General features: G+C 42.7%; 3 protein-coding genes across 3 annotated transcripts; 1 reads left to right on the top strand and 2 right to left on the bottom strand.

Moving 5' to 3' along the window:
• Positions 1-13,393: 13,393 nt before the first annotated feature.
• On the bottom strand, positions 13,394-19,894 carry LOC139380907 (N-myc (and STAT) interactor). The gene is made up of 10 exons (XM_071124067.1): positions 19,647-19,894; positions 19,481-19,525; positions 19,325-19,390; positions 19,082-19,240; positions 18,792-18,908; positions 18,523-18,682; positions 17,711-17,817; positions 17,205-17,391; positions 16,962-17,065; positions 13,394-15,057 (listed from the first exon to the last, which is right to left on the bottom strand). The coding sequence occupies exons 2-10, from the start codon at positions 19,520-19,522 to the stop codon at positions 14,854-14,856; spliced, it is 1,146 nt and encodes a 381-aa protein (XP_070980168.1). The 5' UTR covers positions 19,523-19,525; positions 19,647-19,894; the 3' UTR covers positions 13,394-14,853.
• LOC139380908 (protein mono-ADP-ribosyltransferase PARP14-like) lies at positions 19,757-55,402 on the top strand. Its single transcript, XM_071124068.1, has 26 exons — positions 19,757-20,110; positions 21,912-22,108; positions 22,223-22,244; positions 22,464-22,631; positions 23,147-23,386; positions 23,981-24,223; positions 30,808-32,879; positions 33,095-33,227; positions 33,333-33,437; positions 34,359-34,421; positions 34,512-34,688; positions 34,808-34,992; positions 35,086-35,128; positions 35,256-35,360; positions 35,516-35,578; positions 36,168-36,344; positions 36,565-36,740; positions 36,824-36,932; positions 37,020-37,139; positions 37,254-37,316; positions 49,150-49,326; positions 49,487-49,669; positions 51,532-52,167; positions 52,368-52,531; positions 54,684-54,858; positions 55,051-55,402. Exons 1-26 carry the CDS (start codon positions 19,939-19,941, stop codon positions 55,344-55,346), a joined length of 6,264 nt encoding a protein of 2,087 aa, XP_070980169.1. The 5' UTR covers positions 19,757-19,938; the 3' UTR covers positions 55,347-55,402.
• A 2,635-nt stretch (positions 55,403-58,037) lies between these two features.
• LOC139380906 (UBX domain-containing protein 4-like) lies at positions 58,038-65,142 on the bottom strand. The gene is made up of 13 exons (XM_071124066.1): positions 64,926-65,142; positions 64,345-64,447; positions 64,188-64,216; positions 63,840-63,958; positions 63,586-63,751; positions 61,747-61,885; positions 61,617-61,668; positions 60,560-60,715; positions 60,210-60,337; positions 59,970-60,072; positions 59,712-59,843; positions 59,050-59,270; positions 58,038-58,721 (listed from the first exon to the last, which is right to left on the bottom strand). Exons 1-13 carry the CDS (start codon positions 65,005-65,007, stop codon positions 58,583-58,585), a joined length of 1,569 nt encoding a protein of 522 aa, XP_070980167.1. The 5' UTR covers positions 65,008-65,142; the 3' UTR covers positions 58,038-58,582.
• Positions 65,143-72,089: the final 6,947 nt, after the last annotated feature.

The following is a 72,089-nucleotide window of genomic DNA, read 5'->3' as shown; positions in this document are numbered from 1 at the left end:
GGGAATAGGGTGCCATGTGGGACACAGCATGGAGCCTCCATCCTCCATAGCCAGGCCCCCAGGTCTGGTCTGCCAGGGTCACAGAGCCCTGATGGCTGGTGACATTCTTTACGACTGACCTGTAATTTCCTAATGACAAATTAAAAGGTACTGATCACAGGCTTTGAACATTTTATTAATTTCCATTCAGCCAAGAACGACAACACACGTGAAGAAAAAAAACAGCATTCGAAAATGTTTTGTGTGTTAAAGAAAGTGTGCCATAATTGTTCAAATCATTCCATTGGTTAGGCACAAAGTTCTGATTTAAATGGGAATCCATCCGTGAACTCACAATGCTGTCAGCCATACTTGGATTCCAGACAAGGTGTGCTTATAGCCTCATATAGAGTAATCTAATGTTTAAAGTGCATGCATCATTTACTCGGCTCATTTCCAAACCCTAGGCATGAAATTCACTTCCTTAGGCTGATTTTCAGGAAGCCAACATAAATGACAGACTGGCTAGACCTGAAGGTCATAGCCAAACAAATACACCGCTTTCTTTCCAGCTGCAACAGCAGACCAGAAAACCCACTCCCACAACACTTTCTCCCTACATGACTATATATTTAGTACAAGGGGGTGTCAGGGGTGCCATTTGGTAGCCATTATGGTAGATGGAGGAAATCAGGGAAGTGGTGTGGGTGGGGGAAAACACAGGAAGCAATGCTGGAGACTACCTCCATATGCAAACCATTACCCTGCCTGTTATCAGACAGCCCCACTGTCATGACCCTGGCAAGAAATCCAGGAGATAGTTCGCTTAATTTCAGTTTATGTGACAAAACAAGCAGGTATAGTGTGCAAAACCGAAAGACGCAAAAACTAAATATAATAAATATATATATATATATATATATATATATATATATATATTATTTTTCTAAAGTAAGTAGTAAGGGAAGCCAGATTTCAGACACCGCCACAGTTTTTTCAGATGTGTGTATTAAATCTCTCCTGTACTTCTTGCCAGGGTTACGATGGTGGGACTGTCTGATAAAAGGCAGGCACGGTAATGGTTTTCATATGGAGGTAGTTTACTGGACTGCTTCCTGTGTTCTCGCACACCACACCCCCTCCCCTACTATTTAGGACATAAGTATGGGTATTTGGACACGGCCACTGTGGATCTTTGAAACCTGTTGCTTTTTAACGAGTCAAATGTTGTGCTCAAGAGAATGAGTTATACCCCTCCTGCATGTGTTTAATTTCTCTCCATCCACCATTGCTGTACGCAGTCTATGATTCAGCAAGGCACACTGACAGTGTTCGATGTAGTGTGAGAGCAATTTCTGCAGCAGTTCTGTCTGTGCTGTTACACCCTGGTCACATGCTTCAGGTGTTGCTGTAAACAGTACCCCGCCCCCTCTCTCTAAGTGTTCAGAATACCCCAGCACATTAATACAGCCCCTGCGCTGTCCAGACGTGTCTATCTGTGTACATGTGGGAATGTATTTATTAATACAAAAGACTTTGAATGTATGAAATATGAATGAGCTTGTGATGTGATGTGTAATTGATGTGTGAATAATGCATGTCCTGCCTGTATTTCAAATGTTGTGTGGGCATGGTGTGGGCATGGCGTGGGCATGGTGTGGGCATGGTGTGGACATGGCGTGGGTATGGTGTGGGCATGGTGTGGGTATGGTGTGGGCATGGTGTGGGCATGGTGTGGGCATGGCGTGGGTATGGTGTGGGCATGGTGTGGGCATGTATGGTGTGGGTATGGTGTGGGCATGGTGTGGGCATGGTGTGGGCATGGTGTGGGCATGGTGTGGGCATGGGTAAATAACTAGTAGTCTTGGAGAGAAATACAGTGAGCACAGATAAGCACCTGAAGCAGCACCTAAAGCCTTGTGTTTCAATGACTCATACCTCATTCACTATAGTTGATGCCTAATTTCCAAGACAGCAGAAGAGCTTTTGTACAACAGAGGAAGGGACGCTCTTGAAACAGTGGTTGAGGTCTCCACCACGACGTACCGGAGCAGATGAATCCCCTATCTCTGGAGCAGCAGCAACTGAAATGCCTCATTAGAACATGGCGCAGCCTGGGAAGCCATAGAAATTAGGCATAGAATGGAAAGAGGACAGAAATGGAAAGTTGAAAAAAATATGTATATATAGAGAGAACACTGGCCTACACTGTTTTCCTTAGCTTCATCTGTACCTCATACATCCACCATGTCTCATGAATCAGCATTCAGGACCACATCATGGCACAAAGCTTAAGGTTCTATCGATGATCTGCATCCTAATGATTACTTGGCATTCGACTCAGCACTCAGCACTTAGCATCAAACATCCCCCACCCTAAAAAAATGTGGGTCGTTCATTTTTCAAACCTTGATTACATTTGAAAAGTATCCTTAACTAACAAGGCCCTCCTCGGTCTCTCCGCCTGGCTGGCGGCAGCCCACGCAGTGAAGTCACCGTTGTTCCATAATCACCTCTGGAGCCTCCAGGCCTGAACTAATGAGATGGAGCAGTCGCATACAACGTGTCTGATATGCCGACACATAACTCTCACAAAAGGCACCCTATTCCCTATCAATAGCTGGCTCTGGTCAAACGTAGTGCACTTTTATAGGGAATAGGGTGCCATTTGGGATGCAGCCAATGAAGCAGTGACGCCACTCTCTCCCTGGGCCTGTATACATGTTGGACAGGGTGAAGGCTGGATGGAGCATCACAGTGCTGGAAGTTGAAAACAAGGAGTCAGATTTCATATTAAACTTGAAGGAATGGAGTAATTTTATTTCTTTTGGAAGAGCTTTAAGAGGGGTTATGAAGCTGCAACTACTCATATAACACTAATGAGGCCATGTTTTTTTAGGATCAGATTTGAGGAATTATCACCACATCAAAAACCTACTCATTTTACCATGGCCTGTTTTTTTAATACCCAGGATCACATTTTGTAACTGTCACAAAGCTCTAATCTCCCTACACCAAAATATTATATGCATGAGGAAAACTATAGTATTCAACTAGATTTTTTAAATAAAAATATACATCTTCATCAGTGTATGTGGCTCTGAGGTTTATCATCGGAGACACTCATTAATTGACGAAGTGTTTGATGTTTCAAAGAAATGCCGAGGGAAATAATAATGAGTCCAATCTCATTCATTTCAGTGAAAGTCTACTTGCTATTTTCTTTCTACATCTAATCAACACACACTGCATAAATAGGGCAACATTTGAACTGCAGAGTCTGTGTTCAACATGAACAGAATGAGTGTCTTGGTCACTCAAGATAATCTTCCATTTGGTAATGCTGCTTAATAACGCAGCGATTTTCACATCATTCCTGTCCATCATCAACTTGAGAATAATTCAAGCCTGTCCATCATAGCCAGTCTCTTCTGCTAGGACCTTATAATTGGGATGTAAGGAATTAGGATATTAGGCTTGACTCTGGCTATTCCCCCAGATACTGACATTATAGCCTCCACAATCTACAAAAACAAATAATCATTTCTGAGATCACAGCAACCTCTAACACTATCAGAAGAATCCTGGCACAAGACCCCATAGCATATCTGGACAGAATGGATTCCTAGAAGCTAGGTATTACATACGGCAATGTTGTTTCTCACTGCAACAATATGTCTGAGCACCAAAGAGGACTCGAAGAGGGATAGATATGTAATATGTCTCCTCTCTCAAGTCCTCTTTAACGATATAATTTCTTTCTGTTTTTTTTCCTAGATCACAGTGATTCCTAAGAGGATCCAACCAGAACAGCAGTATGAGAGCCTCACAGATTTGTATCAGTCCTGACAGTGAAGTGTCGAGAGAAGATGTGAGAGAATAGAGAGAAGCGAAAGTGATTGAAAGAGTAGAGAGATGAAAAGAGAGAGGAGTAGATAGAGGGACAGAGAAAAAAAGAGAAAGATGAAGCGAGAGATGGAGATACAGGGCGATTCCACGCCAGCGTAGAAAGAAAATATTTTTGGTATCTCAGATTGTTCTAGTGAATGACCTGCAGAGAGCTGGGACCAAAGTAACAAACTCTACCATCAGTAACACACTATGCCGCCAGGGACTCATATCCTGCAGTGCCAGACGTGTCCCCCTGCTTAAGCCAGTACATGTCCAGGCCCGTCTGAAGTTTGCTAGAGAGCATTTGGATGATCCAGAAGAAGATTGGGAGAATGTCATATGGTAAGATCAAACCAAAATATAACTTTTTGGTAAAAACTCAACTCGCAGTGTTTGGAGGACAAAGAATGCTGAGTTGCATCCAAAGAACACCATACCTACTGTGAAGCATGGGGGTGGAAACATCATGCTTTGGGGCTGTTTTTCTGCAAAGGGACCAGGACGACTGATCCGTGTAAAGGAAAAAATGAATGGGGCCATGTATTGTGAGATTTTGAGTGAAAACCTCCTTCCATCAGCAAGGGCATTGAAGATGAAAGGTGGCTGGTTCTTGCAGCATGACAATGATCCCAAACACACCGCCCGGGCAATGAAGGAGTGGCTTCGTAAGAAGCATTTCAAGGTCCTGGAGTGGCCTAGCCAGTCTCCAGATCTCAACCCCATAGAAAATCTTTGGAGGGAGTTGAAAGTCAGTGTTGCCCAGCAACAGCCCCAAAACATCACTGCTCTAGAGGAGATCTGCATGGAGGAATGGGCCAAAATACCAGCAACAGTATGTGAAAACCTTGTGAAGACTTACAGAAAACATTTGACCTCTGTCATTGCCAACAAAGCGTATATAACAAAGTATTGAGATAAACTTTTGTTATTGACCAAATACTTATTTTCCACCATAATTTGCAAATAAATTCATTAAAAATCCTACAATGTGATTTTCTGGATTTTTTTTCTAATTTTGTCTGTCATAGTTGAAGTGTACCTATGATGAAAATTACAGGCCTCTCTCATCTTTTTAAGTGGGAGAACTTGCACAATTGGTGGCTGACTAAATACTTTTTTGCCCCACTGTAGGGTCTTACAGGAGGCATGTATAGGTCTAAAAAGGGCCTAAAATGGCCACTTTCATCACGACTTTCTCAAAAATGGTATGTGATACAAATGTAAAAAGCATGTCAAACATCCTTCCTCTCAATGAAGTTTATGTGAGAATTGCCAGAACAATCTCAGACAGCAAAAATATTTTCCCCCTCCGCTGGTGTGGAATCGATCTATACAGAAAGAGAGAGGAAGAGAGAGAGGAAGAGGAAGAGAGAGAGACAGAGAGAGAGGAAGAGAGAGAGGAAGAGGAAGAGAGAGAGAGAGAGGAAGAGAGAGAGGAAGAGGAAGAGAGAGAGAGAGAGAGAGAGAGACAGAAGAGGAAGAGAGAGAGAGAGAGGAAGAGAGAGAGGAAGAGAGAGAGCGAGAGAGAGAGAGAGAGAGACAGAGAGAGGAAGAGAGAGAGGAAGAGGAAGAGAGAGAGAGAGAGAGAGGAAGAGAGAGAGGAAGAGGAAGAGAGAGAGAGAGACAGAGAGAGACTGCTATCTAAATTGGGCTCTCCATATCAGTCTGACCGTAGCCTTGGTCCTACGATATGGACATAAAACAGATGGACAGATGTGTATTAAAAAAGGCCTTATGATTAATGAACAGAACCCAGAGAGCAATAATAGAGAGAGAGGGAAGGAAGAAGAGACCCGGTTAGCGTACTTGTATGCATAAATTGTCATCTTTTGTTGTTGCGCTCCTTAAAAAGGTATTGAAGTTGTAAAGTATTCCACCCCCAAACCTCTCCCCCACATTCTGTATAGCTTGTTTCTATGGCAACCTTGTCTCTCAACATTTTCAAAGGGGAAAAGTTTTACCAGATAGGATTAATAGATTCACGGTACATTTATCAGATGACACTTAAGTATTTAGTGTGTCGCAGATACACACTGCTTATGTTTGTCGCTTGTTAGTTGGAGCTTTTTCTCTCCTCTGTTTGTTCACCTACCAGTAGGTATCTCACTGCAATGAATAGTCTGCACACTGTGTGACACAGAGCCAGACAAACGAGACAGAGAAGATAGATATGGAATGGATGAATGTGAGTGTTGTCACAGAGGGATGGATGTCACCTACAGCTCTGTGAAGGTCGGGGTTGTTAGTCCTCTGTCCCCATCTGTCGTCAAGAGTCCATCTCCTGCGTCCAGCGTGGTGACTGACCTGCAAAGGATCATAAATCCATGATCCGATGTTCAGTTAAACCACTGTCTGTGACCTAAGAGAAGTTAGTAGCTGACCCCAGCACGTTGGGGTTCTCTAGTCATTCAATCAACACCCGTCTGCCATACTCCCAGAGTGCACTGCTCCGACATCTTAGAGCGGGCCCCCATCTCCCCCCTCAGTCACTCACCCATTCTCCCTGCATCCGTCAGCTTATTTGGAAGGTAAAGAACAAGACAGTCTGAGCCGAGGGAGCTAGATCAGATCCCTATCTTAGGGCGGCCAATATGTTGCCATGACACTGGTGGAGCAGTAGATCTGGTTTAATCCTGTTTTCTGATCCTCATCAGTCCCCGGACCCCAAAGCAATATGCATCAAATTGGCCAGTAACTGGTTTTGCATCAGCGGGCCCGGGCCAGCTGAATTGGCCCAGCAGACCACTCAGTCATGCATTATTCACTATGGGGAGGCATTCATCCCTTTTGAGTGAAGGTTAAATAATTAACGGCAGGAAATTTGTTTGGCTTATTTTTGTTCCATTCGGGGTGCCAGCGGCTTGTGTCTTGGCAAAATGAATGAAGTGGGAACAGTGGCGGACGCCAGCAAACATTTTAATGAGGAATATCCCTTACAACTCCAACACAGGGAATCGAATCAGAGGTGATGATGGGTTGTTTGGAAGAACTTCAATTATGTCACCATATTTCTACCCCTCTGTCTCAATTTCTCTTCCTGTTTTACACTCTTTTCAGCCTCTGTCTTACCCTGTCACAGTGCAAATCTCTCTTAAATTCAACTGAAGAGCATCAAACACACCAACACCTAATATGTGTGTTAAGAGGTCAAATGGGAAAAACGTGGGAAAAGAGAATAATAAAAATGTCACTCACTCATCCTACCCGGAGAGATTACATCCTTCCTATCCTCTGAGATATCACCCGGAGAGATTACATCCTTCCTGTCCTCTGAGATATCACCTGGAGAGATTATATCCTTCCTATTTTCCAAGATATCACCCGGAAGGATTACATCCTTCCTATCCTCTGAGATATCACCTGGAGAGATTACATCCTTCCTATCCTCTGAGATATCACCCGGAGAGATTACATCCTTCCTATCCTCTGAGATATCACCTGGAGAGATTACATCCTTCCTATCCTCTGAGATATCACCCATAGAGATTATATCCTTCCTATCCTCTGAGATATCACCCAGAGAGATTATATCCTTCCTATCCTCCAAGATTTCACCTGGAGAGATTATATCCTTCCTGTCCTCTGAGATATCACCTGGAGAGATTATATCCTTCCTGTCCTCTGAGATATCACCTGGAGAGATTACATCCTTCCTATCCTCTGAGATATCACCTGGAGAGATTACATCCTTCCTATCCTCTGAGATATCACCCGGAGAGATTATATCCTTCCTATCTTCCAAGATATCACCTGGAGAGATTATGTCCTTCCTGTCCTCTGAGATATCACCTGAAGAGATTATATCCTTCCTATCTTCCAAGATATCACCCGGAAGGATTACATCCTTCCTATCCTCTGAGATAGCACCTGGAGAGATTACATCCTTCCTATCCTCTGAGATATCACCCGGAGAGATTACATCCTTCCTATCCTCTGAGATGTCACCTGGAGAGATTACATCCTTCCTATCCTCTGAGATATCACCCATAGAGATTATATCCTTCCTATCCTCTGAGATATCACCCAGAGAGATTATATCCTTCCTATCCTCCAAGATTTCACCTGGAGAGATTATATCCTTCCTGTCCTCTGAGATATCACCTGGAGAGATTATATCCTTCCTGTCCTCTGAGATATCACCTGGAGAGATTACATCCTTCCTATCCTCTGAGATATCACCTGGAGAGATTACATCCTTCCTATCCTCTGAGATATCACCCGGAGAGATTATATCCTTCCTATCTTCCAAGATATCACCTGGAGAGATTATATCCTTCCTGCCCTCCAAGATTTCACCTGGAGAGATTATATCCTTCCTATCCTCCAAGATTTCACCTGGAGAGATTATATCCTTCCTGTCCTCTGAGATATCACCTGAAGAGATTATATCCTTCCTATCTTCCAAGATATTACCCGGAGAGATTATATCCTTCCTGTCCTCCAAGATTTCACCTGGAGAGATTATATCCTTCCTATCTTCCAAGATATCACCTGGAGAGATTACATCCTTCCTATCCTCCGAGATGTCACCTGGAGAGATTATATCCTTCCTGTCCTCTGAGATATCACCTGGAGAGATTACATCCTTCCTATCCTCTGAGATATCACCTGGAGAGATTACATCCTTCCTATCCTCTGAGATATCACCCGGAGAGATTATATCCTTCCTATCTTCCAAGATATCACCTGGAGAGATTACATCCTTCCTATCCTCCAAGATATAACCCGGAGAGATTATATCCTTCCTATCTTCCAAGATATTACCCGGAGAGATTATATCATTCCTATCTTCCAAGATATCACCTGGAGAGATTATATCCTTCCTGTCCTCTGAGATATCACCTGAAGAGATTATATCCTTCCTATCTTCCAAGATATCACCCGGAAGGATTACATCCTTTCTATCCTCTGATATATCACCTGGAGAGATTACATCCTTCCTATCCTCTGAGATATCACCCGGAGAGATTACATCCTTCCTATCCTCTGAGATATCACCTGGAGAGATTACATCCTTCCTATCCTCTGAGATATCACCCATAGAGATTATATCCTTCCTATCCTCTGAGATATCACCCAGAGAGATTATATCCTTCCTATCCTCCAAGATTTCACCTGGAGAGATTATATCCTTCCTGTCCTCTGAGATATCACCTGGAGAGATTATATCCTTCCTGTCCTCTGAGATATCACCTGGAGAGATTACATCCTTCCTATCCTCTGAGATATCACCTGGAGAGATTACATCCTTCCTATCCTCTGAGATATCACCCGGAGAGATTATATCCTTCCTATCTTCCAAGATATCACCTGGAGAGATTATATCCTTCCTGCCCTCCAAGATTTCACCTGGAGAGATTATATCCTTCCTATCCTCCAAGATTTCACCTGGAGAGATTATATCCTTCCTGTCCTCTGAGATATCACCTGGAGAGATTATATCCTTCCTATCTTCCAAGATATTACCCGGAGAGATTATATCCTTCCTGTCCTCCAAGATTTCACCTGGAGAGATTATATCCTTCCTATCTTCCAAGATATCACCTGGAGAGATTACATCCTTCCTATCCTCCGAGATGTCACCTGGAGAGATTATATCCTTCCTGTCCTCTGAGATATCACCTGGAGAGATTACATCCTTCCTATCCTCTGAGATATCACCTGGAGAGATTACATCCTTCCTATCCTCTGAGATATCACCCGGAGAGATTATATCCTTCCTATCTTCCAAGATATCACCTGGAGAGATTACATCCTTCCTATCCTCCAAGATATAACCCGGAGAGATTATATCCTTCCTATCTTCCAAGATATTACCCAGAGAGATTATATCATTCCTATCCTCCAAGATATCACCTGGAGAGATTATATCCTTCCTATCTTCCAAGATATTACCCAGAGAGATTATATCCTTCCTGTCCTCCAAGATATCACCTGGAGAGATTACATCCTTCCTATCTTCCAAGATATCACCTGGAGAGATTACATCCTTCCTATCCTCCAAGATATCACCTGGAGAGATTATATCCTTCCTATCCTCTGAGATATCACCTAGGGAGATTTGGAAAAATGCGTCTACTGTAACATTAACTCACTAACACTGGCATGCAACATGAACCATACTGTATAGGACGCAGGGCTATAGCAACAAGCAGACACATTTCAACCAATTAGGAGCTGTAGGAGAGAAAAGGCAGGAGGGTTAGGGGAGGCAGGTGGAGGGGAGGCAGAGGGAGGCATAGCTACAGACTGTATCACCCGATAGTGTGATTTAACCCCACAAATATGTACCATTGTCTGGTAGTCACAGGTGTGGCTATGCAAAACGTTGGCTGATATTTTTCAACTGACCTGGTATTGGTGATATTATCTTCGTCTTCAATTCGTGGAAACAGGAGTCTCAAAATGTCTGTGCAGTTGCAGGGGCTCCGTTTTGAATTTAGAAAATGCTTCATTAAAATATATACACTACCGTTCAAAAGTTTGGGATCAGTTAGAAATGTCCTTGTTTAAAATGACATCAAATTGATCAGAAATACAGTGTAGACATTGTTAATGTTGTAAATGACTATTGTAGCTGGAAACGGCTGATTCTTAATGGAATATCTTCATAGGCGTACAAATCAAATCAAATTGTATTTGTCACATACACATGGTTAACAGATGTTAATGTGAGTGTAGCGAAATGCTTGTGCTTCTAGATCCGACAGTGTAGTAATATCTAACAAGTAATCTAACAATTACCCAACGACTACCTAATACACACAAATCTAAAGGGGTGAATGAGAATATGTACATATAAGTATATGGATGAGCGATGGCCGAGCGGTATAAGCAAGGTGCAATAGACGGTATAAAATACAGTATATGCATGTGATATGCGTAATGTAAGATATGTAAACATTATAAAAGTGCCATTATTTAGAGTGCCATTGTATAAAGTGACTAGTGACCCATTTCTTAAAGTAGCCAGTGTTTGGGTCTCAATGTAGGCAGCAGCCTCTCTGAGTTAATGATTGAGATCGAAGCTGTTTTTCAGTCTCTCCGTCCCAGCTTTGATGCACCTGTACTGACCTCGCCTTCTGGATGGTAACAGTGTGAACAGGCAGTGCCTCGGGTGGTTGATGTCCTTGATGATCTTTTTGGCCTTCCTGTGACATCAGGTGCTGTATGTGTCATGGATGGCAGGTAGTTTGCCCCCGGTGATGCGTTGTGCACACCACACCACCCTCTAGAGAGCCTTGTGGTTGAGGGAGGTGCAGTTGCCACACCAGGCGGTGATACAGCCCGACAGGATGCTCTCGATTGTGCATCTGTAAAGGTTTGTCAGGGTTTTGGGTGACAAGCCAAATTTCTTCAGCCTCCTGAGGTTGAAGAGGCGCTGTTGTGCCTTCTTCACCACACTGTCTGTGTGGGTGGACCATTTCAGTTTGTCTGTGATCTGTACGCCGAAGAACTTCAAACTTTCCACCTTTTCCACTGCTGTCTCTTTGATGTGGTGAGGGGGGTGTTCCCTCTGCTGTTTCCTGAAGTCCACGATCATCTCCTTTGTTTTGTTGACGTTGAGCGAGAGGTTGTTTTCCTGACACCATGCCCTCACCTCCTCCCTGTAGGCTGTCTGATCGCTGTTGGTAATCAAGCCCACTACTGTTGTGTCATCTGCAAACTTGATGATTGAGTTGGAGGCGTGCATGGCCACACAGTTGTGGGTGAACAGGGAGTACAGGAGGGGGCAGAGCACGCACCCTTGTGGGGCCCCAGTGTTGAGGGTCAGCGAAGTAGAGATGTTTCCTACCTTCACCACCTAGGGGCAGCCTTTCAGGAAGTCCAGGACCCAATTGCACAGGGCGGAGTTGAGGCAGGCCCTCCAGCTTGATGATGAGCTTGGAGGGTACTATGGTGTTGAATGCTGAGCTGTAGTCAATGACCAGCATTCTTACATAGGTATAGTGTGATGGCGATTGCATAGTCTGTGGACCTGTTGGGGCGGTATGCAAACTGAAGTGGGTGGCCGGTAAGGTAGAGTTGATATGATCCTTGACTAGTCTCTCAAAGCATTTCATGATGACAGAAGTGAGTGCTACGGGGCGGAAGTAATTTAGCTCAGTTATCTTTGCCTTCTTGGGTACAGGAACAATGGTAGCCATCTTGAAGCATGTGGGGACAAGATACTGGGATAGGGAGTGATTGAATATGTCCGGAAACACACCAGCAAGCTGGTCTGCACATGCCCTGAGGACGAGGCTAGGGATGCCGTTTGGGCCAGCAGCCTTGCAAGGGTTAACATGTTTAAATGTTTTACTCACGTCAGCCAAGGAGAAGGAGAGGGGAGGGCACAGTCGTTGTTAGCGGGACGCGACAGTGGCACTATATTATCCTTAAAGTGGGCAAAGAATGTGTTTAGTTTGTCTGGAAGTGTGACAAGTACATTAAAGTGTCAATAGAGAAATAGATTCCTCACATGTCCTCAAATTGCAGCTTCATTAAATAGGACCCGCAAAACACCAGTCTCAATGTCAACAGTGAAGAGGTGACTCCGGGATGCTGGCCTACAAGGCAAAGTTGCAAAGAAAAAGCCATACCTCAGACTGGCCAATAAAAATAAAAGATTAAGATGGGCAAAAGAACACAGACACTGGACAGAGGAACTCTGCCTAGAAGGCCAGCATCCCGGAGTCTCCAGTTGAGGACTTGTGAGGCATCTATTTCTCAAACTAGACACTTTAATGTACTTGTCCTCTTGCTCAGTTGTATACCGGGGCCTCCAACTCCTCTTTCTATTCTGGTTAGAGCCAGTTTGCTCTCTTCTGTGAAGGGAGTAGTCCACAGCGTTGTACGAGATCTTCAGTTTCTTGGCAATTTCTCACAAGGAATAGCCTTCATTTCTCAGAACAAGAATAGACTGACGAGTTTCAGAAGAAAGTCCTTTGTTTATCCATTTTGAGGCTGTAATCGAACCCACAAATGCTGATGCTCCAGATACTCAACTAGTCTAAAGAAGGACAGTTTTATTGCTTCTTTAATCAGGTCAACAGTTTTCCACTGTGCTAACATAATTGCAAACAGAATTATTTTCTAATGATCAATTAGCCTTTTAAAATTATAGACTTGGATTAGCTAACACAATATGCCATTAGAACACAGGAGTGATGGTTGGTGATAATGGGCCTCTGTACGTCTATGTAGATATTCCATAAAAAAATCTGCTGTTTCCAGCTATAATAGCAATTTACAACATTAACCATGCCTACACTGTATTTCTGATCAATTGGATGTTATTTTAATGGACAAAAATGTAGCTTTTATTTCAAAAGCAAGGACATTTCTAAGTAACCTGTGTTTTGCATTGCATTTCCTATCAATTGATCAGCATTACGGGGTGTTTGTAGCCCCTCTACACTGATGTAACAAATAACTTAATTACCTGATTACCATTCAAGTAAAGTTTAGGATGCGTAAACCAAATTGCTAAGTGTGTTGGAGTACTTGATTAAGTTGGGAATAATGATAAAACACTGCCATCTAGTGGCCAGCAGTCTTTATTTACAGTTGAGTTGTACACTGAACAAAAATATCAACACAACATGGAAAGTGCTCGTCTCATGTTTCATGAGCTGAAAGAAAAGATCCCAGAAATTGTCCATAAGCACAAAAATACTATTTTGCACAAATTTGTTTACATCCGTGTTAGTGAGCATTTCTCATTTGCCAAGATAATCCATCCACCTGACAGGAGTGGCATACCAAGAAGCTGATTAAGCAGCATGATCATTACACGTGCAATAAAAGGCTACTCTAAAATGTGCAGTTTTGTCACACAACATAATGTCACAGATGTCTCAGGTTTTGAGGGAGCGTGCAATTGGAATGCTGACTGCAGGAATGTCCACCAGAGTTGCTGTCAAAGAATTGAATGCTAATTTATATACCATAAGCAGCCTCCAATGTCGTTTTAGAGAATTCGGCAGTGCGTCCAACCGGACTCGCAACCGCAGACCACGTGTCACCACATCAGCCCAGGACCTCCACATCCGGCTTCTTCACCTGCAGGATTGTCTGAGACCAGCCAGCTAATGAAACTGAGGACTATTTCTGTCTGTAATAAAGCCCTTTTGTGGAGAAAAAATGCATTTTGATTGGCTGGGCCTTGCTCCACAGTGGGCCCACCGATGGCTGCACCCCTGACCAGTCATGTGAAATCCATAGATTAGTGCACAATGAATGTATTTCAATTGACTGATTTCCTTATATGCACTGTTAACTCAGTAAAATCTTTGAAATTGTCGCATGTTGCGTTGATATTTTTGCTCAGCACAGATTATGTTATCACCTGCGCTGTAATCAATATTTGAATGATGCGTATTCAGGCCTATATTTAAGCACTGTAGTTAGAAAGCATACAGGAGTTCAATAAAACAATACAATGTGATATGCATTAGATGCATTTTATGGGGTGAAATTAAGTAGGTGGGTTACTCATATACCACGATCAATGGGATTATCCATACAGTAAATTCATGATTCATGTCATGATCACCGATTTAAAAACCCATGATTTGAAGTTTGAGCAAAAAACACCTTTAATCATATCACAAAGACGCCCGACACAGAGAAATAGACATAGTATCTCTAGATGAAAACAACTACTGTGCATTTTCATTTGTCCCCTTCTAATAGAGTTTGACTATATAACTATAAAGATCCTTCTAATCCATATTATTCTAAATTTAAGGCTCTGCACAAGGCATTATCATGCACGTTTTAAGGCCTTGTTAAACTTAGTCAGTATACAAAGTTGACATGACTAATTTCCCAAGACTTACAGATCAGTTTTGGTATAATATAGTGCTGCATGTCAGTGGGGTATAGATTATGGTAAATGCGGATGAATACATCATCACTAAGGTTCATTCATGTGGTACCAACTAAGTACTGAGAAACATGAGCATAGATGTATCGTAAGAGGATGGCCGTTTGTTAATGTTAAGCCTCCATCTCAGCCATGTCCTCAGTGAAGAAGGCCTTGACCTCGTTGCCCCCGGAGACATACTTGATGCACTCCACCTCCCCTCCATAGTTACTGGGCTTCTGGAAGTGAATCTCCAGGTGATCCTGCAGGTCCTCCTCATCCTGGAAGTCTGCAATCCCGCACAGGAGGATGGTGCGCGTCGGAGTGCCGCAGAACGTCTGCAACAAAGGTTCGAGTAAAACACTCTCAGTTGATATGCATGTGTCAGTCAACTCTACACATAACATCTGAAACAAGACAGCAGAAAAACGTTGGTAAAGAACCATCCTGTTCATTTGTGAACACATATGTTAGCAGTCTGTCACAAGAGTACCACACAGGCACATGTCAAAGTTCTGCTCCAGTAGAGACTAGAGCTGGGTGATATGGATGTACTATTCTGATAGTTATCAGAGTTCATCTGAAAAAAAGAAACGTCCCTTTTTCAGGACCCTGTCTTTCAAAGATAATTCGTAAAAATCCAAATAACTTCACAGATCTTCATTGTAAAGGGTTTAAACGCTGTTTCCCATGCATGTTCAATGAACCATAAACAATTAATGAACTTGCACCTGTGGAACGGTCGTTAAGACACTAACAGCTTACAGACAGTAGGCAATTAAGGTCACAGTTATGAAAACTTAGGACACTAAAGAGGCCTTTCTACTGACTCTGAAAAACACCAAAAGAAAATCCCCAGGGTCCCTGCTCATCTGTGTGAACCTGCCTTAAGCATGCTGCAAGGAGGCATGAGGACTGCAGAAGTGGCCAGGGCAATAAATTGCAATGTCCGTACTGTGAGACACCTAAGACAGCGCTACAGGGAGACAGGACGGACAGCTGATCGTCCTCGTAGTGGCAGACCACGTGTAACAACACCTGCACAGGATCGGTACATCCGAACATCACAACTGCGGAACAGGTACAGGATGGCAACAACAACTGCCCGAGTTACACCAGGAACGCACAATCCCTCCATCAGTGCTCAGACTGTCTGCAATAGGCTGAGAGAGGCTGGACTCTCTCTGACGAGTCACGGTTTTGTCACATCAGGGATGATGGTCGGATTCGCATGTATCGTTGAAGGAATGAGCGTTACACTGAGGCCTGTACTCTGGAGCGGGATCGAATTTGGAGGTGGAGGGTCAATCATGGTCTGGGGCGGTGTGTCACAGCATCATCGGACTGAGCTTGCTGTCATTGCAGGCAATCTCAAAGCTGTGTGTTACAGGGAAGACATCCTCCTCCCTCATGTGGTACCCTTCCTGCAGGCTCATCCTGACATGACCCTCCAGCATGACAATGCCACCAGCCATACTGCTCGTTCTGTGCATGATTTCCTGCAAGACAGGAATGTCAGTGTTCTGCCATGGCCAGCGAAGAGCCCGGATCTCAAGCCCATTGAGCACGTCTGGGACCTGTTGGATCAGAGGGTGAGGGCTAGGGCCATTCCCCCAAGAAATGTCCAGAAACTTGCAGGTGCCTTGGTGGAAGAGTGGGGTAACATATCACAGTAAGAACTGGCAAATCTGGTGCAGTCCATGAGGAGGAGATGAACTGCAGTACTTAATGAAGCTGGTGACTACACCCTTTGTTCAGGGACACATTATTCCATTTCTGTTAGTCACATGTCTGTAGAACTTGTTCAGTTTTTGTCTCGGTTGTTGAATCTTGTTATGTTCATACAAATATTTACACATGTTAAGTTTGCTGAAAATAAACGCAGTTGACAGTGAGAGGACGTTTCTTTTTTTCTGAGTTTACTACGACTACTAGTTTGTCCCATTTAACAATCACCCATATTAGATAACTTATTGCATTTCAAACTTCACATCTCTCTAGTATAGGCTAGAGAAATGTGTCGATCATTTTGGTTTATCGTCCCAGCTCTAGTAGAAACTAAATAACCTAATACAGCAAGCTGTGGCTCCTGACTTGGAAAACCCAACATACTTGAAACAGTCATGGCAAAGTCCAGACACCTTTGATCCGATTGGACAGTCACAACGGGACAATGCTTAGGAAGGGCATACTGTATGTAAACAAATGACAGAGAAAAGATGAGCGACTGTTTTAATCTCACCTGAAACTTCTTCAGCTTGTAGTTGTAAACAAGGTCAACTTTCACATTCACCTCACGGTCCATATCCACGATGTACTTCCTTTTCAGGGCCAGCCTCTCTGCAACTAGAAAAGTAGACACAAGTATTTAAAATATGAACTCTTCTATGATTAAACATATTGAATACGGCACTTTCCAATAAAACAAATCATGTTCTGACACTGGCAAACAAACACACATACACACACACTAGATGTACTGTACCTCCAGAGTTGAGGAAGGTGATTTGTCCTCTCCCAGTGTGCTTGTCATAGTCCACCCTCTGCACCTCTCCTCCCCCTCGACTGGGCTTGGAGAAGCTAATCTCCAGACGGTCTCTCATTCGTTCCTCTGACAGGGTGAACGGGACATTGGAGAAGCTGAGTGTCTTTGTGGAGACATCAAGGTGTACCTGCACAGCAACAGCCACATAACTTGGTTACAGGTGTGTCACCTGGGCAATAGCACAGCAGTGAATCATCAACAATATCAACAAGTCATTATAGACACCATTGTATCAATTGAATGGTATAGTTTTCTTGAAATAATCGCTAATTCCTTACTCAAAGTTGATTGGAACACACCTTTACACTTTGCAGTAAATAAGATGACTCTATTCTAGAAAACAGACTCCATAGTAAACTAAATCATTATCGGCTGGAGGCGGTTATCTTTAACGTCTTCAAAGTACTTAATTTAACTTGACACATTCATTGTGTGAAATGGTGTACCTCAAACTTTACAAAGGGGTCCAGTGTAAGGCTTTTGGGCTTCACATGCACCTTGTCTTTATCACAGGACACAGTACACTTGGCCATCTTCAGGATCTGGGCAGCCACTGAGAGAGAGGGAAGGATAATCCCAATATAACACATTCAACATAATGCCTCACATGGAACATAATGCCTCACATGGAACATAATGCCTCACATGGAACATAATGCCTCACATGGAACATAATGCCGCACATGGAACATAATGCCGCACATGGAACATAATGCCTCACATGGAACATAATGCCTCACATGGAACATAATGCCTCACATGGAACATAATGCCGCACATGGAACATAATGCCTCACATGGAACATAATGCCTCACATGGAACATAATGCCTTACATGGAACATAATGCCTCACATGGAACATAATGCCGCACATGGAACATAATGCCTCACATGGAACATAATGCCTCACATGGAACATAATGCCTCACATGGAACATAATGCCGCACATGGAACATAATGCCTCACATGGAACATAATGCCGCACATGGAACATAATGCCTCACATGGAACATAATGCCTCACATGGAACATAATGCCTTACATGGAACATAATGCCGCACATGGAACATAATGCCTCACATGGAACATAATGCCTCACATGGAACATAATGCCTCACATGGAACATAATGTCTCACATGGAACATAATGCCGCACATGGAACATAATGCCTCACATTCAACATAATGATGAGTTATGTAGATTAATGTGCACTGTCTTTATGAAGCCACAAAGATGGACGTCCTGTTTCCTGTACCTTTCTCCTCCTCAAAAGTGATGAGAGCCTGCCCCCCCTTCAGGAGCACTGATGGTCTCTGGGCAATGGTGAACACCCCCTTGATGTGTTGACCGCTGTCATCGCTGTCCTCCTCCTTACGGGTAAACTTCACCTTCTTTTCAGGGATCTGGACATAGATCTGGAACCAGCAGTAGAGTGTGAGTGTTGTCCATGCCAGAATTGCTTTCTTTTTAGTCCTCTCAAAATATTTGAAATTCATATTTAACATCTGTTGTTACATTACCTACCTTAAACCTCTGCTGAAGTGTAGCAGACTCTGTCTTCTTAGCCTGTAGCTTAGCCTGGCTTTTCTTCAGTTTCTCCATCAGATCTTTGTTACCCTTCTCAAGCATCGAGATATCATTCTGTGTAACAATACCATGCAAGTGGTTACATTTTAAAAACATATTTGATTCATCCATCACAGCCTCAATATCTATCTGAGTGACTATACAGATAAAACTACAGTAGTAAATGTAATATAAATATCCACTGAGTGAATGTTATTTTAAAGCGCCACGGGCAAGTAAATGACTACCTGTATCCCTTTCACAGTTTTAGAGAACTCCTCCTGACGTTGCTCCCCCTGTCGTTGAAGGACCATCAAATTTTTTGAAGCCTCTTTCTTTGAATCTTCTGCGCTCAGTTTTGCCAACTGCAGCCTAGATTTTTCGTCCTCTGCCTTCTCAAGTTGTTTCTACATAATAATAGGAAATAAATATTTATGTAAAAAAAACATTAATTTGACAGATAAATAGCTAAACTCTGCAAATAGGCCTACCGTCAATGTATTCAGCTCTTCCTTGGCTACAGACAGTTTCTGTTCTTCATCATCGATGTTATCCATCTATTTATAAAAAGATATTTCATGTATTTCGAAAAAAAATAATAGTCAAAGGAAATTATTGTCCAATTGGCCTACATGATTTTACTCTACCTTTCCATTCACAAGCGGCTTGACGGCGTCAGAGTCACTCATTATCTGCGTAAAAGTCTAACAATTATTATTGCGATCATGTTACTTTTTAAATGACAGATGAATTCATGGTCAGTTACAAGTAGATAGATTAATTCGTGGTCAGTTGCAAGTAATGTTAACTTACCGAATCGGCCTGAGAAAATACGGACTGATACTGTTTCCTACAGTCAAATATCACGACGAATTGATTATCTTTTGTAACCTACTCTGAGTTCCTCGAAGTCACGTGGGGTCGAAATCAAAAGTGAAAGTTGCTGCAGAGAGCAACGCAATGTAATAATAGCAAGTGATTTTCCATAATAACCGGAAACAAAATATGTGTTATACAACAGGAAATCGAAGTTGCTGAAAGAATTGACACATACAAATATGCTGCTTCAATCGAAGTAGGACAGGGAGACAACTGTCTGAACATAATGACTGAAAAAACGCTGGTATTGGAGGGTCTGCCAGACGACATAGACAAAATCAGACCCAAGTTGGATTTGCACTTCAAAAACAAAAGAAAGTCCGGAGGAGAAACATTACAAATTCAAGATTATCCTGGGGACAAGAGGAAGGCTTTGCTCGTTTACCATGAAGATGCAGGTAATTATTTCAATTTGTCTTAATACAAAATATTTAGGCCTATGAATAAAGACACATCCATAAAGGTATATTTAAGCAATAAGGCTCGAGGAGTTGTGGTAAATGTCCAATATACCACGGCTAAGGGCTGCTCTTAAACACGACGCAACGCGCTGTGCTGTGGTATATTGGCCATATATCACAAACCCCCGAGGTGCCTTATTGCTATTATAAATTGGTTACCAACTTAAAATAAGAGTAAAAAATAAATGTTTTGTCATATCCGGGGTATATGGTCTGATATACCGCGGCTTTCAGCCAATCAGCATTCAGTGCTCGAACCACCCAGTTTATAATTAAGTACAAAAGTAAAATGATCAATTATTTCAATGTCCTTATATTAAGAAAACCAGACGCACCATTTTCTTATTTTTAAAATGTAGGGATAGATTAGGGGCACGCTCCAACACTCAGACACAATTTACAAACGAAGCACGTGTTTAGTGAGTTCGTCAGATCAGAGGCAGTAGGGATGGCCAGGGTTGTTCTCTTGACAAGTGTGAATTGGATAATTGTTCTGTCCTGCTAAGCATTCATAATGTAACGACTACTTTTGAGTGTCAGGCAAAATGTATGGAGTAAAAAGTACATTATTTTCATTAGGAATGTAGTGAAGCAAAAGTTGTCAAAAATAGAAATAGTGAAGGAAAATACAGATACCTCAAAAAACAACTTAAGTAGTACCTTAAAGTATTTTTACTTAAGTTCTTTACACCCCTGTATGAGACCATATACCAGGGGTATGACAAAACAAATATTTTTATGTTCTAATTATGTTTGTAACCAGTTTATAAAAGCAATAAGGCACGTCCGGGGTTTGTGGTATATGGTCAATATACCCCGGCTAAGGGCTGCATCCAAGCACTCTGCGTTGCGTCGTGCTTAAGAACAGCCCTTAGCATGGTATTTAAGTGATAATGCCTGAGAAGCCGGTGTTTGGAGGATATATTCGCACGGGTGTTGTTAGGCCCGAGACGAAATCGAGGGCTGCCAATATATTCTCCAAACACCATTTTCGAGGACAGTATCACTTTTACGGGTTACCAACATATTGAAATAATGATTGGGGTGGCAGGGTAGCCTAGTGGTTAGAGTGTTGGACTAGGAACCGGAAGGTTGCAAGTTCAAATCCCCGAGCTGACAAGGTCTGTCGTTCTGCCCCTGAACAGGCAGTTAACCCACTGTTCCTAGGCTGTCATTGAAAATAAGAATTTGTTCTTAACTGACTTGCCTAGTTAAATAAAGGTAAAACATTTTTTTGACTTATTTAAATTAAAAACTTTATTTGGATGAATTTATTCATACTATTTCTTCCTTCCACAAGATATAGTCCCGACACAAATCTAGGGTTACTACATAAAAAATCCTACAATGTGATTTTCTTGATTTTTTTTCTCATTTTGTCTGTCATAGTTGAAGTGTACCTATGATGAAAATTACAGGCCTCTATCATCTTGCACAATTGCACAATTGGTGGCTGACTAAATACTTTTTTGCCCCACTGTAACACTGAGCCTTGTGAGTAGGCTGTGCTGAATGGTGATAATGGTGTTACGAACTATCCCACTGGGCACACACTGGTTGAATCCATGTTGTTTCCACGTCATTTCAGTGGTGTTACGTTGAACCAACGTGAAATAGACGTTGAATTGACATATGTACCCAGTGGGTATAGAGCTCCAAATACCAAATTAATTTAGTTCAGTAATGTTAAGTCTTTGTAAGATAAGTATGTAATGATGGTCTGTCAATTCCTCCTCAGCTCTGCAGAAAGTGTTGGATAGAAAATGCCATAAAATTGATTTCAAAATCCCTTTTGGGGTGGTTGAGCTTCGAGTGAAACTGAAGGAAGATGGCTGTGAAACAGAAGTGAAGAAAGTTAAACCACCAGTCTTCCCTCGCCCTACAAAAGACAAACTGACTTCTCTAGGAAAGTCTTCACCTAAAGTTGAAGAGAAGGTAATTCTTTATGTGTTGCTTATATTGTATCAAGTTAGAGTTGGCAATATACAGCATTACAGCATTTAGACCTACTAATGTGTTTTCTCTCTGTCTTTGTCTGTGATGTATCAGCCAGTATCAGAGAGTCTAGCGGGTAAGACTAATATTCATAAATATACTTAAAGTTGCACTATGCAGAATTCGCTCCGCAATTTCCTGGTTGCTAAAACTCTAATCATTTTTCTAATTTCAGTTTATGTGACAAAATAAACTAGCATAAAATCTAAAGGTTAAATATTGACACTTTAATAAGATATTAAATCAATAGGGAAATCACAGTAATGTTCATTCTGTGTGTCTGTTTATTATTCAGATTCAGTGACGGAAAATGACATAAAATTACTACTTGTCAGAACAACCAAGGAATGTGAAAAGGAGGTCCTTAACTTGTATTTTGAGCAGTTTGCCTCAGAGGAAGGAGAGGTCAGCATTACAAGACATGGAAAGAATAGATGGGTCCTTAAACTGTCCTGTCAGTCAGGTAAGGAGTGTTTTCCCATAGACTCATCTAATTCAAATGTTCTTTCTTCAAATGGATATTATATTGTGGATTTACTGTATGTGGGAGTTGTTAACCACTTGTATTGCTTTCAGTGGACAGTTCAACTTTGTACCTGTCAGGATAAGCACTAATTAGATCAACTATGACACTTGTGTATCATTCAGAGGTTACGTTCCTTTGACTGTAAAATACCATTAGTCATCTCAGCTGGGAATAGGGCTCATAAGGAAATGATTCCTTCTCGGTCACTAGAACACAATGGCTGCTTTTTGAAACAAGTATATGTTGATTTTTTTTTCCGTGAGTCTTTGTATCTCAGATAATTTACCTTGTTACATGTGATGACATTGACATTGTGACACTGTGACATGTGATGACATTGTGACGTGTCATCTACTTATATCATCAAGTGAACATTTACATGAGTGAATTTCTTGAGTCTGCTTGATCATTCATGCCCACCAATAAATACTGTTCCTACTACCTTCTGCCAGATGCAGAGAAAGTCCTTGCCAAGAAGGAGCATCAGTATGGCATTTCTGTGGAGGTGTACAATGAGACAGCTGTTGAAGGGAAACTGGACAAAAGACGCTTCATCCTGACTGGGTTCAACGAGACCTGCAAGTGCGACATTGTCTCTCTATACATCGGCAGCTGCAGCCAAGGGGCTGAACATGTCTGGGAGACCCTGGACGATGGAGAAAGAGTAGTGGTCACCTTCAAACAGGACATTGGTAGGTCCACAGATACATCATAAATATGTATACACCATATCACTATTACATCATATCACTATTACACCATATCACTATTACACCATATCACTATTACACCATATCACTATTACACCACTATTACACCATATCACTATTACACCACTATTACACCATATCACTATTACACCACTATTACACCATATCGCTATTACACCATATCACTATTACACCATATCACTATTACACCATATCACTATTACACCATATCACTATTACACCATATCACTATTACACCATATCACTATTACATCATATCACTATTACACCATATCACTATTACACCATATCACTATTACACCATATCACTATTACACCATATCACTATTACACCACATCGCTATTACACCATATCACTATTACACCATATCACTATTACACCATATCACTATTACACCATATCACTATTACACCATATCACTATTACACCATATCACTATTACATCATATCACTATTACACCATATCACTATTACACCATTCAATTAAGTTGCATGACCAAACAGCGAAATACAACACTAATCTAACTATCAATCTAACTATCCATGTTCCGCAGACATCAAGTCCTTCCTTAGGAAATGCTTGTCAAAGAAGTTCCAGGGCATGGAGATTGGGGCTTGCCGTTTAGAGCTGACAGACTCTGTCCTTGTCCAGGGTGACATGAGCCAATTCAAAGGAGAGGTGGAGGAGGCCCTGAATCTCTACTTCTCCAGCAGGAGGAGCAAAGGAGGGGCTATCAGGTCCCAGATTTGGGTCACAAATGGCAAGAGCATGGTCATCACCTTTGAAGACTGTCATGGTAGGGCCCTTTTCAATGACATTATGCTCTAGAAATGATGTTGTGTGTAGGCCTACAGTTGTATCAATAGTTGTACATGCACATTGTATATTGTGCATTTCAAAGCGTAATGCATTACCTCCGTGTGCTATCCTGGTATTTCCAAACAGTTACAATTGATGACCTTGGAAATACAATATAGTGTTCAAGTCCTCCTCCAGTCTCATTTTCACCTAATGTAAACACCTGATTTACTTAAAGGGCTCCTTTTTTTCTCAATTTCCGCCTGACTGACATGCCCAGAGTAAACTGCCTGTTGCTTAGGCCCTGAAGCTAAGATATGCATACAATTGGTACCATTGGAAATAAAATACTTTGACGTTTGTAGAAACTTTAAAATAATATAGGAGACTATAACACAATAGATATGGTAGGAGAAAATCCAAAGAAAAACCAACCAGCATTTTTTTTTGTTGAGAGCCCATGCTCTTACAATGGAAAGTATAGGGGCATACTGAATTCTAGCTCCCAGGATGTAATTCCTATGGCATCTATGTTCAAGGTTTCAGGCTTGTAACTTCCAAAACGAATAAGAAATATGAGTTTTAGTAGAGGGAAATTTGTGTTTGGGCCCGCGATGAAGACAAGACGCACTGCTGTTGTTGAAACAAAGTTTAGCGGTATATTTTCGGATTCCTTTCTCTGCACGTTGAACAAGTGGATTACTCAGATCGATGACGCCAACTAAACAGACTTTTTAGGATATAAAGAAGGATTTTATCTAACAAAATGACACCACGTTATAGCTGGGACCCTTTGGATGACAAATAGGAGGAAGATTTTCAAAAAGTAAGTGAATATTTAATCGCTATTTGTGAATTTATGAAACCTGTGCCGGTGGAAAAATATTTTGATGTGGGGCGCCGTCCTCAAACAATCGCATGGCATGCTTTTGCTGTAATGGCTACTGTAAATCACGCCATGCAGTTAGATTAACAAGAATTTAAGCTTTCAACCGATATAAGACACTTGTATGCACCTAAATGTTTAATATCCATAATTTTTATGATTATTTATTTGAATTGCGTGCCCTCCAGTTTCACCGGAAGTTGTCCCGTTAGGTGGTCACAGTATGATATGAAATGGCTCAAGTGAGGGAGGAGGACTTTCTTCTGTTCTCTATTGCTCCTATTTTATTTATTTTATTTAACCAGGAAGGGCTCATTGAGGTTAAAATCTATTTTTCAAGAGCGTCCTGGCCAAGATAGGCAGCACCAAGTCATTACAAAAAATTACAGACAGACAACATGAAAAACTACAAGTAATCTAGTAAAAATCATTGAATTCACAAGAGTAAAACAAAACAAAATAAAAAAACAGCTACTACTACTATTGTTCCTCAAGCGAGGAGGGAGACTGATGACATGACATCTGACCATCAGACCTACTCCTTGAAGATGGAAGTTGTCTTAAAAAAACATAATTTTGCTCAAAACAAATAGAATACCAGTCAAACGTTTGAACACACCTACTCTTTCCAGGGTTTTTCTTTATTTTTACTATTTTCTATAATGTAGAATAATAGTGAAGACGTCAGAGCTATGAAATAACACATACAGTTGATGTCGGAAGTTTACATACACCTTAGCCAAATACATTTAAACTCAGTTTTTCACAATTCCTGATATTTAATGCAAGTAAAAATCCCCTGTCTTAGGTCAGTTAGGATCACCACTTTATTTTAGAATGTGAAATGTTAGAGTAATAGTACATACAATGATTCATTTCGGCTTTTATTTCTTTCATCACATTCCCAGTGGGTCAGAAGTTTACATACACTCAATTAGTATTTGGTAGCATTGCCTTTAAATTGTTTAACTTGGGTCAAACGTTTTGGTTTGCCTTCCACAAGCTTCCCACAATAAGTTAGGTGAATGTTGTCCCATTTCTCCTGACAGAGCTGGAGTAACTGAGTCAGGTTTGTAGGCCTCCTTGCTCGCACACGCTTTTACAGTTATGCCCACACATTTTCTATATGATTGAGGTCAGGGCTTTGTGATGGCCACTGCCAACACCTTGACTTTGTTGTCCTTAAGCCATTTTGCCACAACTTTGAAAGTATGCTTGGGGTCATTGTCCATTTGGAAGACCCATTTGCGACCAAGCTTTAACTTCCTGACTGTTGTCTTGAGATGTTGCTTCAATATATCCACATAATTTTCCTACCTTATGTTAAATGCACCAGTCCCTCCTGCAGCAAAGCACCCCCCACAACATGATGCTGCCACCCACGTGCTTCACGGTTGGGATAGTGTTCTTCAGCTTGCAAGCCTCCCCCTTTTTCCTCCAAACATAATGATGGTCATTATGGCCAAACAGTTCTATTTTTGTTTCATCAGACCAGAGGACATTTCTCCAAAAAGTAGGATCTTTGTCCCCATGTGCAGTTGCAAACCATAGTCTGGTTTTTTTATGGCGGTTTTGGAGCAGTGGCTTCTTCCTTGCTGAGCAGCCTTTCAGGTTATGTCGATATATGACTCATTTTACTGTGGATATAGATACTTTTGTACCGGTGTCCTCCAGCATCTTCACAAGGTCCTTTGCTGTTGTTCTGGGATTGATTTGCACTTTTCACACCAAAGTACGTTCATCTCTAGGAGACAGAACGTGTCTCCTTCCTGAGCAGTATGATGGCTGCGTGGTCCCATGGTGTTGATACTTGCGTACTATTGTTTGAACAGATGAACGTGGTACCTTCAGGCGTTTGGAAATTGCTCCCAAGGATGAACCAGACTTGTGGAGGTGTATAATTTTTTTTCTGACATCTTGGCTGATGTCTTTTGATTTTCCCATGATGTCAAGCAAGGAGGCACTGAGTTTGAAGGTAGGCCTTGAAATACATCCACAGGTACACCTCAAATTGACTCAAATTATGTCAATTAGCCTATCAGAAGTTTCTAAAGCCATGACATCCTTTTCTGGAATTTTCCAAGCTGTTAAAAGGCACAGTCAACTTAGTGTATGTAAACTTCTGACCCACTGGAATTGTGATACAGTGAATTATAAGTGAAATAATCTGTCTGTAAACAATTGTTGGAAAAATTACTTGTGTCATGCACAAAGTAGTTATGACCTAACCAACTTGCCAAAACTATAGTTTGTTAACAAGAAATTTGTGGAGTGGTTGAAAAACGAGTTTTCATGACTCCAACCTAAGTGTATGTAAACTTCTGACTTCTACTGTATGGAATCATGTAGTAGCCAAAAAAAGTGTTAAACAAATCAAAATATATTTTATAGTTTAGATTCTTCAAAGTAGCCACCCTTTGCCTTGATGACAGCTTTGCACTATCTTGGCATTCTCTCAACCAGCTTCATGAGGTAGACACCTGGAATGCATTTCAATTAAGAGATGTGCCTTGTTAATTTGTGAAATTTCTTTCACTCCTAATGTGTTTGAGTTGTGTTGTGACAAGGTAAGGGTGGTATACAGAAGATAGCCCTATTTGGTAAAATATCAAGTCCATATTATGGCATGTACAGCTCAAATAAGCAAAGACAAATGACAGTCCATCATTACTTTCAGACACGAAGGTCAGTCAATCTGCAAAATTTCAAGAACTTTGAAAGTTTCTTCAATTGCAGTCGCAAAAACCATCAAGTGCTATGATGAAACTGGTTCTCATGAGGACCGCCACAGGAAAGGAAGACCCAGAGTTACCTCTGCTGCAGATGAGAAGTTCATCAGAGTTACCGGCTTCAGAAATTGCAGCCCAAATAAATGCTTCAGAGTTCAAGTAACAGACACATCTAAACATCAATTGTTTAAAGGAGACTGCGTGAATCAGGCCTTCATGGTCGAATTGCTGCAAGTACACCAATTAGAAGAAGAGACTTGCTTGGGGCAAGAAACACAAGCAATGGACATTAGACCAGTGGAAATGTGTCCTTTGGTCTGAGGAGTCCAAATTTGGTTCCAACCGCTGTGTCTTTGTGAAATGCAGAGTAGGTGAACGGATGATTTCAGCATGTGTTGTTTCCAAAGTGAAGCATGGAGGGGGTAGTTTGATGGTGTGGGGGGGCTTTGCTGGTGACACTCATGATTTATTTTGAATTCAAGGCACACTTAACCAGCATGGCTACCACAGCATTCTGCAGCGTTACGCCATCCCATCTGGTTTGCGCTTAGTGGGACTATCATTTGTTTTTCAACGAGACAATGACCTAACACCTCCAGGCTGTGTAAGGGCCATTTGACCAAGAAGTAGAGTGATGTGCTACATGAGATGACCTGGCTTCCACAATCACCCGACCTCAACTGACTTGAGATGGTTTGAGATGAGTTGGACCGCAGAGTGAAGGAAAAGCAGCCAACAAGTTCTCAGTATATGTGCGAACTCCTTCAAGACTGTTGGAAAAGCATTCCAGGTTAGGCTGGTTGAGAGAATGCCAAGAGTGTGCAAAGCTGTCATCAAGGCAAAGGGTGGCTACTGTCGTGTCTTTACTATCATTAAATTGAAGACATTTTTATCAAAGATTCCCTGTAATTAGTTTAACACGATCAAAGTAATTAATCGTGTAACTGTAATTCACTAGGAAATAGGGGGCACCAAGGAAAGTATTCAGATTACAAAGTTAGAATTTCCCAATATAACCTTTCAGATATTTTCATATCTGATCAATAGTCTTCTGATTAATGATTTATTTATTTTACCTCACGTTAGTCTCATTCCAAACGTCGTAAATTGTTGGTTATCTGCACGAATCCAGTCTCCACTATGAGTCATCCATAGGTCAATTGTCTTAAATCATTTATTTATTACTAACTAAGTAATTCACAGAAATGCATAAACAAACAGTAAATATGGTTACATGAAATGTTAGAATGTGCCCTAGTGGGCTGAACCGGCAGGCATGGCAGCTTGTTAGACAAAGGGGCAATGGGGTAGTCGACTAAGAAGTCACTACAGAGTTAATAATTATAACAATTGAAATGCTAATCCTTACACATGAACGCTCACTCAGTCGAGAACAATTGCAATCAATATATATATATTTACGCTCAGTGTGTTGTCTTGATCGCTGGTGAAAAGTCTTTCTTTTGTAGGATTGTCTGTCTCTCTCCCTCGGTTGTGGTTAAAGGGGATTGTTCAGATTGACATTCATTATAGAATGGATGTTTCGGCTGTTGTCGTTCTTCGCGTTCAGTGATGCCGAATTCCTAGCTGCAGACTAGTAATTAGTATCAAAGACTTGTTCTCATTCCGTCGGTATCGATAGTCTAAGAGTTTAACCACGTGGTATGGTTGAAAGATTCAGCAATGGTCTGCAACCTTTAGTCCCCCTCCTAATGGAGAAAAACATGGTCTACTGATCATTTCTCAAAGCGGGGTTTTATTCAGAATGGCAGAAGAGGGCTGTCTCAGGATGTCTGGCCCTAACTGGGCTCAGGGGCAATCCTCTGATTTAGTTCATATCAAAAGGGAATTGTATTTTTCTTCATTAAACAGTCCACAATCATATTACACCATTATTCAAACGGTATCGTCCTCACTCATTCATCTTATACAACAATTAGATGTAAACCTCATATCTGAGGCTATTATATAAACAGCGTTATGGTAATGTGGCCACACCGTCTCTCTTGATCTTCCCAAGTTGTGACAAACGGACCAGTTCGTAGCTGGATTCTTCACCGATCTTTTACACTTTCTCTGGAACATGAAATTTGTTCGTACCTCAAGTTCTGTGAGGTGGAAGGATTTCCTTTGTCTCCATGTCAAACTACTCCCTATAACTGTGTGTCCATGAGGCAGGGTCTTCCTTAGGAATTTACGACCTCACTCTGCCCACAGCAGTCTGTGTAAAGGTTTTCCTCCTCCTCTTCTGAGGAGGAGTAGCGAGAAGGATCGGAGGACCAATGCGCAACGTGGTAAGTGTCCATATCGTTTAATAAAACATAAACTGAACACTCAATGAATACAAAACAATAAACGTGAACAAAACCGAAACAGTACCGTGTGGCGAACAAACACAGACACGGAAACAATCACCCACCGCACAACAGTAAAACCCAGGCTACCTAAGTATGATTCTCAATCAGAGACAACTAACGACACCTGCCTCTGATTGAGAACCATACTAGGCCGAACACAGAAAACCAACCTAGAAACACAAAACATAGAATTCCCGACCAACTAAAACAAACAAATAACACAAGAACTAGGGTCAGAACGTGACAGTCTGGTTGTAGAAGCAGAGAGCGGGGGATGGTGCTCGCTGTACTCAAAGAGGACAACATCATGACACTACTTTGAAGAGTATAAAATATTTGTTTATTTGTTACTACATCATTCCATATGTGTTATTTCATAGTTTTGATATCTTGACTATAATTCTACAATGTAGAAAATAGTAAAAATATTTAAAAAACCTTGAATAAGTAGGTTAGTCCAAACTTTTGACTGGCACTGTATAATTTTGCTTTAGTGTGTGTACTTTACTGTATTTCTACTTGGGATATCACTTTTCAACAGGAGAAATGGATGATGTCTTTAAGTCAATTCAGTAGTAATTCATTCTGTCCCCTGTTCTCCTTGTTCCAGTTGCCCATCAGGTGGCAGAACACAAGCATCATTTTGGTGGGGTCGACCTCATAGCTCAGCTGTTCTACTCCAGCCTGCAGAAGGCTTTGACGGGACAAACTGCCCTCCTCCCAGACATCCCCACTGAAGTGACCCTTCCACTCAGTGTGGAACTCCTTGACTTCATTAACCATGACGAGACCCGCAAGCAGAAAATTACAACTGGACTCCTTAGGGTCCATGCTAGAGTTTCCTTCAACATGAGTACAGAACCCCCTCAGATGGAACTGAACATGACCATGGAGAATGAGTCTTTGGGCATGCTCAGATTGTTCCCTACATGGGAGAGGAAAGCCCGGAGAGAGGCTCTGGCCTTGCTAAAGAAATATAAAGAGGTTCAGCTGCCCATAGAGGTGGAGGTCTGGGAAAGGATCGAGAGCGGTTGCCTTGGCCTCAAATCCCCTGGCGCTAGCATCTCTTACAGGAGCACCAGTGCTGAGATAGTGGTGGTCTGTGTGCGGAATGAGGCGAAGACCCTAGTGGAGAAGATTGAGCAAATGGTGAAAAATGCTAGTGATGAGCTCGAGAGGGAGAGGAACACGGTATTAAGAAAAATCCCACTGGACTCTAAGGAAAAGCTTGATTTCATTTGTGATCTCGTCTCTGGTAAACTAGTGGACGTAGGGTTTTCTAAAGATGAAGAAAGCTTTATCATCTGCCTAAAGGGTTTGGAGAACCAGGTGAGCACAGCAGAAGGTGCCGTGAAAGAGGCCCTGGGGAAAGTGGAAGCCAAACTCCTTGAGATATCAATGCCTCTGGTGGAGTTCCTAAAGTCTGTGGACCTGAAGAAGATTGAGAAGAACCACTTTGCCCAGAACAACATATCGTCTGTGCTCCTCCTTGGTAATGATTCCATCCAGATCCTGGCAGATAGAACTGACATCCAGAGAGCTGAAGACAAACTACACGAGGTCATCAAAGAGGAAGTCATCAAACTCACACCAGACCAAACCCACGTGACAAAGGGCGAACAATGGCTGCAATTCTTTGCCGGACTCGACGGGGAGCTCAAATCCACTAAGAACAACCACAATGTCATCATCTCAGTTTCACAGGAGAAGATCGGTGTCTGTGGATTCTCCAATGTTGTAGCAGATGTGTCAGGGAAGTTAAGGGGATACCTGGATAACAAGAAGCCAGAAACAGTGGACGTCCCTCTCAAATCAGTGCAGGAAGTACAGTATGTGGCCTCTTGTATGAAACTCTCAGAGGTCCCTGAAATTAAGGCTCTTGGCGTGACTATACTGCCATGCAAAACACAAGGATCCCCTTGCCTGAAGATCACTGCAGCGAGGGATAAAATCAAAGAGGCCTTAGATGCAGTGAAACAGCAGGTCAGTACAATAACGACAGAGAAATATACATACTCCGAAGCCGGCAAGTCCAAAGTCCTGGAGAAGAACCGAGTTGCTCTGCAGGCTAAGGCCAAGGATTTAGGGTGTAAGCTCTACCTATCACCATTGATTACCCACTGCCAGAAATACAGCTACGACATAGAAGGGTGCGTCACTTTAACCGTGGGTCAGGGTAACATCTCCCAACATGCTGCAGATGCTCTGGTCTGCCCTCTGAGCAGCAGCCTGGCCTTCGATACTCAGATCGCCAAGCAATTCCTTCAGATGGGTGGGCCTGAGATCAGGAAGGTGTGTGACAAGTTCCTGAAGGAAAGGCAAACTCTACAGGCGGGAGATGTGGTCTTGTCCAACCCAGGAACCCTTGGAACTAAACACCTCATCTATGCAGGCATTCCTGTATTGGGGGAGGCTTCCACACCTCTCAACATTGTCTATCTGCAGTCTGCTGTCAGGGACAGTTTATTGGGAGCAGAAAAAATGAAGTGTGTCTCCATAGGCATGCCAGTGATGGGGTATGGCACCTTTGGTTTTTCTGTCAAAGAAAGCTGTGTTGCAGTTATCAAGGGAATCCTAGATTTCATCAACGCTGATCAGAAACCCCCCCAACTGAGGAGCATATTTGTGATCGACTCTGATGCCAAGCTAGTGGGGGAGTTCCAATCAGCTATTGAAGGAAAGGTAATTCTGCTTCTCCACATAACATTCCATGTTGATCTAGTTGGACAGTTTTTTTGTTTATAATGCCACCCGGCTCTACCTAGATTTAACATACCAAGTCAAACCACGGTACATTCTTGTGTGTTATTGAAGAGGAAATGTACAGTGGCATTTGTAAATGTGGTCAAGTATTCCTGTTGAAAGTGAAACCTCTTTTGTCCTGCTTAATTTAACAGGGTTATCGTTGTCAACAAAAAAACAGCAAACCAGCAAAAGGCACAACTCCAACTTCTCCCCCTGCAGCCAACGCCTCACATAACACACCTCCACCACCACCCCTAGCGGCTAAACCAGGTTCAGACATCAAAGGTTATTTCCTTCAACCATACATTTTTGTGTTAAAATAAAGATAAATACTGCAGGAAACCTATAGCATGCCGTGTCCTCACTCAGACTTCTCTCCTCTATTAACAGTGATTATAGGTGGCGTGTCAGTGATCCTGAAGAAGGGCGACATCACCAAAGAGACAGTGGATGTCATAGTGAATTCCAACAACCAAAATCTGGATCTGAACTCTGGTAAGTGTCAGTTTCAATGTTTAAATTATCTAAATTTAGCCTTTAAGGTTTTAGTTCAGGTTAGTCACAAGTCTTTAGAGGGTTGCTGAACTTACTGATTTAGCCTCGGTTTCAATCTTCCTCATTAGGAAACGCACCTGAGAAAGAGATTTGGGTCTTGGAGCCTTGCTTTGATGTGGGTGTCTCTTGTATGTGTTCGCACATGGGAAGAGTTTCTACATTCACCCTGACAAAAAGAGTACACAGTTACAATCAATCACCCTTCTAGATAACTTAAAACCAGGTCTTGTGTCTGGAAGTAGCCTAGGTTAGCTAGCAAACTTCTTTCGCCAATTAACTTCAGCCAGCCGGTGCACGACTTTGGCAAAGTTGGTTTGACTTTGGATAGCCTATCTGTGGGGCTAGTCAATATATTACACAATATAAATGGGAGTATACTTTCATGTTACACACCCTTTTTAGTTTTCTCATTAAATTATTTCAATATTTGTATATTCATTTCTACAAATAGTTGTTGGTTTGAGGTTTTAATGTCATTGCAATTTGGACCTATTGAAATGTACAAATATTGTCCAATGTACAGTTGAAGTCGGAAGTTTACATACACTTAGGTTGGAGTCATTAAAACTAGTTTTGCAACCACCACAAATTTCTTGTTAATTAACAAACTATAGTTTTGGCAAGTTGGTTAGGACATCTACTGTGTGCATGACACAAGTAAAAATGTCCAACTATTGTTTACAGACAGATTATTTCACTTGTAATTCACTGTATCACAATTGCATTGGGTCAGAAGTTTACATACACTAAGTTGACTGAAAAAAATCTGAATAAATGTTTCCACAAAGGCCATTTTCAACCAGAAAAGTTGTTTTTTTGATTGTCGCTCTTTAACATATCTCATGCTCATTGACTTGACAGGGGTTTCTGGAGCCATCCTGCAAGCGGCTGGGACATCTGTAGCAGATGAATGCAAAATAATTGGTTGAGTATTATTTTATTAAGTCTTTATTTGTCTAGAAATTAAAGTGCATTGAGGTTTGTAGAATTTACGTTGTGTCCCAATTTCCCCAGGTATGCTGAAGGCCGATGGTGTTGTGCTCACTTGTGGTGGGAACCTAAACTGTAAAAACATAGCTCAGATGGTTGGGCCCAAGAATTCTGCAGGTATCATCACCTCCATAGAGAAGGTCCTTCAGCTGTGTGAGAGCCAGAATGCAGCCACAGTGTCCATCCCTACTATTGGCACAGGTGATTCAACTGAACTGTAGTGTGAAACATTCCGGTGTCACTTGTATTGATTAATCATTATATTTATTGGTTTCAAATGATCTATTTATCACTTTGGATGCTGATGTCTTATGCTTTAGGGAAAGGTGGCATTGAACCCAAAGATTGCATCAAGGCCATTCTAAAAGGACTGGAGAGCCACACGTCACAGATGACCTCATCCAGCATCAAAATCATTTTCATAGTGGCCTTTGAGCAGAAGATCTTTGACTCCTTGAGAAATTACTTTAACAAAAGGAACCTGCCCCCACACAAAATCAAGCAGGTAGATTTAGTGTGACTAAGGCTCAGTTGGACATGTTCTGTGGTTTTGTTTGGTTGATGCGTGTAATAACTTAAGGTTATGGGTTTTATCTAGGCTGCAGCCACACCTTCTCAGTCCAGTCTTCCCCCAAATCACGGTTGGATTTTGATACATCTTTGTTTACATTTTACATGAATTTGCGCTGTTCTATTTCAACATTTGCGTTGGTTGTCATCATCACAATAATGATTGTTGCTGAAATGTTTACCTTTCCCGACCCCTAGTTAAGATCCATGGTGTCAGAATTGAACTGAGGAAAGGCAACATTACTCAAGAAACTGTCAGAGGCATTGTGAATAGCACCAACGCTGATATCAACTTCACAGGAGGTCTGTACATGGAAAAAACAAACATAAAATGGTACATTGTTAGCACACTACAGAAAATACAGTAGTAGCTATTCTGTGAATTTAACTTTCTCCAAACAGTCTTTTTTCAAATTGATTTTAAGGATATGACCTCATTTTAAACACGTTATTTTCAGGAGTTAGTGCGGCGATCATCAAAGCAGCTGGGAGCGCAGTTGAACAGGAGTGCAAAACCATTTGTGAGTGTCTCCCATCTCCCATAGCAATTCACCTGTGGTGGCTCACAGCCATTCAGTCTGACTCTCACTCTCTCTCACTCAATTCAATTCAATTTAAGGGCTTTATTGGCATGGGAAACATGTGTTAACATTGCCAAAGCAAGTGAGGTTGATAATATATAAAGTGAAATAAACAATACAAATGAACAGTAAACATTACACACACAGAAGTTTCAAAACAATAAAGACATTACAAATGTCATATTATATATATATATACAGTGTTTCAACAATGTACAAATGGTTAAAGGACACAAGATAAAATAAATAAGCATAAATATGGGTTGTATTTACAGTGGTGTTTGTTCTTCACTGGTTGCCCTTTTCTTGTAGCAACAGGTCATAAATATTGCTGCTGTGATGGCACACTGTGGAATTTCACCCAGTAGATGTGGGAGTTTATCAAAATTGGATTTGTTTTCAAATTCTTTGTGGATCTGTGTAATCTGAGCACTCTGTGCACTCTCTCTCTCTCTCTCTCTCTCTCTCTCTCTCGCTCGCTCTCTCTCTCGCCTGCTCGCTCTCTGTGTGTGACATCTGCTTTATCCAGGCCCTCTGAGGGCTGATGCAGCAGGGGTGACCAGTGGCGGGGCCCTTCAGTGTGACTTCATCATCCACATACTGGGACCCCACTCTGTGGCTGAAGCTACACAACGAGTCACCAAGGTCCTGGAGTGCTGTGAGGACAAACAGATCACCACTGTGTCCTTCCCTGCTCTTGGCACTGGTGGGCAATGGTTTATTAGTCATTCAGCGTTGTTACAGGTTCTTAAAAGAAACTGTTGTTATTAAAAACTCTGAATTACCCCATCAAATCATTTTTTTAGGCTACCACCATGCTGCTATTTTTAATTGTCACATTCAAAATCTAGTCATCCATTGGTTCTTGTTGTCCTATTTTTTCAGCTCCACCTAATGCAGGTCATTTTGTATGATTCCCATTGTAGGTGGTGGTGGCCTTAGCGGCACAGACTCTATTGGTGCCACCCTCCAGGGCATCCAGGATCATCTATCACTGTGCTCCTCCTCTACCATCATTAAACTGATCTGCATCGTCATCTATGAGGACAAGATCCTGCAGGAGTTTCAGCTGGGGCTCAACCAGTGGAAGACAGACCAGACGGTACAGCATGTTGAAGAAATACAAATCTGATGTACTAACCTTTCCTGACCAACTTAATGCAAACATTGTGATTCCAAAACCAGGTTGAAGACAACAGTGACTATGATCTTGAGGATGATCTTTATGGTGATAAAGATGACAGTGATATATGGAACACCAACTCTGAGGAAGATGACACCAGTGTTCAGACAGGTTCGTACAATTCCAGTCTGTTGCTAAATGTGTTCTACTGCTAAATGCCTGCTACTTACACTTTTCTATGTGAATCCCTTCATCCAGGAAACACAATTGAAGCAATAATTGGGCCAGTGAAGGTCAAGGTGGTATGCGGTGACATCACTAAGGAGAAAACGGACGCCATCGTCAGCAGTACAAACACGAGCCTCGATCTGAACTGTGGTAAGATCCCCTTCCCCCAATTCAAACTTTCGAATCAGCCAAACATACCTGATATTATTGCATCATACAGGTCTTCAGCTGAAGATTATACTCATGTCCTATCTCACTCTGCAGGTGTATCAGGAGCCATTCTAAAAGCGGCTGGACAGACAGTCGTGGACGAGTGCAAAGCCTTAGGTATGAGTCTTGATGTACATTAAGGATGTAACGGATTTATCGATATGCATCGGTCCCCAGTTCAATTGTTTGAGATATGAGTGCATCGGTCTGTGGAACCCCAAACCAATTCAAATTCAGCCTGTAACGCAACAAAATGTGGAAAAAGTCAAGAGGTGTGAATACTTTGAAGGCACTGTACATTTTCAACCTTATACAGAGATAAACCAGGTGACGTCACTTCCTGTTGAGTGAGGGAGTGCTCTGTTTGTTGTTTTGAAAGTCTCTGAAAAAGTGTTATATTGAAAACGTTTAGTTACTAGCTAGCCACCTTTTGAGTTTGGATATCGCAACGCGGTTGGCATCCCTTCCTGGGATTTCTAATATCTGTCCAGGGATCCTGCCGATCAAGGCTGGGTCTGGGGAGCTGTTTGACCTAGCAGCTAGGTGGAGCGTGTCCACAGGCTTGGAAAACCCAGCACCGGCCCAGATGACAGGTCCAGGCCGATAGTGGTCAAGTTCCTGAGGTTCAAGGTCAAGGTAGCTGTTCTGGAAACAAACACTAGTAACAGGATCATCCAAATGTATTGATCACATTTTCACTAATACTGTAGAACTTTGTTCTAAAGCTGTATCCGTACCCATTGGATGAACTGATTACATTATAGTGGCTATATACAGGAAAGCCCAAGCTCCAAAAGCTGGGCCTAAAATAATATAAAAGAGATCATACAAAATATTTTGCTTTGACTCCTATGTGGATGAGGTTAAACACATCTGTTGGTCTGATGTGATTAATAAGGTGCATCCAAACGCGGCACTTGATGAATTAATGAAACTGCTTCTTCCAATTATTCATAAACATGCACCAGTTAAGAAACTGACTGCTAGAACTGTTAAGGCTCCATGGATTGATGACTAATTGAAAAACTGTATGGTTGAAAGAGATGGGGCAAAAGGAGTGGCTAAAAACTCAACAAAACTCAACAAAAATAAGAAAAAACTGTATTATGAAGCCAAGATCAATTACAGTGCCTTGCGAAAGTATTCGGCCCCCTTGAACTTTGCAACCTTTTGCCACATTTCAGGCTTCAAACATAAAGATATAAAACTGTATTTTTTTGTGAAGAATCAACAACAAGTGGGACACAATCATGAAGTGGAACGACATTTATTGGATATTTCAAACTTTTTTAACAAATCAAAAACTGAAAAATTGGGCGTCCAAAATTATTCAGCCCCCTTCCAGACCTAAATCCAATCGTTAATACTTTGTAGCGCCACCTTTTGCTGCGATTACAGCTGTAAGTCGCTTGGGGGCTATGTTTTTCAGTTTTTGATTTGTTAAAAAAGTTTGAAATATCTATCAGTTTTGCACATCGAGAGACTGACATTTTTTCCCCACCTTCCTCCTTGCAAAACAGCTCGAGCTCAGTGAGGTTGGATGGAGAGTATTTGTGAACAGCAGTTTTCAGTTCTTTTCACAGATTCTCGATTGGATTCAGGTCTGGACTTTGACTTGGCCATTCTAACACCTGGATATGTTTATTTTTGAACCATTCCATTGTAGATTTTGCTTTATGTTTTGGATCATTGTCTTGTTGGAAGACAAATCTCCATCCCAGTCTCAGGTCATTGCAGGCTCCATCAGGTTTTCTTCCAGAATGGTCCTGTATTTGGCTCCATCCATCTTCCCATCAATTTTAACCATCTTCCCTGTCCCTGCTGAAGAAAAACAGGCCCAAACCATGATGCTGCCACCACCATGTTTGACAGTGGGGATGGTGTGTTCAGCTGTGTTGCTTTTACGCCAAACATAACGTTTTGCATTGTTGCCAAAAAGTTCAATTTTGGTTTCATCTGACCAGAGCACCTTCTTCCACATGTTTGGTGTGTCTCCCAGGTGGCTTGTGGCAAACTTTAAACAACACTTTTTATGGATATCTTTAAGAAAGGGCTTTCTTCTTGCCACTCTTCCATAAAGGCCAGATTTGTGCAATATAAGACTGATTGTTGTCCTATGGACAGAGTCTCCCACCTCAGCTGTAGATCTCTGCAGTTCATCCAGAGTGATCATGGGCCTCTTGGCTGCATCTCTGATCAGTCTTCTTGTATGAGCTGAAAGTTTAGAGGGACGGCCAGGTCTTGGTAGATTTGCAGTGGTCTGATACTCCTTCCATTTCAATATTATCGCTTGCACAGTGCTCCTTGGGATGTTTAAAGCTTGGGAAATCTTTTTGTATCCAAATCCGGCTTTAAACTTCTTCACAACAGTATCTCGGACCTGCCTGGTGTGTTCCTTGTTCTTCATGATGCTCTCTGCGCTTTTAACAGACCTCTGAGACTATCACAGTGCAGGTGCATTTAAACGGAGACTTGATTACACACAGGTGGATTGTATTTATCATCATTAGTCATTTAGGTCAACATTGGATCATTCAGAGATCCTCACTGAACTTCTGGAGAGAGTTTGCTGCACTGAAAGTAAAGGGGCTGAATAATTTTGCACGCCCAATTTTTCAGTTTTTGATTTGTTAAAAAAGTTTGAAATATCCAATAAATGTCGTTCCACTTCGTGATTGTGTCCCACTTGTTGTTGATTCTTCACAAAAAAATACAGTTTTATATCTTTATGTTTGAAGCCTGAAATGTGGCAAAAGGTCGCAAAGTTCAAGGGGGCCGAATACTTTCGCAAGGCACTGTATATAAAGTATGATTTAAAAAACTTTGGAGTACATTAAATGACAATCTGGGCAGAAAGACATTCAACGCCATCTTTCATCGACTCAGATGGCTTATTCATCACAAAACCATTTAATGTTGCCAATTATTTTAATGATTACTTCATTGGCAAAGTGGCCAAACCTAGGCAGGAAAAAATGGCAACAACGAACAGTGAGCCTTCGTATTCATGCATAAAAAAAAACTAATAATGTACATTTTAATTTTCTAAAGTATGTGTGGGAGAGGTGGAAAAATTGTTATCAATCAATAATGACAAACCTCCTGGCAATTGACAACTTCAAATCAAATGTTATTGATCACATAGACATTTTTAGCAGATGTTATTGCAGGTGTAGTGAAATGCTTGTGTTTCTAGCTCCAACAGTGCAGTAGTATCTAACAATTCACAACAATTCACACATCTAAAAGTAAAAGAATGGATTTCAAATGTATATAAATATAGGACGAGCAATGTTGGAATGGCATTGACTACAATAAAGTAGAATAGAATATAGTATATACATATGATATGAGTAAAGCAGTATGTAAAAATTATTTAAGTGACGAGTGTTCCATCATTAAACTGGCCAGTGATTCCATGTCTATGTATATGGGGCAGCAGCCTCTAAGGTGCAGGGTTGAGTAGCCTGGTGGTAGCTGGCTAGTGATGGCCATTTAACAGTCTGATGGCCTTGAGATAGAAGCTGTTTTTCAGTTTCTCGTTCCCAGCTTTGATGAACCTGTACTGACCTCACCTTCTGGATGATAGTGGGGTGAACAGGCCGTGGCTCGGGTGGTTGATGTCCTTGATGATCTTTTTGGTCTTCATGTGACATCGGGTGCTGTAGATGTCCTGGAGGGCAGGAAGTGTGCCCCCGGTGATGCGTTGTGCAGACCACACCACCCTCTGGAGAGCCCTGTGGTTGCGGGTGGTGTAGTTGCCATACCAGGCAGTGATACAGCCCGACAGGATGCTCTCAATTGTGCATCTGTAAAAGTTTGTGAGGGCCTTAGGGGCCAAGCCAAATTTCTTCAGCCTCCGGAGGTTGAAGAGGCGCTGTTGCTCCTTCTTCACCACACTGTCTGTTTGAGTGAACCATTTCAGATTGTCAGTGATGTGTACGCCAAGGAACTTGAAGCTTTCCACCTTCTCCACTGTGGTCCCATCGATGTGGATAGGTCCGGGCTCCTTTAGCTGTTTCCTGAACTCCACGATCAGCTCCTTCGTTTTGTTGATGTTGAGGGAGAGGTTATTTTCCTGGCATCACTCCGCCAGGGCCCTCACCTCCTCCCTGTAGGCTTTTTCGTCATTGTTGGTAATCAGGCCTACTACAGTTGTGTCATGATTGAGTTGGAGGTGTGCATGGCCATGCAGTCATGGGTGAACAGGGAGTACAGGAGGGAGCTGAGCATGCACCCTTGTGGGGCCCCAGTGTTGAGGATCAGCGAAGTGGAGGTGTTGTTTCCTACCTTCACCACCTGAAGGCAGCCCGTCAGGAAGTACAGGACCCAGTTGCAGAGGGCAGGGTCGAGACCCAGGGTCTCAAGCTTAATGATAAGCTTTGAGGGTACTATGGTGTTGAAGGCTGCTATAGTCAATGAACAGCATTCTTACGTACAGTTGAAGTCAGAAGTTTACATACACCTTAGCCAAATACATTTTAACTCAGTTTTTCACAATTCCTGACATTTAATCCGAGTGAAATTTCCCTTTTTCAGGTCAGTTAGGATCACTACTTTATTTTAAGAATGTGAAATGTAAGAATAATAGTGGAGAGATTTATTTCAGCTTTTATTTCTTTCATCACATTCCCAGGGGCTCAGAAGTTTACATATACTCAATTAGTATTTGGTAGCATTGCCTTTAAATTGTTTAACTTGGGTCAAACGTTTTGGTTTGCCCTCCACAAGCTTCCCACAATAAGTTGGGTGAATTTTGTCCCATTTCTTCTGACAGAGCTGGTGTAACTGAGTCAGGTTTGTAGGCCTCCTTGCTCGCACACGCTCTTTCAGTTCTGCCCACACATTTTCTATCGGATTGAGGTCAGGGCTTTGTGACTGCCAACACCTTGACTTTGTTGTCCTTAAGCCATTTTGCCACAACTTTGGAAGTATGCTTGGGGTCATTGTTCATTTGGAAGACCCATTTGCGACCAATCTTTAACTTCCGGACTGATGTCTTGAGACGTTGCTTCAATATATCCACATGTAAAGCCTTCCTCTTTTTCCTCCAAACATAACAATGATCATTATGGCCAAACAGTTATATTTTTGTTTCATCAGACCAGAGGACATTTCTCCAAAAAGTACAATCTTTGCAGTTGCAAACCGTAGTCTGTTTTTATGGCGGTTTTGGAGCAGTGGCTTCTTCCTTGCTGAGCAGCCTTTCAGGTTATGTCGATATAGGACTCGTTTTACTGTGGATATAGATACTTTTGTACCTGTTTCCTCCATCTTCACAAGGTCCTTTGCTGTTGTTCTGGGATTGATTTGCACTTTTCTCACCAAAGTACGTTCATCTCTAGGAGACAGAACGTGTCTCCTTCCTGAGCAGTATGATGGCTGCGTGGTCCCATGGTGTTTATACTTGAGTACTATTGTTTGTACAGATGAACGTGGTACCTTCAGGTGTTTGGAAATTGCTCCCAAGGATGAACCAGACTGGTGGAGGTGTATCATTTTTTTTCTGAGGTCGGCTAATTTCTTTTGATTTCCCCATGATGTCAAGCAAAGAGGCACAGAGATTGAAGATAGGCCTTGAATTCCATCCACAGGTACACCTGCAATGGACTCAAATTATGTCAATTAGCCTATCAGAAGCTTCTAAAGCCATGACATCATAATCTGGAATTTTCCAGGCTGTTTAAAGGCAATGTCAACTTAGTGTATGTAATCTTCTGACTCACTGGAATTGTGATACAGTGAATTATAAGTGAAATAATCTGTCTGTAAACAATTGTTGGAAAGATTACTTGTCATGCACAAAGTAGATGTCCTAACCGACTTTCCAAAACTATAGTTTGTTAACAAGAAATGTGTGGATTGGTTGAAAAACAAGTTTTAATGACTCCAACCTGTGTGTATGTAAACTTCCGACTTCAACTGTAAGTATTCCTCTTGTCCAGATGGGATAGGGCAGCGTGCAGTGTGATGGCGATTGCATCGTCTGTGGATCTATTTGGGCGTTAAGCAAATTAAAGTGAGTCTAGGGTGTCAGGTAAGGTAGAGGTGATATGATCCTTAACTAGCCTTTCAAAGCACTTCATGATGACAAAAGTGAGTGCTACGGGATGATGGTCATTTAGTCCAGTTACCTTTGCTTTCCTCGGTACAGGAACAATGGTGGAGATCTTGAAGCAAGTGGGGACAGCAGACTGGGATAGGGAGTGATTGAATATGTCCGTAAACACTCCAGCCAGCTGGTCTGCGTATGTTCTGAGGACGCCGCCTAGGGATGCTTTCTGGGCCGGCAGCCATGCAAGGGTTAACACACTTAAATGTCTTACTCACGTCAGCAACAGAGAATGAGAGCCCACAATCCTGTGGCACTATGTTATCCTCAAAGTGGGTGAAGAAGGTGTTTAGCTTGTCCAGGAGCAAGACGTCAGTGTCCGTGACGTGGCTGGTTTTCCCTTTGTAATCCGTGATTGTCTGTAGACCCTGCCCCATACATCTTGTGTCTGGGCTGTTGAATTGTGACTCCACTTTGTCTCTGTACTGATGTTTTGCCTGTTTGATTGCCTTACAGAGGGAATAACTACACTGTTTGTATTCAACCATATTCCCAGTCACCTTACCATGGTTAAAGGCAGTGGTTCATGCTTTCAGTTTTGCACGAATGCTTCCATCTATCTACGGTTTCTGGTTTGGGTATGTTTCAATAGTCACAGTGGGGGAAAACATCCCCGAAACACTTCCTGATGAACTCAATCACCGTGTCCGTCTATACGTCAATGTTATTCTCAGAGGCTACCCGGAACAAAATCATCTTGAAGCATGGATTCCGATTGGTCAGACCAGCTTTGAATAGACTTTAGCACGGGTGCTTCCTGTTTTGAGTTTTTGCCTGAAGGAAGTAGCAAAATGGAGTCATGATCTGAAGGAAAGCTACTGAGGATGGTCGCTGACTCCATGGCCACTCCTGTCTGTCATATCGTTAATCTGAGTCTAGAGGAAGTTGTTTGTCCTCAGGCCTGGAGGGAAGCCAAAGTCATTCCGTTACCCATGAGTGGTAAAGCGGCCTCTACTGGTTCTAACAGCAGACCTATCAACTTGTTGCCAGCTGTTAGGTTCTTATTTTTCAGAGTAAATAACTCGCAGACACTAGAGAAGCTTAACCTAGTTTAATTCTTCTCAAAGGGTCGACAAAGCTGTATTCAGACAAAAAAAACATTTAACACAAGCACTGATATTTAACCCTCTCTCCGAGGCTGAGTCCCCTCCTCCACAACCGAACAGCCAATGCATCCCTGTTGCTAGACAGAACCTTAGTGATATCTGTTCTTCCTCACTTCATCTGACCTGACCTCTGCCCCAAAGTGCTCACTCCTCCCCAACTCAAGGCTGTCATGGTGATTGATACCAGACTGTCTCTTCTCCTCCCAGAGGATCCCTGATGGCTAACAATAACATATCCTGACATAATGTAAACGTTATGCATGACCCTCTCTCCCACAGTGACATTTGTTAGTTTCTAAGATCTCCACCCGTCTCCCCTTATCAATGCCTGCCACATGTAATCGATTCCTTGCACTCAACACATTCCAAGCTTAGTTGCACCCACTATATACCTTCCTCCTGTAACCCTTAACTACTGTTGTAGACCCTCAACCTTAGCAATCCATCAGTGACATGTGTAGTGGAAATGTCAGTACTGAGAGAGACTTGGACAATTATTCAAGCAAGCATCTTTATTCAACATCGATCAATTATTGCAATAATGAAACTGTCGACCGCACACTCTAGGTTGTGTTGCCGAGATCTTACCTGATAATGAAAAAAAAAGAAGTCTTATATGGTGTCCACTCTAGCTTCCTGCAGTTAGTCTGGGCGTCTGGTTAAGGAAATGGGTTTTGCTAGGGATAGCTTGAGCTGACAATGACTTGGTGATAAAATTCTTAAAACTGGCATTCTATAGATAAGATGTGGTGTATGTGACCCGAGATAGAGATAGCCTAGAAGAGTTTAGATCAATGTCAATGTCTCATTGTCCCATCTTCCTGGCAACTGGGAAACAATGACTTGGTGATAAAATTCTTAAAACTGGCATTCTATAGACAAGATGTGGTGTATGTGACACCATTGTCAGCTCAAGCTATCCCTAGCAAAACCCATTTCCTTAACCAGACGCCCAGACTAACTGCAGGAAGCTAGAGTGGACACCATAAAAACTCAGCATTAGCAGGCCAGTCTTACTCTTAGTTAAATATATAACCGTTTACTCTTAATATCAAACAAATCAGAAGGGAACTCAACATATACTGCACTGACACAAATGACTGATGATTGGTTGGAAGATTGATAATAAGATGGTTGTAGGAACTGTATTGTTTGATTTCAGTGCAGCCTTTGATATTATTGACCATAACCAGTTGTTGAAAACATTTATGTGTTATGGCTTTTCAACCTCTGCCATACCGTGGATTCAGAGCCATCTATCTAATAGAACTCAGGGGGTTCTCTTAAATGGAAGCCTCTCTAATGTCAAACATGTAGAGTGTGGTGTACCGCGGGGCAGCTTTCTAGGCCCTCTACTCTTTTCTATTTTTACCAATGACCTGCCACTGGCATTAACCAAAGCATGTGTGTCCACGTATGCTGATGATTCAACCATATACGTGTCAGCAACCACAGCTAATGATGTCACTGAAACCCTTAACAAGGAGTTGCGGTCAGTTTTGGAAAGGGTGGCCAGTAATAAACTGGTCCTTAACATCTCTAAATCTTACAGCATTGTATTTGGTACAAATCATTCCCTAAGCTCTAGACCGCAGCTGAATCTGGTAATGAATGATATGGCTGTTGAACAAGTTGATTAAATTACTTGTTACCTTAGATTGTAAACTGTCATGGTCAAAACATAGATTCAATGGTTGTAAAGATGGGGAGAAGTCTGTCCATAATAGAGGTGCTCTGCTTTTTTGACAACACTCCAAAAAGTAAGTCTTTCAGGCTCTAGTTGTCTTATCTTAATTATTGTCCAGTCATGTGGTCAAGTGCTGCAAAGAAAGACCTAGTTAGTGAAGTTGTAGCTGATCCAGAAGAGAGAGGCACGTCTTGCTCTCCATTGCAATCAGAGGGCTAATATAAATACTATGCATGCCAGTCTCTCTTGGCTAAGAGTTGAGGAGAGATTGACTGCATGACATCTTCCTTTTATAAGAAACAATGTGTTGAAAATTACCTCACTAGATGTGCGATCAGCTGTCTTTTCACAGTCCCCTTTTCACAGAACAAAATCAAGAAAGCATACAGCATTATACTTTGCCTTCAGGAAAGTATTCAAACACCTTGACTTTCCACATTTGGTTAGGTTACAGCCGAATTGTTTTTTCCCCCCTCAATCTGCACACGACAGCCCATAATGACAAAGCAAAAACAGGTTTTTAGAAATGTTTGCTCGTTTATTAAAAATTAAAAACGGAAATATAACATTTACGTAAGTATTCAGACCCTTTACTTTGTTGAATCACCTTTGTCAGCGATTACAGCCTTGAGTCTTCTTGGGTATGACACTACAAGCTTGGCACACCTGCATTTGGGGAGTTTTTCCCATTCTTCTCTGCAGATCATCTCAAGTTCTGTCAGGTTGGATGGGGAGCGTTGCTGCACAACTATTTTCAGGTCTCTTCAGAGATGTTCGATGGGGTTCAAGCCCGGGCTCTGGCTGGGCCCTCAAGGACATTCAGAGACTTGTCCAAAAGTCACTCCCATGTTGTCCTGTTGGAAGGTTGAACCTTCGCCCAGAGTTTTCATCAGAGCAGAGAATATTGTTTCTTATGGTCTGAGTTTTTTTAAGTGCCTTTTGTCAAACTCCAAGCGGGCTATCATGTGCCTTTTACTGAAGAGTGGCTTCCATCTGGCCACTCTACCATAAAGGCCTGATTGGTGAAGTACTGTAGAGATGGTTGTCCTTCTGGAAGGTTCTCCCATCTCCATAGAGGCTGCAGAAATTGTTTGGTACCCTTCCCCAGATCTGTGCCTCAATACAATCCTGCCTCGTAGCTCTACAGACATTTCCTTCGACCTCATGGCTTGGTTTTTGCTCTGACATGCACTGTCAACTGTGGGACCTTTTATATAGACAGGTGTGTGCCTTTCCAAATCACCTTCAATCAATTGCATTTACCACAGGTGGACTCCAATCAAGTTGTACATCTTAAGGTGTGTGCAGGATGCACCTGAGCTCAATTTCGAGTCTCATAGCAAAGGGTCTAAATACTTCTGTAAATAAGGTATTGTTACAGGAATTAAATTCCTCTATGTTTTAATACCCAATTAAAATGCACTTTCACCACAGGCAGCGTTTATTCTCGGACTGCCCATGATACATTTTACCACAGGTTATAAACTGTGACGTCAGCGTTTTCTAACATCAGAGTCAAGGCCCGCGGGCCACATTAAGGATGAGGCTGCTTCATTTCAATATTTATTGGCACAGCAGTCGTCAGCATCACAGTAAAATTAACTCGGCAAAACGGAAGGTGGATACTGAGAACCGGGGGTTTCAAACAAGGTGGGAGTCGGAGTATATGTTCACGAAGGTAGCTGGAAACATTATGAAACAGGATGCACCATTGCCGAGAGAGTAGACCAGTTGTCCATCAATCTAAAAGAGCCTGGCTGTGGATGAGAGCACCGACATTTCTGACATTGCCCAGTTGTCAATTTTCATCCGCGGAGTGGACTCCAACCTAAGCGTGACAGAGGAGTTTTTGCACAACTCAATGTGTAAATGAGATGGAGCTGCCTTGGGAAAAACTCAACCGAGTCTCATAGCAAAGGGTCTAAATACTTCTGTAAATAAGGTATTGTTACAGGAATTAAATTCCTGACTGTTTGGAACTGCTTAATACCCCTCCAATTAAAATGAAACACTCTGTCAATTCATAAGAATTTCACACAGTAAGACTCTTTGTATAAAATGGACAGAGATCAGTCTTTAAAATCAACCAGCAGCGTTTATTCTCAGTTCAAGTTTAAAAGTTAAAATTTAATATTTGTTTTCACTGCCCATGATACATTTTACCACAGGTTATAAACTGAAAATGACGTCAGCGTTTTCTAACTGTTCTTTTGTGTCTGTTGAAAATTAAAGATTACTGACAGAGCCATAAGAAAATATTGCTTTACACTGGTACAAAGGCTGTATAGTTTTAAAAATTTTTCTCAAGCCTTCCCCCTCCGTCCATTTGATCGTCTAGAGCCAAGGCCAACCTGTGTAGATAAGCATTCTAGCCAGTCTGGCGATATAGTTCATTCATTTCTACCAAGGAACAGACAGTAATTTTTCTAATTCTTGATTATATTTACACACATTATATTCAGTACTAGGATTAAAAAGAAAAATCATACATATACAGTAACATAATAGTATTCTGATTAGTCAGTCCTGATTGAAATGTATACATAATTAGTCATTATTGATAAAAATTCCCTTAACAGTTACATCTGTTTTTTGTTTTCCAAAAATACTTTTCACTGTGTCATTATTGGTTTATTGTATGTAGATTTGCTGAGGATTTGTATTTTATTTAATCAATTTTAGAATAAGACTAACATAAATGTCAAATAAAAAGTCAAGGGGTCTGAATACTTCCCGAAGGCACTGTATAAAATAATATGTATAAAGCCATTATTGCATGGAAGTCCCATCTCATATTGCTCAAATGAACAGCAAACCTGCTTTTAAAAAACAACAACAGATAAAGCAACACCTCACGGCACAACGCCTCTCCCCTCTTTAACCTAGATATTTGTGTGTATGTATTGATACGTAGGCTACAAATCTATTCCTGTATTGTATCGGAGCTATAGATACGTATCGAATCGTAAACATCCCTAATATACATTCATTCTAACACAGTAAAAAACAACTTGATAATCCTTTTTTTTCCCGTTCTGATCCCAGGGACCCAACCCAGTGATGGTGTTGTCATGACCAAGCCTGGGAATCTCAAGACCAAGCACATCATCCACATGGTGGGACAGACCAAGGAGAAGGAGATCACCAGCTCCATGCTAAAAGTGTTAAAGATGTGTGAAGACGAGAAAATACAATCGGTCTCTTTCCCAGCGCTCGGAACAGGTAGGCATAATAATCTAGTATTATTGTTGAAAACCTTACAGTGACGTGTATTATTTGCTGTCCCATGTACTGTATGAAGATATAAGAAATAAATACACTGGACACTAAAGACACAAGTGTCTGTTCTAACAGATGTGGTATTGTTTGTGCCCTTGTACAGGTGCTGGTAACTTGGGAGCAGTGCAGGTCGGGAATGCAATGATAGCCGCAATAGCTGATTTACTGATAAGCGTCAGAACTCCGTCAGTTACAACGATTCACATTGTTATCTTCCAAAACAAGATGATAAAGGACTTTGAGGAGGTTATGAAAAAGTTCAAGAAGGTGATCCCCAAGGCTGCAGGTAGGTGACAGGGTTTTAAGACCAGAGTTGAAGCTTCAACCTTTAACTTAAAGTCCCACAGTAAAGTAAACACACTTAAGGGCACAAAAATATGTGCCTTTTGTTAAGTCAATCCGGTGGATAAATGAGGTTCTAAGGAGGTGGGAGTGGGACTTTAATTATCAATATACAGTGCCTTGCGAAAGTATTCGGCCCCCTTGAACTTTGCGACCTTTTGCCACATTTCAGGCTTCAAACATAAAGATATAAAACTGTATTTTTTTGTGAAGAATCAACAACAAGTGGGACACAATCATGAAGTGGAACGACATTTAAAACTGAAAAATTGGGCGTGCAAAATGATTCAGCCCCCTTAAGTTAATACTTTGTAGCGCCACCTTTTGTTGCGATTACAGCTGTAAGTCGCTTGGGGTATGTCTCTGTCAGTTTTGCACATCGAGAGACTGACATTTTTTCCCATTCCTCCTTGCAAAACAGCTCGAGCTCAGTGAGGTTGGATGGAGAGCATTTGTGAGCAGCAGTTTTCAGTTCTTTCCGCAGATTCTCGATTGGATTCAGGGCTGGACTTTGACTTGGCCATTCTAACACCTGGATATGTTTATTTTTGAACCATTCCATTGTAGATTTTGCTTTATGTTTTGGATCATTGTCTTGTTGGAAGACAAATCTCCGTCCCAGTCTCAGGTCTTTTGCAGACTCCATCAGGTTTTCTTCCAGAATGGTCCTGTATTTGGCTCCATCCATCTTCCCATCAATTTTAACTATCTTCCCTGTCCCTGCTGAAGAAAAACAGGCCCAAACCATGATGCTGCCACCACCACCACAGTGGGGATGGTGTATTCAGGGTGATGAGCTGTGTTGCTTTTACGCCAAACATAACGTTTTGCATTGTTGCCAAAAAGTTCAATTTTGGTTTCATCTGACCAGAGCACCTTCTTCCACATGTTTGGTGTGTCTCCCAGGTGGCTTGTGGCAAACTTTAAACAACACTTTTTATGGATATCTTTAAGAAATGGCTTTCTTCTTGCCACTCTTCCATAAAGGCCAGATTTGTGCAATATACGACTAATTGTTGTCCTATGGACAGAGTCTCCCACCTCAGCTGTAGATCTCTGCAGTTCATCCAGAGTGATCATGGGCCTCTTGGCTGCATCTCTGATCAGTCTTCTCCTTGTATGAGCTGAAAGTTTAGAGGGACGGCCAGGTCTTGGTAGATTTGCAGTGGTCTGATACTCCTTCCATTTCAATATTATCGCTTGCACAGTGCTTCTTGGGATGTTTAAAGCTTGGGAAATCTTTTTGTATCCAAATCCGGCTTTAAACTTCTTCACAACAGTATCTCGGACCTGCCAGGTGTGTTCTTCATGATGCTCTCTGCACTTTTAACGGACCTCTGAGACTATCACAGTACAGGTGCATTTATACGGAGACTTGATTACACACAGGTGGATTGTTTTTATCATCATTAGTCATTTAGGTCAACATTGGATCATTCAGAGATCCTCACTGAACTTCTGGAGAGAGTTTGCTGCACTGAAAGTAAAGGGGCTGAATAATTTTGCACGCCCAATTTTTCAGTTTTTGATTTGTTAAAAAAGTTTTAAATATCCAATAAATGTCGTTCCACTTCATGATTGTGTCCCACTTGTTGTTGATTCTTCACAAAAAAATACAGTTTTATCTTTATGTTTGAAGCCTGAAATGTGGCAAAAGGTCGCAAAGTTCAAGGGGGCCGAATACTTTCGCAAGCCACTGTACCTTTAAGAATTTGGCTGTATACAGAATTAGATCATGTTCTTTTTCTGCTTCATTAATACAAAACCAAAGCATACAATGTTGTTATTTTTGAAAGTCTTGTAAAGTTCCTCACAGCACTGCCAAAACAACCAGACCAACCCAGCCCATCCCTACCAAACCAGCCCTGTTTTTGGCCCTGTTCACAACAGCCGTGGTCTTCCCCAGTATGGAGGCTGTGGTGTATGGGCCCTCCCCTGCCAGCCTGACCAAGGTGAAGAAACTCCTGGACGAGCTGATCTCTGAGGAGTGCATTAGCCAGGACCTTCTCTCCAGCCACCTGCCCTTGCTCCTGGAGGCCCAGAAGGAAGCCATCGTGGCCCTGAGCCAGAAGAACCAGGTCCATGTCCTGGTGGCGTCCCCAGACAAGATGACCATCTCTGGGAAGAAAGACGACGTTCTCTCCGCCGTCCTCCATATTAAGGACTATCTGCAGGGGGCAAGGGACAGGGAGAGCCGGGAGGGAGAGGAGAAGAGATTGAGGGAGACAGTGCGCTGGGAGGCGGGGGAGGGAGAGACCTGGGGAGAGCTGGACTGTAGTCTAAGCTATGATCTGGAGCTGGCCTTCCACAAGAAAGAGAAGCTTTTTAAATATAACCACCAGGGGGAGACATTCACTGTGGACCTGAAGGACATGCAGCAGACTGACAGCAAAGGGACCATCACCAGGGTCAAAAGGAGCCTTGTGGCGGACTCTGAAACAGGTAATGCCTCGATTTTAATGTTTAGGAAAATGTTTTATATGAAAGTAAAGTTTTTAGTTCATACAAATGTATAGTTTTATACAGTGTCCAATACAGAATATTAAGAGAATATTCCTGTCAAATTTCGGTGATAACGCTCATGGTCGTGTTTTTACATTGATGATCTGTTCAATTATTCCCACTGTGCGTCTGTTTTTCAGCCGTCATTCAGTTCCCACAGAGCTGGACTAGAATGGAGGGCAAGGATCTGGAGATCGTCACACTGGCTCCCCATTCAGGAGAGTACCAGAGAATTGAGAAGGAGTTCATTGCAACCAGCAAGGACCCCAATACTAATACGCAGCCAACCATTCAAATTATCCAGGTAAATCAAATAAAATTTTATTGGTCACATACACATGGTTAGCAGATTTTAATGCGAGTGTAGCGAAATGCTTGTGCTTCTAGTTCCGACCATGCAGTAATATCTAACAAGTAATCTAACAATTTCACATCAACTACCTTATATACACAAATCTAAAGGGGTGAATGAGAATATGGACATATAAGTATATGGATGAGCGATGGCCGAGCGGTATAGGCAAGATGCAATAGACGGTATAAAATACAGTATATACATGTGATATGAGTAATGTAAGATATGTAAACATTATAAAAGTGGCATTATTTAGAGTGCCATTGTATAAAGTGACTAGTGACCCATTTCTTAAAGTAGCCAGAGTTTGGGTCTCAATGTAGGCAGCAGCCTCTGAGTTAATGATTGAGATCGAAGCTGTTTTTCCAGTCTCTCCGTCCCAGCTTTGATGCACCTGTACTGACCTCGCCTTCTGGATGGTAACAGTGTGAACAGGCAGTGGCTCGGGTGGTTGATGTCCATGATGATCTTTTTGGCCTTCCTGTGACATCAGGTGCTGTATGTGTCATGGATGGCAGGTAGTTTGCCCCCGGTGATGCGTTGTGCAGACCGCACAAACCTCTGGAGAGCCTTACGGTTGTGGGCGGAGCAGTTGCCATACCAGGCGGTGATACAGCCCGACAGGATGCTCTCGATTGTGCATCTGTAAAAGTTTGTGAGTGCTTTTGGTGACAAGCCAAATTTCTTCAGCCTCCGGAGGTTGAAGAGGCGCTGTTATGCCTTCTTCACCACGCTGTCTGTGTGGGTGGACCATTTCAGTTTGTCCGTGATGTGTACGCCGAGGAACTTAAAACTTTCCACCTTCTCCACTACTGTCCCATCGATGTGGATAGGGGGATGCTCCCTCTGCTGTTTCCTGAAGTCCACGATCATCTCCTTTGTTTAGTTGACATTGAGTGTGAGGTTATGTTCCTGACACCACACTCCGGGGGCCCTCACCTCCTCCCTGTAGGCCATCTCATCATTGTTGGTAATCAAGCCTACCACTGTAGTGTCCTCTGCAAACATGATGATTGAGTTGGAGGCGTGCATGGCCATGCAGTCATGGGTGAACAGGGAGTACAGGAGAGGGCTGAGAACACACCCTTGTGGGGCCCCAGTGTTGAGGATCAGCTGGGTGGAGATGTTGTTTCCTACCCTCACCACCTGGGGGCGGCCCGTCAGGAAGTCCAGGGCCCAGTTGCGCAAGGCGAGGTCGAGACCCAGGGTCTCGAGCTTAATGATGAGTTGAGGGTACTATGGTGTTGAATGCTGAGCTGTTACCGATAAACAGCATTCTTATATAGGTATTCCTCTTGTCCAGATGGGATAGGGCAGTGTGTTCGTGATTGCGTCATCTGTGGACCTATTGGGGCGTAAGCAAATTGGAGTGGATCTAGGGTGTCAGGTAGGGTGGAGGTGATATGATCCTTGACTAGTCTCTCAAAGCACTTCATGATGACGGAGGTGAGTGCTACTGGGCGATAGTCATTTCACTCAGTTACCTTAGCTGTCTTGGGAACTGGAACAATGGTGGCCCTCTTGAAGCATGTGGGCACAGCAGACTGGGATAAGGATAGATTGAATATGTCCGTAAACACACCAGCCAGCTGGTCTGCGCATGCTCTGAGGACGCAGCTAGGGATGCCGTCTGGGCCGGCAGCCTTGCGAGGTTTAACACATTTAAATGCTCTACTCACGTTGGCTGCGGTGAAGGAGAGCCCACAGGTTTTGGTAGGGGGCCGTGTCGTTGGCACTGTATTGTCCTCAAAACGAGCAAAGATGTTGTTTAGTTTGTCTGGGAGCAGGACATCGTGGTCCGCGACGGGGCTGGTTTTCTTTTTGTAGTCCGTGATTGACTGTAGACCCTGCCACATACCTTTTGTGTCTGAGCCGTTGAATTGCGACTCTACTTTGTCTCTATACTGACGCTTAGCTTGTTTGATTGCCTTGCGGAGGGAATAGCTACACTGTTTGTATTCGGTCGTGTTTCCGGTCGCCTTGCCCTGATTAAAAGCAGTGGTTTGCGCTTTCAGTGAGGTGTTACTGCTGTGATATATAGATTACATATATAACCAGAAGAAAAATGTTGGTTTTCTCTATTATCACTGACCACTGACAGATCCAGAGGATTCAGAGCAAAGACCAGTGGCAGCGGTACGCAGTGAAAAAACAGGCGATGGATAAGAAGTATCCCAAAAACAAGAACGAGCTGAACCTTTACCACGGAACAACCAAAGACATCTGTCAGAAAATCAACACCTGTGGTTTCAACAGGAGCTTCTGTGGGAGAAACGGTACGGAACAATCTATATCCTCGTTACTGCTCTCTTCAGGTAGATACTGACAGTGCTCTTAGGAGGAGCTTAATCAAAGATTTAAGTTCTTATCACAGCAAAAACAGTCTTGTGGTTTGACTAGATTCCTGAAGATGAAGCCCTCCATTTTCATTCAGTGTTTAATTAACCTTGAGTCTGTTTTCCTTTTAGCTACTGCATACGGCGACGGGACTTACTTTGCCAAAGAGATGTGGTACTCGTGCCACGATGCCTACTCCAAACCAGATGCCAGTGGGCTGAAGTACATGTACCGTGCCAGGGCGCTGGTGGGTTCACCCTGCCTGGGGGTGCATGGCATGAAGGAGCCGAACCCCCTGAACCCCGCTGACCTCCGCCAGGGGCTACATGACTGTGCCGTCAATGATATGCAGAATCCATTTATCTATGTGGTGTTCTGTGATGCAGGTGCCTATCCAGACTACCTCATCAGCTTCAAGATCATCTGAGAGATGGGAATATTATTTTAAGGGCTGCACTGAAACAATAAAAAAAATTGTCAAGTCCTTAGGAGGCAAGTAGACCTAATGCCTTAAATCTCTTTAATCAGGTCGATGCTGTGACATGTTTAGTTTATTAGAATCCCCATTAGCTACTGCACATGCAGCAGCTACTCTACCTGGGATCCACATAACACATACAAATACATGACAAAGTACAGATAAGAACATAAGATATAAGTTATAGTTGAAGTCGCTAGTTTACATACACCTTAGCCAAATACATTTAAACTCAGTTTTTCACAATTCCTGACATTTAATCCTAGTAAAAATTCTGTGTCTTAGGACAGTTAGAATCACCACTTTATTTTAAGAATTTGAAATGTCAGAATAATAGCAGAGAATTATTTATTTCAGCTTCTATTTCTTTCATCACATTCCCAGAGGGTCAGAAGTTTACATACACTCAATTAGTATTCGGTAGCATAGCCTTTAAATTGCTTAACTTGGGTCAAACTTCTCCAGTGTGCGTTTGCGAAGGGTTTCTCTGAAAAAGTGAAAATGGATGTGAAACAAACCAATTAGGCTTTAGAACACCCAATCTTACACAACCACACTATTCAATCAAACCCCTAGATCCATTCTCAGAATTATTCCCACAATAAGTTGGGTGAATTTTGGCCCATTCCGCCTAACAGAGCTGGTGTAACTGAGTCAGGTTTGTAGGCCTCCTTGCTTTCTATGGGGTTGAGGTCAAGGCTTTGTGATGGCCACTCCAATACCTTGACTTTGTTGTTCTAAAGCCATTTTGCGCAACTTCGGAAGTATGTTTGGGGTCATTGTCCATTTGGAAGACCCATTTGCGACCAAACTTTAACTTCCAGACTGATGTCTTGAGATGTTGCTTCAATATATCTACATGATTTTCATTCGTCATGATGTCATCTATTTTGTGTAGTGCACCAGTCCATTCTGCAGCAAAGCACCCCCACAAGATAATGCTGCCACACCCGTGCTTCACGGGTTGGGATGGTTTTCTTCGGCTTGCAAGCCTCCCCCTTTTTCCTCCAAACATAGCGATGGTCATTATGGCCAAACAGTTCTATTTTTATTTCATTAAACCAGAGGACATTTCTCCAAAAAGTACGATCTTTGTCCCCATGTGCAGTTGCAAACTGTAGTCTGGCTTTTATGGCGGTTTTGAAGCAGAGGCTTCTTCCTTGCTGAGCAGCCTTTTAGGTTATGTCGATATAGGACTCGTTTTACTGTGGATATAGATACTTTTGTACCTGTTTCCTCCAGCATCTTCACAACGTCCTTTGCTGTTGTTCTGGGATTGATTTGCTCTTTTCGCACCGAAGTACTTTCATCTCTAGGAGACAGAACTTGAGCAGTATGACGGCTGCGTGGTCCCATGGTGTTGATACAGATGAACGTGGTACCTTCAGGTGTTTGGAAATTGTTCCCAAGGATGAACCAGACCTGTGGAGGTCTAAAAAACAAAAAAAACAATTTGGAGGTCTTGGCAGATTTCTGATTTTCCCGTGATGTCAAGCAAGGAGGCACTAAGTTTGAAGGTAGGCCTTGAAATACATCCACAGGTACACCTCCAATTGACTCAAATTATGTCAATTAGCCTATGAGAAGCTTCTTAATTAAGCCATGACTGAATTTTCCAAGCTGTTTAAAGGCACAGTCAATTTAGTGTATGTAAACTTCTGACCCACTGGAATTGTGAAATAATCTGTAAACAATTGTTGGGACAATTGTGTCATGAAAAAAGTAGATGTCCTAACCGTCTTGCCAAAACTATAGTTTAACAAGAAATGTGGAGTGGTTGAAAAATAAGTTAATGACTTCAACTGTATATATAGAAAAGACAGACAAAAATACTATTCTTATATACAGTTGTATACAGCCTCAATGGCTATGTGTAGTTTGTTTTTGAAATTATCATGACAATGTTAGCTGGGTCGTTCCACCAATTCAGTGCCTTTTGAGAAGTGTAACTTCACCTAATTTTAACATGATCATAAGAGCACATGCATGTTCAAGAAGAGTTGTTTTCCCCATTTCAAGGGGTTAAATGAAATACTGTAGTAATCTTGAATCAGCCATGAAAATAGAAGCTTGTGTGCAACGGAGGGGCAATTGAGTGCAAGCTTACATTTTGTATAACATTTCTAGCCAGTCTATGGGGAACAGGGTTGATGTGTATCGCTCGACCTACTCAGTTTTCTACCACAAAACACTAGCAAATGAACAGTAGAACCAGCTCACCTGCTTTTACACTGATTTGACTGTTTGTTTCTTTTCTAAAGAAATAGTTTGACCATATTAAAACGAGAGTTCACATAACAGGGTGACCTTAAAATTAGGGACAGATGTAAATTAATCAGTATCCTGTGCTATATATATATATATATATATATATATATATATATACTGTGCGTGTATATATATATATATATACACACACACACACACACACACACACAACTGTAGGTCATAATTACCATTTTATAAAGCACTGCTGCGAAAGCAAGAATCTCAAATCAATTGTATTTTGCACATCTGTAACCAATAAAGAACTGACTGAGTCACTGATGTTATTCACGGCTCATTAGATGACATTGCAAACAAACCAACAGAAAGTATTATGGTAAGGCTTGATTTAACAAAATTACAGAGCCAGCCAAATGATTGTTTATTGGAAAACATTTTTATTCCCATAGTTAAATGAGAGCAGTACAGTGGTTTCCCATGTTCAACTAGTAGTAGAAACACATTCTACTGCCGAGGGAGGTAGTCTATACCAAGGGGTCACAGCCTTGATTAAATACTGCTACACACACAGGCCTCATATCATACAGCATTAAACACCATTTTATCTGGCTATTGAATGTTAAATTAAACACGAAAGTTCTCATTTAGACAAGGCCATCAATCAACACCTGTCTCAGCCCTTCATCATACAGTAGACATGTCAGGATACTGACTGTCCCCCCCCCCCCCCCCCCCCCGGCTGGTTGTATTCTGTAAGGAGGCTGAATGAATCAAGTAACAGTTTCAACACAACGGTCGGGAGGTAAACTTGATTACATCTACCCATGCAGGGGAGGAGCAGAGTACAGGCTTAGACAAGATAAACATAAAACAAACAGCCCTAATATTAGCAGGAGGGAAGGGAGAGATGAGGAGGGGGGGGGGGGGGGGGGGGGGGGGGGAGAGACAGTGTTTTTGCACTACATCTGCTGGGTAGAGTTGCCGTTCCAAGTGTTATTTTCATCCTCACTGTCCTGGTGATTCCGTAGCCTGTGGATTTTACCGTCTCGTTTGAAGTCTACTGGTTGCTTCTCCAGTGTGCGTTTGCGAAGGGTTTCTCTGAAAAAGTGAAAATGGATGTGAAACAAACCAATTAGGCTTTAGAACACCCAATCTTACACAACCACACTATTCAATCAAACCCCTAGATCCATTCTCAGAATTATTTTCCCTCTGGCTACAAGAACAATGCATGTTTCTGTTATGAAACCTGATAATGATTAACCCCGACGAATGTAACCATTCAATTTCAATGTAATTGTACATTGTAACAAATCGGGCAAAGTCTTGTCAACTGAACTCCTAACCATAATGTACCATCACAACAATCTCAGCTACTCCTAAACATAGGAGTGTATATCGAAGAGCCTGCTGGATGGGGCCTTACCTCTTCGGTTCAGCAGATGAGGAGGAGGAACCAGAGCCTGAGGTAGTGTTGGGCTGCTGGGCTGGGCCTCTGGGGCCTGCTGCTCCGGGGGTGGCGGGGCTGGTGAAGAGGAAGCCACTCAGGAACCTCCACACAGCCAGCAGGGGGTAGAGGATGGTACCCAACACAGCCCAGATACCCCCTCCAGACTGCACCACCGTGTTATTGGGCCGTCCTGTTTGCTGGAAGCGGTTAGGAAGGATATAAAACACATTATACTCAGTGTTGTCATTTTACCAGGGAAAACAAGCAAAAAGTCCCTAAAAAAAAACAAAAATGGGAAACAAGACCAATGCAGTTTAGCTTCTGTCCCTCTCCTCGCCCCTACCTGGGCTTGGACCAGGGACCCACTGCACACATCGACAACCGACACCCATGAAGCATCGTTAACCATCGCACCACAAAAGCCGCGGCCCTTGCAGAGCAAGGGGAACAACTACTTCAGGTCTCAGAGGAAGTGACGTCACCTGATTGAAACGCTAACTAGCTAGCCATTTCACGTCGGTTACACACGCATGTACAAGGACTAAATCTAAACGTGCAGTGATATGACACGGTCTTGTTGTGAATTCACAAATGACAAAGTGGAAAATGGGAGTTGTATTTGGTTTCCAGTCACTCACAGGCAGCAGGACTATGGAGGCACCGGGAGCCAGCTCCAACTCCAGTAGAGTCTTACCCAGGTCGTCAGCCGTAAACTCCCTGCGAGGGAACATAGTCGCCAGGGAGAAGTTGCCATAGCGATTTCCCACTTCCTGAAAGGAGAAATACAAACTCTTTAGTGACAGCCGGCATTATGATATTTAATATCATATTCCACCAGAGAGAATGAACATGTTGTTAATGTTCACTTGTCTAACTTGAGTTGGAAAAAGTCTTACATTGACAGCAAACTGCCGAGCCTCATTCAGTCTGGCCTCTGAGGAGAACTGCCTGGTGAAGAAAGAACCATCTGGGAGACGGAACTGTATTCTTGCTATGGCACTGGAGGAAAATAACGTTTTTTTTCATGTTATTCTATGATTACATTAGTGGTGACATAGAACTTCATGGGTGTAAAAAAAAAAAAAACTGTTAAAAGTGAATCTACATTTTCTCCTGTGACTAAAGTAGCTCCATACCTCCTCTCCCTGTGTACGATCTCCTTCTTGGCTTCCGCCTCTGCTTGTCTGGCCTGCAGTGCTGCCAGCCGGGCTGCCTCCACCTCCTCCTGGTTATTGGCATAGCGGGCAGCTCTGTCAGCACGGTCCTGCGGGACAAACTTGCATCAGCCAGCCTCTATACTCATTCCACACCACCACAACAACAAACATTGTCTATTTCATCACCAAACCCTGTAGTGTTCACTCAGGCCACTAGAGGGAGTTATGAGTAAAAGTTTAATCAGAGAAGCCCAACAAGGGATTATTATTTTAGTTCAAAGTCTTTGGGGTTTTGAAGCTGAGGGTGATAGTTTGATGCATTTGTTTACCAGGGCGATCTGTGCTTTGACACGCTCCCTGGCAGCCTTCTCCTCTGCCTTCTCTCTGCTCCTCTCATCCATAATGCGCTTGGTCTTCTCATCCTCGTTCTTCCTCTTGAAGTCCAGCATCTCCTTCCCCATCTTCCTTCTCTCCTTTATTTCACCCTGACCATCATCACACAGAAATAGATACAGGTGCACACAAGTATCAATAGGCCATCCATACTATGTATACACATTTAGATCAGCCATAATGTGCATTATATAGTAATAAAAGAGCAGTATGGGCCACCGGCGAGGTGTCAGTATGGGCGGTGTCAGAAGGGGACACCGGCGAAGTGTCGTCAGTAGGGGAGGTGTCGTCAGTAGAGGAGGTGTCAGTAGGGGACAGTAGGGGAGGTGTCAGTAGCGGAGGGGTCAGCAGGGGACACCAGTGGAGGGGTCAGCAGGGGACACCAGTGGAGGGGTCAGCAGGGGACACCAGTGGAGGGGTCAGCAGGGGACACCAGGGAGGTGTCAGTAGGGGACACCAGTGGAGGGGTCAGCAGGGGACACCAGGGGAGATGTCAGTCGGGAAGGTGTAAGTAGGGGACCCCAGCGAGGTGTCAGTAGGGGAGGTGTAAGTAGGGGACCCCAGCGAGGTGTCAGTAGGGGAGGTGTCAGTAGGGGACACCAGCGAGGTGTCAGTAGGGGAGGTGTAAGTAGGGGACCCCAGCGAGGTGTCAGTAGGGGAGGTGTCAGTAGGGGACACCAGCGAGGTGTCAGTAGGGGAGGTGTAAGTAGGGGACACCAGCGAGGTGTCAGTAGGGGAGGTGTCAGTAGGGGACACCAGCAAGGTGTCAGTAGGGGACACCAGCAAGGTGTCAGTAGGGGAGGTGTCAGTAGGGGACACCAGCGAGGTGTCAGTAGGGGACACCAGCGAGGTGTCAGTAGGGGACACCAGCGAGGTGTCAGTAGGGGACACCAGCGAGGTGTCAGTAGGGGACACCAGCGAGGTGTCAGTAGGGGAGGTGTCAGTAGGGGACATCAGTAAGGTGTCAGTAGGGGAAGTGTCAGTATTCTTTACCTCCTCCTCTTTCTTTTTCTGATCCTGTCTCTCCTCCTGTTTCTTTGTTAACCTACAGAAGGGAAAGTTTCAGAAGATAAAGCATATTTCAACCCTCCATCCCTGTTCCTCCGTTGTGTGTCGTTCCTACCTCTCCACCTTAGCATCAAGGCCCCTGTCAGGCTGAGAGCTGGTTGATGCGTCGTCAGACGATGCGCTCCCGTCTTCCCCGTGGGTGACGACCACTGAGGCTGATGCTCCGCCTTCCTCTGCTGGCCTGGACAGGGATTCTGAGCAGAACCACAAGCGGATTACAGAACTCATTATCAGTGCGTGTTTCTCAATATGCATACTGCCGTGCACCATGCTCCGCGTGCATTCCTCGACAACGTTCTCTTGAGTATGGTTCTTGTGAGGACGAGTGTGGAGAAATATATATATATATATATTTTTTTTTTTACATGGTTGTTTCATATTTCTGTGCACACTTTCAGTTGAAGCTTGCATTGATGCATACTTCAAAATATGTACAAGCGGAGTATGTGCCCTCCGTGCTCCGTTTTGCATACTTTGATTTGGATCCATACATTGAGAAACACCAAGTGTATCAATGAACAGCAATCATGTCAGTGTCTCTACTTAAGTCTACACATTGTTGTTCATATCAACAGGACACTATATACAAAGGTATGGGGACACCCCTTCAAATGAGTGGATTCAGCCACACCCCATGCTGACAGGTGTATAAAATCGAGCACACAGCCATGCCATCTCCATAGACAAACATTGGCAGTAGAATGGTCTTACTGAAGAGCTCAGTGACTTTCAACATGGCACGGTCATAGGAGGCCACCTTCCAACAAGTCAGTTCATCCAATTTCTGCCCTGCTAGAGCTGCCCCGGTCAACTCTAAGTGGTGTTATTATGAAGTAGCAACAACGGCTCAGCCGCGAAGTGGTAGGCCACACAAGCTCACAGAACGGGACCGCCGAGTGCTGAAGCACGTAGCATGTAAAAATCATCTGTCCTCAGTTGCAACACTCACTACCGAGTTCCAAACTGCCTCTGGAAGCAGCATCAGCACAAGTTTTCCTCTGGAGCTTCATGAAATGGGTTTCCATGGCCAAGCAGCTGAACACAAGCCTAAGATCATCATGTGCAAGGCCAAGCCTCAGCTGGAGTGGTGTAAAACTCACCGCCATTGGACTCTGGAGCAGTGAAAATGCACTCTCTGGATTGATGAATCACGTTTCCTCATCTGGCAGTCCGACAGAAGAATCTGGGTTTGGCGGATGCCAGGAGGATACTACCTGCCCCAATGCATAGTGCTAACTGTAAAGTTTGGTGGAGGAGGAATAATGGTCTGGGGCTGTTTTTCATGGTTCAGGCCACGCCCCTTAGTTCCAGTGAAGGGGAATCTTAATGCTACAGCATACAATTACATTCCAGACAATTCTGTGCTTCCAACTTTTTGGCAAGAGTTTGGGGAAGGCCCTTTCCTGTTTCAGCATGACAATGTCCCCTGCACAAAGCGAGGTCCATACGGCAATGGTTTGTCGAGATCGGTGTGGAATAACTTGACTGGCCTGCACAGAGGCCTGACCTCAACCCCATCAAAAACCTTCGGTATGAATTGTTACGCCGACTGCGAGGCAGTCTTAATCGCCCAACATCAGTGCCCTACCTCACGAATACTTGTGGCTGAATGGAAGCTAGTCCCTGCAGCAATGTTCCATCATATAGTGGAGGCTGTTAAGAGCAGCAAAGGGGGAGCCCAACTCCATATTAATGCCCATGATTTTGGAATGAAATGTTCGACGAGCAGCTGTCCTCATAATTTTAGTCATGTAGCATATCTAGTAACACACGCCGAACGACATTTCTGTATAGCGCAACTGCTCGTATTTTGTTGCATTGTTATGCAGCAAAACTCCTGTGGTGAACCATCATTAATCAGCATCGTCCACAGTGGTCTGACACACAAACATACCTTTAGATGTGGCTGGCGCTGCAGGTGGTGCGTGGCTGGGCTGGAGCTCCAGTGGGGGTGAGGGGGGCTGTGCTGGGGCTGGCTCTGAGGCTACCACAGCTGGTGGGCAAGCCTCCACGGGAGTCCCTGCTCCCGCTCCCTCGCTTGCTATCTGCTGGGCGTGCATCTGTAAGGCACAAGAGATGCATGTTCAGTGCGACACCCTCAGCGCTCTTGAAAACAAGTTACTGTTATTGTTTCTCTTTAAGTCTTACCTGTTTGACTTTGTCGATTCTTTTCATGAGTTCCTCTGCAGAGACACTCCCGGCAACAACTTCCAGGGGGATTCCATTCTCTCCAATAAAGAAACTGGACGGGATGCACACCACCGGGTCTTCAAGGGGAAGTTAAGGGCAAACCAAAGTGCACAACATAATAATAACAATAATAAAAGGGATTGGACTTGATTACATAGTCTAGAATATGTCTGAAATAATATGGTTGGTGAATAATCACAGGTATTAGAAGAGATGGAACATCTTCTACACACAATTATGACTGAGGGATCAGAAACAACAGTCCAAATATAGGGGTAATAAAAACCCTTTGGAGGAGAAGGATACAGATTTGAGAGAACTGAGAGCATGTCTCGCTGGAAGAAAAAAACATTAAACACAATACATAACATTTATGTTGGTATTACTAACGTCATTTGAAAAATAAGGTAAGGAAGCAGTGTGTATCATATCCACACAAGTGTAGGATTGCATTATAGGCTACCTCTTGGCATCCACCTTGATTGCGACACAGCAGTTATGGGAGACCTCGGCCACTCTGTCGTCCTCCCAACTGGACATCATTTGTGCTGACACCTCATCGTCGCCTGGTAGAAGACAAGAATGTCAGAAGTGGTGAATAATTCGCTTCACACGCACAGCCCACAAGACATACTTATGTTGGTGGTGACAGTCGCTGGTTCTACTGAAATTAGGCTAGGAACGAACGGTGAATAATGACAAACGCTATCTATGTTTCTGTTGTATGTAACGTAAAAAAAAAATAAAAAGCTAGCCAGACATGTTGGTTGTCATTCGCGGCTAGAACTAACCAGTTAGCTAACAATTAACTAAACTAGCTAAATCGTATTATTTAACGTTAGCTGATATTTGACAGCTGTCATTTCTTTCTGTTACGACCCGTTGGCTAACGTTTCGTCATGTTGTTGTTATTCATAGCTAGTTTACTGACAATGACAGAGCTCGTTTGGTCTCAGTGTTCTAGCTACATTAGCGAATCATTCAACTCAACTGGTTTGCTAGCAAATCTGCGCTGGCTAGCTACCGTAATCTACAAAACAATACCTGTTATTACGACGACGAAGATGGAGCCCTGTTCTTTGGCTGAGATGATGGCTGCTGGAATAGAGCCTTCAAACCAAAGCATTTTAATAAAATGTGTTGGCTTTTTCTGTTTTGTAATGCTGTCCAGTCGTTTCTATTCTGAAAGTATTAGAAACTGTGCTAGAACGTTCAATCTCATCGCTGAACTAAATTAGCATGATGGGTGTAGTAGTCCGTAGGCACTAACGCTTCCTCATGGGACTTGTAGTCCACACAATTATGTCAACCGATTAACAGCAGATAGCGCTGTGGTACTGATTAAATATTTGTTGCCGATAACTAGAAAGAGTTGTGAATGTGATTAACGAGGCCCTTTGAAAAAACAACGGGTGTGGTAACTAAGAAAGCATAATACATATATGTTATGAGAATTAGAACATTGCATTTGATTAACGTGCTAATACATCAGCCTCCACTACATTACTTTGTAATGCCAAATTAAAATATAATCTGTAGCCTCAAGGGTTGAAATACTATTTGTATTCTAGCCCTTTATGGAAGTAGTTTTATTTCACAAGGCAAATAGCCACGTCTATCTTAGCATGTCAAACATCCCAGTGCTTTTTATATAGATTATTTCCCCTCACTCTAATAGTACTCTTAACTAGAGCCCCGATAGCGATACAACGCAGTCGGAAAGTATTTAGAACCCTCGACTATTTCCATTTATTTACTTTACAGCCCTATTCTAAAATCCTCATCAATCTACACACGATACCCCTTCATGACAACACGAAAACAGTTTTTGTAGAGCGGCCAGACGGAAGCCACTCCTCAGTAAAAGGCACGACAGCCGGCTTGGAGTGACTCAGACCATGAGAAACAAGATTCTCTGGTCTGATGAAACCAAGATTGAACTCTTTGGCCTGAATGCCAAGCGTCACGTCTGGAAGAAACCTGGCACCATCCCTAGGGTGAAGCATGGTGCTGGCAGCATAATGCTCTGGGAATGTTTTTCAGCGGCAGGAAATGGGAGACTAGTCATGATCGACGGAAAGATGAAAGAGAGCAAAGAGAGATCCTTGATGAAAACCTGTTCCAGAGTGCTCAGGACCTCAGACTGGGGGCGAAGGTTCACCTTCCAACAGGACAATGACCCTAAGCACACAGCCAAGACAACACAGGAGTGGCTTCGGGACAAGTCTCTGCATGTCCTTGAGTGGCCCAGGCCAAGCCTGGACTTGAACCCGATCGAACATCTCTGTAGAGACTTGAAAATAGCTCTGCAGTAAAGAATGGGAGAAAATCCCTAAATAAAGGTGTGCTAAATTTGTAGCGTCATAGCCTAGAAGATTCAAGGCTGTAATCGCTGCCTAAGGTGCTTCAACAAAGTTTTGAGTAAAGAGTCTGAATATGTAAATGTGATATTACAGTTGAAGTCAGAAGTTTACATACACTTAGATTGGAGTCATTAAAACTCCTTTTTTCAACCACTCCACAAATTCCTTGTTAACAAACTATAGATTTGGCAAGTCAGTTAGGACACTACTTTGTGCATGACACAAGTAATTGTTCTAACAATTGTTTAGACAGATTATTTCACTTAATCACAATTGGTCAGAAGTTTACATACTTTTTTTTATACATTTTTATTTCACCTTTATTTAACCAGGTTGGCCAGTTGAGAACAAGTTCTCATTTACAACTGCGACCTGGCCAAGATAAAGCAAAGTAGTGCAACAAAAAACAACACAGAGTTACCCATAGGATAAACAAAAGTACAGTCAATAACACATTAGAAAAATATATATACCGTGTGTGCAAATGGAGTAAGGAGGTAAGGCAATAAATTGGCCATAGTAGCGAAGCAATTACAAATTAGCAAATTTGATAGATGTACAGATGATGATGTGCAAGTAGAAATACTGGTGTGCAAAAAAGTAAATAAAAATAATATGGGGATGAGGTAGGTAGTTGGGTGGGCTGTGGACAGCTGCAGCGATCAATAAGCTGCTCAGATAGCTGATAAGTCTCCAACTTCAGCGATTTTTGCAATTCGTCCAGTCACTGGCAGCAGGCAACTGGAAGGAAAGGCGGCCAAAGTGGGTGTTGGCTTTGGGGATGACCAGTGAGATATACCTGCTGGAGCGCGTGTTACGGGTGGGTGTTGTTATGGTGGCCAGTGAGCTGAGATAAGGTGGAGCGTTACCTAGCAAAGACTTATAGATGACCTGGAGCCAGTGGGTCTGGCGATGAATATGTAGCAAGGGCCAGCCGACGAGAGCAAAAATGTCGCAGTGGTGGGTGGTATATGGGGCTTTGGTGACAAAACGGATGGCACTGATAGACTGCATCCAGTTTGCGGAGTAGAGTGTTGGAGGCTATTTTGTAAATTACATCGCCGAAGTCGAGGATCGGTAGTATAGTCAGTTTTACAAGGGTGTTTTAGAGGTCGACCGATTAATCGGAATGGGCGTTTAATTAGGGCCGATTTCAATTTTTCATAATTGGAAAATCTGTATTTTTAATTCATTTTAATTTATTTCATCTTTATTTAACTAGGCAAGTCAGTTAAGAACACCTTATTGTCAATGACGGCCTAGGAACGGTGGGTTAACTGCCTCGTTCAGGGGCAGAACGACAGATTTTCACCTTGTCAGCTCAGGGGATCCAATCTTGCAAACTTACAGTTAACTAGTCCAATGCAATAACAACCGTTGCACTCCACAAGGAGACTGACTACCTGTTATGCGAATGCAGTAAGCCAAGGTAAGTTGCTAACTAGCATTAAACTTACTTTATAAAAAACAATCAATCATAATCACTAGTTAACTACACATGGTTGATGATATTACTAGATATTATCTAGCGTGTCCTGTGTTGCGTATAATCTGACTGAGCATACAAGTATCTGACTGAGCGGTGTTAGGCCGAAGCAGGCGCGTAAACATTCGTTCAAACAGCACTTTTGTGCGCTTTGCCAGCAGTTCTTAGTTGTACGTCAAGCATTGCGCTGTTTTTGACTTCAAGCCTATCAACTCCCGAGATGAGGCTGGTGTAACCGAAGTGAAATGGCTGGCTAGTTAGCGCACGCTAATAGCGTTTCAAACGTCACTTGCTCTGAGCCTTGGGGTGGTTGTTTCCCTTGCTCTGCATGGGTAACGCTGCTTCGAGGGTGGCTTTTGTCGTTGTGTTCCTGGTTCGAGCCCAGGGAAGAGCGAGGAGAGGGACGGAAGCTATACTGTTACACTGGCAATACTAAGGTGCCTATAAGAACATCCAATAGTCAAAGGTAAATGAAATACAAATGGTATAGAGGGAAATAGTCCTATAATTCCTATAATAACTACAACCTAAAACTTCTTACATGGGAATATTGAAGACTCATGTTAAAAGGAACCACCAGCTTTCATATGTTCTCATGTTCTGAGCAAGGAACTTAAACGTTAGCTTTCTTACATGGCACATATGGCACTTTTACTTTCTTCTCCAACACTTTGTTTCATTATTTATTTCAGGCTAAATTGATTTTATTGATGTATTATATTAAGTTCAAATAAGTGTTCATTCAGTATTGTTGTCATTGTCATTATTACAAATACATTTTTTTTTATTATTAAAAAAATAAAAATAATAATAATAATAATAATAATAATAATAATAATAATTCGGCCGATTATTCGGTATGGGCTTTTTTGGTCCTCCAATAATCGGTATCGGCATTGAAAAATCATAATCGGTCGACCTCTAGTATGTTTGGGAGCGTGAGTGAAGGAGGCTTTGTTGCAAAATAGGAAGCCGATTCTAGATTTAATTTTGGATTGGAGATGCTTAATATGAATCTGGAAGGAGAGTTTACAGTCTTGCCAGACACCTAGTTATTTGAAGTTGTCCACATATTCTATGTCAGAACCGTCCAGATGGTCGGGCTGGGTGGGTGCGGGCAGCGATCGGTTGAAGAGCATGCATTTAGTTTTACTTGCATTTAAGAGCAGTTGGAGGCCACGGAAGGAGTGTTGTATGATGGCATTGGAGCTCGTATGGAGGTTTGTTAACACAGTGTCCAAAGAAGGGCCAGATGTATACAGAATGGTGTCGTCTGCGTAGAGGTGAATCAAGGAATCACCTGCAGCAAGAGGACATCATTGATATATACAGAGAAAAGAGTAATCCCAAGAATTGAACCCTGTGGTACCCCCATAGAGACTGCCAGAGGTCCGGAGCTCAGGCCCTCGATTTGACACACTGAACTCTATCTGAGAAGTAGTTGATGAACCCGGCGAGGCAGTCATTTGAGAAACCAAGGCTGATGAGTCTGCCGATAAGAATACGGTGATTGACAGAGTCGAAAGCCTTGGCCAGGTAGATGAAGACGGCTGCACAGTACTGTCTTTTATTGATGGCGGTTATGATATTGTTTAGGACCTTGAGCATGGCTGAGGTGCACCTGTGACCAGCTCAGAAACCAGATTGCACAGCGGAGAAGGTATGTGGGATTTGAAATGGTCAGTGATCTGTTTGTTAACTTGGCTTTCAAAGACTTTAGAAAGGCAGGGCATGATGGATATAGGTCTGTAACAGTTTGGGTCGAGAGTGTCTCCCTCTTTGAAGGGGGGGATGACCGTGGCAGCTTTCCAATCTTTAGGAATCTTGGACGATAGGAAAGAGAGGTTGAACAGACAAGTAATTGGGGTTGCAACAATCATGGCGAATAATTTTAGAAAGCGAGGGTCCAGATTGTCTAGCCCATACTAATTTGCAGCTCTTTCAGAACATCTGCTATCTGAATTTAGGTGAAGGAGAAGCTGGGAGGCTTGGGCAAGTAGCTGTGGGGGGTGTGGAGCTGTTGACCGGGGTTGGGGTAGCCAGGAGGAAAGCATGGCCAGCCGTAGAGAAATGCTTATTGAAATTCTCGATCATCGTGGATTTATCGGTGGTGACAGTGTTCCCTAGCCTCAGTGCAGTGGGCAGCTGGGAGGAGGTGCTCTTATTCTCCATGGACTTTACAGTATCCCAGAACAGTTTGGAATTAGAGCTACAGGAAGCAAATTTCTGTTTGAGAAAGCTAGCCTTTGCTTTCCTAACTGACTGTGTGTATTCGTTCCCGACTTCCCTGAAAAGTTGCATATCGCAGCGACTATTCGATACTAGTGCAGTCCGCCACAGGTTGTTTTTGTGCTGGTCAAGGGCAGTCAGATCTGGAGTGAACCAAGGGCTATATATGTTCTTAGTTCTACATTTTTTTGAAAGGGGCATGCTTATTTAAGATGGTGAGGAAATTACTTTTTAAGAACAACCAGGCATCTTCAACTGACGGGATGAGGTCAATATCCTTCCAGGAAACCCGGGCCAGGTCGATTAGAAAGGCCTGCTCGCAGAAGTGTTTTAGGGAGCTTTTGACAGTGATGAGGGGTGGTCGTTTGACCGCGGACCCATAACGGATGCAGGCAAGGAGGCAGTGATCGCTGAGATCCTGATTGAAAACAGCATAAATGTATTTGGGGGTCAAGTTGGTCAGGATAATATCTATGAGGGTGCCAATGTTTAAATACAGGTAGTTGTGTTAATCCCCCTGCACAGTTGCCGCAGATGTTCTCCTAGTTTCTGGGGGAAAAAATGCGTTCAGCATCCTCAACCGGTGTCTCTCATTGAGCCGATAGAAACTTTTAACCGGTTCTCCCCACTAAGAAACTAGTCACAGTCAGAGCCCAAGCCTTCTCTGGTCTTCTCTTCCACCCATTACGGGGTCTTAGCCGTCAAAGCCTCCCACCATTAGCTCTGACAAATTGGAAACCCTAGTAATTCGCGACTCCATTACCCGGGTTATTAGATTTAAAATGAATTATCCAGCGGTCATACATTGTTTACAAGGAGACAGAGCTACTGACATAAAGGCTAATCTGAAGATGGTGCTGGCTGAGACTAAAATTGGCGAGTGTAGATGGTATAGAACCAACGATGTTAGGATGAAACAGTCAGAGGTCACCAAGCGCAACATACCTTCAGTGTGTAATTTAGCTAGAAAGATGTGTTGGCATCGAATAATTGTCTCTGCCCCACTCGCAGTTAGGGGGAGTGATCGCTCTACAGCAGTCTCACAACTCAATTGCTGGATGAAAACTGTTTTCTGGCCCTCCCAAAAGATAGAATTTGAAGATAACTGACCCTCTTTCTGGGACCCCACACACAAAGGACCAAGCCTGGCCTGCTGAGGAGTGGCGGACTCCATCCAAGCTGGAGGGGTGCTGTCATTTTATCTATCAACATAGAACCCTGTCTAGCTCCACAATGAGATAGGGTGCAGGCCAGGCAGCAGGCTGTGAAGCCAGCCTGCCAGCTTAATGGAGGCTGCCACTAGCAGTCAGTGTGGTCAGCTCAGCTATCCCCATTGAGACGTGTCCGTGCCTCAATCTAGATCAGGCAAAACTAAACATGGCGGTGTTTGTGTTAGCAATCTCACTGGAATAAAGACCTCCTCCATTCCTGTCATTATTGACAGAGATTGGGAAAATATCTCACATCTCAAAATAGGACAAGTTAATGTTAGATCCCTCACTTCCAGGCAGTTATGGTCAATGAACAAATCACTGATCATAAACTTGATGAGATTGGCCTGACAAACATGTGTTAAATGAGGCCTCTCCTCGTGGTTACTCTAGTGACCTTGCCCCCCAGCGCATCCTGCAAAGGCAGAGGTGTTGCTAACATTTACGACAGAAATGTTGTATTTACCCCCTCAAAATTGTGTTTTCATCTTTTGAGCTTCTAGTCATGAAATATATGCAGCCTACTCAATCACTTTTTATAGCTACTGTTTGCAGGCCTGCTGGGCTGTATACAGCGTTACTCAGCTAGTTCCCAGAATTTCTATCGAACCTTGTAGTCATGACAGATAATAAATGTTTTTGGTGACTTCAATACTCACATGGAAAAATCCACAGACCCACTCCAAAAGGCTTTCGGAGCCATCCACCACTCAGTGGGGTTTGTCCAACAGGTCTCCGGACCTACGCATTGCCACAGTCAAATATTGTGGATATAAATATTTTTCCTCATAATCCTGGACTATCGGACCACCATTTTATTAAGTTTCCAATCGCAACAAATAATCTGCTCAGACTCCAACCAAGGGTTATCAAAAGCCGCTCTATAAATTCTAGGACAACACAAAGATTCCTAGATGCC

This window comes from Oncorhynchus clarkii, chromosome 22, assembly GCF_045791955.1.
Source record: "Oncorhynchus clarkii lewisi isolate Uvic-CL-2024 chromosome 22, UVic_Ocla_1.0, whole genome shotgun sequence".
Taxonomy (NCBI): Eukaryota; Metazoa; Chordata; class Actinopteri; order Salmoniformes; family Salmonidae; genus Oncorhynchus; species Oncorhynchus clarkii.
The sequence above is the reverse complement of the archived record's forward strand: the minus strand, read 5'-3'. Positions and strand labels throughout refer to the sequence as shown.

Coding starts and splice junctions, on each gene's coding strand:
- LOC139380907 (XM_071124067.1), bottom strand. CDS start 19,522: ATGAGTGACTCTGACGCCGTCAAGCCGCTTGTGAATGGAAAG. Junction 18,909..19,081: donor AAACTGTGAAAGGGATACAG/GTAGTCATTTAC, acceptor ATTGTTACACAG/AATGATATCTCGATGCTTGA. Junction 17,066..17,204: donor CACCTTCCTCAACTCTGGAG/GTACAGTACATC, acceptor CTACTTTTCTAG/TTGCAGAGAGGCTGGCCCTG.
- LOC139380908 (XM_071124068.1), top strand. CDS start 19,939: ATGACTGAAAAAACGCTGGTATTGGAGGGTCTGCCAGACGACATAGAC. Junction 33,228..33,332: donor ACCAGGTTCAGACATCAAAG/GTTATTTCCTTC, acceptor CTCTATTAACAG/TGATTATAGGTGGCGTGTCA. Junction 54,859..55,050: donor GAGCTTCTGTGGGAGAAACG/GTACGGAACAAT, acceptor TTTTCCTTTTAG/CTACTGCATACGGCGACGGG.
- LOC139380906 (XM_071124066.1), bottom strand. CDS start 65,007: ATGCTTTGGTTTGAAGGCTCTATTCCAGCAGCCATCATCTCAGCCAAA. Junction 64,217..64,344: donor ATCAAGGTGGATGCCAAGAG/GTAGCCTATAAT, acceptor TTTTTCTTCCAG/CGAGACATGCTCTCAGTTCT. Junction 59,271..59,711: donor CCTCCATAGTCCTGCTGCCT/GTGAGTGACTGG, acceptor AACCGCTTCCAG/CAAACAGGACGGCCCAATAA.